Below are 72,089 nucleotides of genomic sequence, written 5' to 3'. Positions count from 1 at the left end.
AAGGCAATGGAAACCTGAAGTCAGAGAGGCAGGTAAAGGGATGGCTGTATCCTACACCTGGCTGCTTGCTACTGTTCAGCAGCAGCCCCCCATGATAGCCACTATGGTATGGGAGTTAAGGCTTCAGAATGGGATCTGCCAAACCCAGGTTCTTGCTATGGAAACTGACTGGGTGATTTTTGACCAGTCACAGACTCCCAGCCTAACAAGGTTGTTGTTCAGATCACATGGGGGGGAAGGAGAATTATGTAAACTGCTTTGGTCCCCCCATGGTGAAGAAAGACTGTCATTTTCCTATGTAGAGGCTGAAGGGGATGGAAACCGGAAAAAGGTAAAAGTCGGATCTACACGGATCTTCATGAATTCATATGATTTTTACATTGAAATGAAATCAAACCACTTTAATCCTATAGATCCTGTCTTAGACTATAGGCAGGACCACAAAAATCATGCCTCCACGAATTCGTGGCGGCTCAGCAGTGCAAAAACTGGCTTCCAAAGCACGGATCCTCATGAATTCATATGATTTTTATGGAGAAATGAAATCAAACCACCATTATGTTGTAGATCCTGTCTTAGACTATAGGCAGCACCAGAAAAATCATGCCTCCACGAATTTGTGGCGCCACAGCACTGAAAAAACATGTTTCCAAACCACGGATCCTCATGGATCCTCATGATTTTTGCTTTGGGCCACCCCAAGATAACCAGCCAATCACATATCATGTCCATGGGCAGATGTTGCACCACAGAAATCGTGGATCCACGTGTTTGTGGCAGCGCCAGGGACCAAAAACTTACTTTTGGACCACGGATCCTCATGGATCCACATGATTTTTGCCTTGGATCCCCCCAAGCCATCCATCCAGTCATATATCATGTCCATGGGCACAGTTTACACCACAGAAATCATGGATCCACGGCTTCGTGGCAGTGCCAGGGACCAAAAACTTGCTTTTGGACCACGGATCCTCATGGATCCACATGATTTTTAGCTTGGATCCCCCCAAGCCATCCATCCAGTCATATATCATGTCCATGGGCACAGCTTACACCACAGAAATCATGGATCCACGGCTTCGTGGCAGCGCCAGGGACCAAAAACTTGCTTTTGGACCACGGATCCTCATGGATCCACATGATTTTTGCCTTGGATCCCCCCAAGCCATCCATCCAGTCATATATCATGTCCATGGGCACAGCTTACACCACAGAAATCATGGATCCACGGCTTCGTGGCAGCGCCAGGGACCAAAAACTTGCTTTTGGACCACGGATCCTCATGGATCCACACGATTTTTGCCTTGGATCCCCCCAAGCCATCCATCCAGTCATATATTATGTCCATGGGCACAGCTTACACCACAGAAATCATGGATCCACGGCTTCGTGGCAGCGCCAGGGACCAAAAACTTGCTTTTGGACCACGGATCCTCATGAATCCACATGTTTTTTGCCTTGGATCCCCCCAAGCCATCCATCCAGTCATATATCATGTCCATGGGCACAGCTTACACCACAGAAATCATGGATCCACGGCTTTGTGGCAGCGCCAGGGACCAAAAACTTGCTTTGGACCACGGATCCTCATGGATCCACATGATTTTTGCCTTGGATCCCCCCAAGCCATCCATCCAGTCATATATTATGTCCATGGGCACAGCTTACACCACAGAAATCATGGATCCACGGCTTCGTGGCAGCGCCAGGGACCAAAAACTTGCTTTTGGACCACGGATCCTCATGGATCCACATGATTTTTGCCTTGGATCCCCCCAAGCCATCCATCCAGTCATATATCATGTCCATGGGCACAGTTTACAACACAGAAATCATGGATCCACGGCTTCGTGGCAGCGCCAGGGACCAGAAACTTGCTTTTGGACCACGGATCCTCATGGATCCACATGATTTTTGCCTTGGATCCCCCCAAGCCATCCATCCAGTCATATATTATGTCCATGGACACAGTTTACACCACAGAAATCATGGATCCACGGCTTCGTGGCAGCGCCAGGGACCAAAAACTTGCTTTGGACCACGGATCCTCATGGATCCACATGATTTTTGCCTTGGATCCCCCCAAGCCATCCATCCAGTCATATATCATGTCCATGGGCACAGTTTACACCACAGAAATCATGGATCCACGGCTTCGTGGCAGCTCCAGGGACCAAAAACTTGCTTTTGGACCACGGATCCTCATGGATCCACATGATTTTTAGCTTGGATCCCCCCAAGCCATCCATCCAGTCATATATCATGTCCATGGGCACAGCTTACACCACAGAAATCATGGATCCACGGCTTCGTGGCAGCGCCAGGGACCAAAAACTTGCTTTTGGACCACGGATCCTCATGGATCCACATGATTTTTGCCTTGGATCCCCCCAAGCCATCCATCCAGTCATATATCATGTCCATGGGCACAGCTTACACCACAGAAATCATGGATCCACGGCTTCGTGGCAGCGCCAGGGACCAAAAACTTGCTTTTGGACCACGGATCCTCATGGATCCACACGATTTTTGCCTTGGATCCCCCCAAGCCATCCATCCAGTCATATATTATGTCCATGGGCACAGCTTACACCACAGAAATCATGGATCCACGGCTTCGTGGCAGCGCCAGGGACCAAAAACTTGCTTTTGGGACCACGGATCCTCATGAATCCACATGTTTTTTGCCTTGGATCCCCCCAAGCCATCCATCCAGTCATATATCATGTCCATGGCACAGCTTACACCACAGAAATCATGGATCCACGGCTTCGTGGCAGCGCCAGGGACCAAAAACTTGATTTTGGACCACGGATCCTCATGGATCCACATGATTTTTGCCTTGGATCCCCCCAAGCCATCCATCCAGTCATATATCATGTCCATGGGCACAGCTTACACCACAGAAATCATGGATCCACGGCTTCGTGGCAGCGCCAGGGACCAAAAACTTGCTTTGGACCACGGATCCTCATGGATCCACATGATTTTTGCCTTGGATCCCCCAAGCCATCCATCCAGTCATATATCATGTCCATGGGCACAGCTTACACCACAGAAATCATGGATCCACGGCTTCGTGGCAGCGCCAGGGACCAAAAACTTGCTTTTGGACCACGGATCCTCATGGATCCACATGATTTTTGCCTTGGATCCCCCCAAGCCATCCATCCAGTCATATATCATGTCCATGGGCACAGTTTACAACACAGAAATCATGGATCCATGGCTTCGTGGCAGCGCCAGGGACCAAAACTTGCTTTTGGACCACGGATCCTCATGGATCCACATGATTTTTGCCTTGGATCCCCCCAAGCCATCCATCCAGTCATATATCATGTCCATGGGCACAGTTTACACCACAGAAATCATGGATCCACGGCTTCGTGGCAGCGCCAGGGACCAAAAACTTGCTTTTGGACCACGGATCCTCATGGATCCACATGATTTTTGCCTTGGATCCCCCCAAGCCATCCATCCAGTCATATATCATGTCCATGGGCACAGCTTACACCACAGAAATCATGGATCCACGGCTTCGTGGCAGCGCCAGGGACCAAAAACTTGCTTTTGGACCACGGATCCTCATGGATCCACACGATTTTTGCCTTGGATCCCCCCAAGCCATCCATCCAGTCATATATTATGTCCATGGGCACAGCTTACACCACAGAAATCATGGATCCACGGCTTCGTGGCAGCGCCAGGGACCAAAAACTTGCTTTTGGACCACGGATCCTCATGAATCCACATGTTTTTTGCCTTGGATCCCCCCAAGCCATCCATCCAGTCATATATCATGTCCATGGGCACAGCTTACACCACAGAAATCATGGATCCACGGCTTCGTGGCAGCGCCAGGGACCAAAAACTTGCTTTGGACCACGGATCCTCATGGATCCACATGATTTTTGCCTTGGATCCCCCCAAGCCATCCATCCAGTCATATATTATGTCCATGGGCACAGCTTACACCACAGAAATCATGGATCCACGGCTTCGTGGCAGCGCCAGGGACCAAAAACTTGCTTTTGGACCACGGATCCTCATGGATCCACATGATTTTTGCCTTGGATCCCCCCAAGCCATCCATCCAGTCATATATCATGTCCATGGGCACAGTTTACAACACAGAAATCATGGATCCACGGCTTCGTGGCAGCGCCAGGGACCAGAAACTTGCTTTTGGACCACGGATCCTCATGGATCCACATGATTTTTGCCTTGGATCCCCCCAAGCCATCCATCCAGTCATATATTATGTCCATGGACACAGTTTACACCACAGAAATCATGGATCCACGGCTTCGTGGCAGCGCCAGGGACCAAAAACTTGCTTTGGACCACGGATCCTCATGGATCCACATGATTTTTGCCTTGGATCCCCCCAAGCCATCCATCCAGTCATATATCATGTCCATGGGCACAGTTTACACCACAGAAATCATGGATCCACGGCTTCGTGGCAGCTCCAGGGACCAAAAACTTGCTTTTGGACCACGGATCCTCATGGATCCACATGATTTTTAGCTTGGATCCCCCCAAGCCATCCATCCAGTCATATATCATGTCCATGGGCACAGCTTACACCACAGAAATCATGGATCCACGGCTTCGTGGCAGCGCCAGGGACCAAAAACTTGCTTTTGGACCACGGATCCTCATGGATCCACATGATTTTTGCCTTGGATCCCCCCAAGCCATCCATCCAGTCATATATCATGTCCATGGGCACAGCTTACACCACAGAAATCATGGATCCACGGCTTCGTGGCAGCGCCAGGGACCAAAAACTTGCTTTTGGACCACGGATCCTCATGGATCCACACGATTTTTGCCTTGGATCCCCCCAAGCCATCCATCCAGTCATATATTATGTCCATGGGCACAGCTTACACCACAGAAATCATGGATCCACGGCTTCGTGGCAGCGCCAGGGACCAAAAACTTGCTTTTGGACCACGGATCCTCATGAATCCACATGTTTTTTGCCTTGGATCCCCCCAAGCCATCCATCCAGTCATATATCATGTCCATGGGCACAGTTTACACCACAGAAATCATGGATCCACGGCTTCGTGGCAGCGCCAGGGACCAAAAACTTGATTTTGGACCACGGATCCTCATGGATCCACATGATTTTTGCCTTGGATCCCCCCAAGCCATCCATCCAGTCATATATCATGTCCATGGGCACAGCTTACACCACAGAAATCATGGATCCACGGCTTCGTGGCAGCGCCAGGGACCAAAAACTTGCTTTGGACCACGGATCCTCATGGATCCACATGATTTTTGCCTTGGATCCCCCCAAGCCATCCATCCAGTCATATATCATGTCCATGGGCACAGCTTACACCACAGAAATCATGGATCCACGGCTTCGTGGCAGCGCCAGGGACCAAAACTTGCTTTTGGACCACGGATCCTCATGGATCCACATGATTTTTGCCTTGGATCCCCCCAAGCCATCCATCCAGTCATATATCATGTCCATGGGCACAGTTTACAACACAGAAATCATGGATCCACGGCTTCGTGGCAGCGCCAGGGACCAAAAACTTGCTTTTGGACCACGGATCCTCATGGATCCACATGATTTTTGCCTTGGATCCCCCCAAGCCATCCATCCAGTCATATATCATGTCCATGGGCACAGTTTACACCACAGAAATCATGGATCCACGGCTTCGTGGCAGCGCCAGGGACCAAAAACTTGCTTTTGGACCACGGATCCTCATGGATCCACATGATTTTTGCCTTGGATCCCCCCAAGCCATCCATCCAGTCATATATCATGTCCATGGGCACAGTTTACACCACAGAAATCATGGATCTACGGCTTCGTGGCAGCACCAGGGACCAAAAACTTGCTTTTGGACCACGAATCCCCATGGATCCACATGATTTTTGCCTTGGATCCCCCCAAGCCATCCATCCAGTCATATATCATGTCCATGGGCACAGTTTACACCACAGAAATCATGGATCCACGGCTTCGTGGCAGCGCCAGGGACCAAAAACTTGCTTTTGGACCACGGATCCTCATGGATCCACATGGTTTTTGCCTTGGATCCCCCCAAGCCATCTATCCAGTCATGTATCATGTCCATGGGCACAGCTTACACCACAGAAATCATGGATCCACGGCTTCGTGGCAGCGCCAGGGACCAAAAACTTGCTTTTGGACCATGGATTCCCATGGATCCACATGATTTTTGCCTTGGATCCCCCCAAGCCATCCATCCAGTCATATATCATGTCCATGGGCACAGCTTACACCACAGAAATCATGGATCCACGGCTTCGTGGCAGCGCCAGGGACCAAAAACTTGCTTTTGGACCACGGATCCTATTGGATCCATATGATTTCTTCTTTGGATCCCCCAAGCCCTCAATCTAATCACATATCATGTCCATGAGCAGAGTCTGCACCACAGAAATCATGGATCCACGTCTTCGTGGCAGCGCCAGGGAACAAAAACATGATTTTGGACCACGGATCCTCATGGATCCGCATGATTTCTGCTTTGGATCCCCCAAGCCCTCAAACCCATCACATATCATGTCCATGAGCAGAGTCTGCACCACAGAAATCATGGTTCCACGTCTTCGTGGTAGCGCCAGGGACCAAAAACATGATTTCGGAGCACGGATCCTCTTGGATCCACATGATTTCTGCTTCGGATCCCTCGAACCCTCCATCCGGTCACATATCATGTCCATGAGCAGAGTCTGCGCCACAGAAATCGTATATCCTTGTCTTCGTGGCAGCGCCAGGGACCAAAAACATGATTTTGGACCACGGATCCTCATGGATCCACATGATTTCTGCTTCGGATCCCCCCAAGACCTCCATCCAGTCACATATCATGTCCATGAGCAGAGTCTGCACCACAAAAATCATGGCTCCACGTCTTCGTGGCAGCATCAGGGACCAAAAACATGATTTTGGACCACGGATCCTCATGGATCCACATGATTTCTGCTTTGGATCCCCCCAAACCCTCCATCCAGTCACATATCATGTCCATGAGCAGAGTGTGCAACACAGAAATCGTGGATCCATGTCTTCGTGGCAGCGCCAGCGACCAAAAACTTGCTTTTGGACCATGGATCCTCATGGATCCACGTGATGTTTGCTTTGGCCCCCCCCAAGCCCTCCATACAGCCACATGTCATGTCCATGGGCATAGTTTGCACCACAGAAATCGTGGATCCGTGGCTTCGTGGCAGCGCCAGGGACCAAATACTTGCTTTTGGACCACAGATCCTCATGGATCCACGTGATTTCTGCTTCGGAACCCCCAAGCCCTCCATGCAATCACATATCATGTCCATGGGCAGAGTTTCCACCACAGAAATCATGGATCCACGGTTTCGTGGCAGCGCCAGAAATCAAAAACTTGGTTATGAACCACCGATCCTCATGGATCCACTTGATTTTTGCCTTGGATCCCCCCAAGCCCTCCATACAGTCATATATCATGTCCATGGGCAGAGTTTTCACCACAGAATTGGTCGATCCACGGCTTCGTGGCTGCGCCAGGGACCAAAACTAGCTTTTGGACCATGGATCTTCATGGATCCACATGATTTTTGCGTTGGATTCCACCATGATTTTTGGCAGACCTTGCACCACAGGAATGACAGGTCCATGGCTTTGTGCCGGTAACAAGGAGCCAAAATATGGTTTTGAAGTGCGGATCCTTCTTGATCTTAAAGTTATTTGCGTTGGATCAAGGAAAACTCGACATTATACCACATGTAACATCCATGGTCATAGCTTGCTGAACAACTATCACACATTCACAATTTTATTGTTCACCACACTCATTATCCATCCAGATGTCACGTCTATGTCCAGTGTTTGCAAAATACAAATTGGATTTCGAGTACCTTGTATGATGTCACAGTGTGGTTACATACTTTGAAACACTTAATCTTCATGAGTTCTGTGACTTTTCATTTTTGAATAGTTGGGCTCATCATGCATGGTCCCCCTGAGGTTTCTTTCACAGCACACAGCACGTCCATGACCACAGAATAACCCACGAAAACCTCAGAACACTGCCAAGATGCCAAACACTGCTTCAGCTACTTTGAGGCTTGTGCATTATGACATCACACCAATGTCTACAGGATGACCAAACAAAAAAAATCTGTAATGTCTCTACCTTATCAAGGACACCACAGTAACATGAGAAATCAAAATCATGTCCGTACCTTTCACTGTAAATAACTGCATTCTGAACTTTCTGATGCCACTGAGTTGCAAACTATCCAAGGCAGATATTGTAATGGTCTTATCTTTGACTTCAAAACATCTTGCTCACTAGATAGAGGCCACCAAATTAGAATAATGGAATCATAGAGTTGGAAGGGACCTCCAGGGTCATCTAGTCCAACCCCCTGCACAATGCAGGAAACTCACAAACATCTCCCCCTAAACTCACAGGATCTTCATTGCTGTCAGATGGCCATCTAGCCTCTGTTTAAACACGTCCAAGGAAGGAGAGCCCACCACGTCCCGAGGAGGAAGCCTGTTCAACTGAGAAATTGCTAACGATCAGGAAATTCTTCCTGATGTTGAGCCGAAACCACTTTTGATCTCAACTGCTTCTGCTCCTACCTTCCAGGGCCACAGGAAACAATTCCACACAAGGCAAACACAATTTATCACCAAAAACCAAGTGTCCACATCATGTTCAGTGATTGTGTCACTTTACTCTGCTGTGGTTAGGACCCTACCAGACTACTGCGTTCATTTTGGGGCACCACAGGTTAATAACGAAATATGTCCAGAGGAGGGCAATGGAGATGATGAGGGACATGGAGACCAAGTCCTATGAGGAAAGATTGAAGGAGCTCGGTCTGTTTAGCTTGGAGAGGAGACAACTGAGGGGTGATATGATCACCATCTTCAAGTACTTCAAGGGCTGTCATATAGCGGATGGTGTGGAATTGTTTTCTGTGGCCCCAGAAGGTGGGACCAGAACCAATGGGTTGAAATTAAATGAAAAGAGTTTCCAGCTCAACATGAGGAAGAACTTCCTGACCGTTAGAGCGGTCCTCAGTGGAACAGGCTTCCTCGGGAGGTGGTGGGCTCTCCTTCCCTGGAGGTTTTTCAACAGAGGCTAGATGGGCATCTGACAGCAATGAAGATCCTGTGAATGTTGGGGAAGGTGTTTGTGAGTTTCCTGCATTGTGCAGGGAGTTGGACTAGATGACCCTGGAGGTCCCTTCCAACTCTATGATTCTATACAATTCTATTATTTTAGTGTAGAACAGGGGTGGCCAACAGTAGCTCTCCAGAAGTTTTTTGCCTACAACTCCCATCAGCCCAGCAAGCATGGCTGATGGCTGGGGCTGATGGGAGTTGTAGGCAAAAAACTTCTGGAGAGCTATCGTTGTCCACCCCTGGTGTAGAATGTCAATTTGGGGACACTGCTAAACCAGGAATAAAGGTCAACTGTGAAATTGTTTTCCAAGACTCCTATCTTTTCATAAGAGGACCCATGAGGATCCGTGCCTCAAAATCATGTTCTGGATCCATGGTGCTGCCACGAAGCCATGGATCCATTATATCTGTGGAGCAAGCTCTTTCCATGGACACAACATGAGATTGGATGGTGAGCTTGGGATGAGCCAATGCAGATATCATGAGGATCCATGAGGATATGTGCTTCAAAGCCATGTTTTCGCTCCATGATGTTGCCACAATGCCAAGGATCCATGATTTCCAGGGTGTAAACTCATGAGGATCCATGGTGCAAAACCAAGTTCTTCTTCCATGGTGCTGCCACGAAGCCGTGGATCCATGATTTTTGTGGTGGAAGCTCCGCCCATAGACATGATATGCGATTGGATGGTGAGGTTGGGGGAATCCAAGACAAAATTCATGAGGATCCATGGTCCAATACCAAGTTTTTGGTCTCTGGCACTGCCACGAAGCTGTGTATCTATGATTTCTGTGGTGCAAGCTTTACCCATGGACATGATATGTGATTGGATAGTGAGCTTGGGGTGGCCCAAAGTAAAAATCATGAGGATTCATGAGGATCTGTGTTCCAAAAGCAAGTTTTTGGTCCCTGGCGCTGCCATGAAGTTGTGAATCCACAATTTCTGTGCTGCAAACTCTGTCCATGGGCATGATATGCGACTGGATGGAGGGCTTGGGGGGCTCCAAAGCAAAAATCATGTGGATCCATGAGGATCCGTGGTCCAAAAGCAAGTTTTTGGTCCCTGGTGCTGCCACGAAACCGTGGATCCATGATTTCTGTAGTGTAAACTGTGCCCATGGACATGATATGTGGCTGTATGGAGGGCTTGGGGGGATCCGAAGCAGAAATCACATGGATCCATGAGGATCCGTGGTCCAAAAGCAAGTTTTTGGTCCCTGGTGCTGCCACGAAGCCGTGGATCCATGATTTCTGTGGTGGAAACTCTGGCCATGGACATGATATGTGACTGTATGGAGGGCTTGGGGGGTTCCGAAGCAGAAATCATGTGGATTCATGAGGATCCGTGGTTTATAACCAAGTTTTTGATTTCTGGAGCTGCCACGAAGCCGTGGATCCATGATTTCTGTGTTGTAGACTCTGCTCATGGACATGGTACGTGATTCCATTGAGGGCTTGGGAGGATCTGAAGCAGAAATCATGTGGATCCATGAGGATCCGTGATTCAAAACCAAGTTTTTGGTCCCTGGCGCTGCCATGAAACCATGGAGCCATGATTTCTGTGGTGTAAACTGTGCCAATGGACATGATATGTGGCTGTATGGAGGGCTTGGGGGGATCCGAAGCAGAAATCACATGGATCCATGAGGATCCGTGGTCCAAAAGCAGGTTTTTGGTCCCTGGCGCTGCCACGAAACCGTGGATCCATGATTTCTGTGGTGTAAACTGTGCCCATGGACATGATATGTGGCTGTGTGGAGGGCTTAGGGGGATCCGAAGCAGAAATCATGTGGATCCATGAGGATCCGTGGTCCAAAAGCAAGTTTTTGGTCCCTGGTGCTGCCACAAAGCCGTGGATCCACGATTTCTGTGGTGTAAACTGTGCCCATGGACATGATATGTGGCTGTATGGAGGGCTTGCGGGGTTCCGAAGCAGAAATCACGTGGATCCATGAGGATCCATGGTTTATAACCAAGTTTTTTATTTCTGGAACTGCCACGAAGCCATGGATCTATGATTTCTGTGTTCTAGACTCTGCTAATAGACATGATACGTGATTCGATTGAGGGCTTGGGAGGATCTGAAGCAGAAATCATGTGGATCCATGAGGATCCCTGATTCAAAACCAAGTTTTTGGTCCCTGGCGCTGCCATGAAACCATGGAGCCATGATTTCTGTGGTGTAAACTCTGCCCATGGACATGATATGTGGCTGTGTGGAGGGCTTGGGGGGATCCGAAGCAGAAATCACATGGATCCATGAGGATCCGTGGTCCAAAAGCAAGTTTTTGGTCCCTGGTGCTGCCACGAAGCCGTGGATCCATGATTTCTGTGGTGTAAGCTGTGCCCATGGACATGATACATGACTGGATGGACGGCTTTGGGGGATCCAAGGCAAAAATCATGTGGATCCATGAGGATCCGTGGTCCAAAAGCAAGTTTTTGGTCCCTGGCGCTGCCACGAAGCCGTGGATCCATGATTTCTGTGGTGTAAGCTGTGCCCACGGACATAATATATGACTGGATGGATGGCTTGGGGGTATCCAAGGCAAAAATCATGTGGATCCATGAGGATCCGTGGTCCAAAATCAAGTTTTTGGTCCCTGGCGCTGCCACGAAGCCGTGGATCCATGATTTCTGTGGTGTAAACTGTGCTCATGGACATGATATATGACTGGACAGACGGCTTGGGGGGATCCAAGGCAAAAATCATGTGGATCCATGAGGATCCGTGGTCCAAAAGCAAGTTTTTGGTCCCTGGCGCTGCCACGAAGCCGTGGATCCATGATTTCTGTGGTGTAAACTGTGCCCATGGACATAATATATGATTGGATGGATAGCTTGGGGGGATCCAAGGCAAAAATCATGTGTATCCATGAGGATCCGTGGTCCAAAAGCAAGTTTTTGGTCCCTGGCGCTGCCATGAAGCCGTGGATCCATGATTTCTGTGGTGTAAACTGTGCCCATGGACATGATATATGACTGGATGGATGGCTTGGGGGGATCCAAGGCAAAAATCATGTGGATCCATGAGGATCCGTGGTCCAAAAGCAAGTTTTTGGTCCCTGGCCCTGCCACGAAGCCGTGGATCCATGATTTCTGTGGTGTAAGCTGTGCCCATGGACATGATACATGACTGGATGGACGGCTTGGGGGGATCCAAGGCAAAAATCATGTGGATCCATGAGGATCCGTGGTCCAAAAGCAAGTTTTTGGTCCCTGGCGTTGCCACGAAGCCGTGGATCCATGATTTCTGTGGTGTAAGCTGTGCCCATGGACATAATATATGACTGGATGGATGGCTTGGGGGGATCCAAGGCAAAAATCATGTGGATCCATGAGGATCCGTGGTCCAAAAGCAAGTTTTTGGTCCCTGGCGCTGCCACGAAGCCGTGGATCCATGATTTCTGTGGTGTAAACTGTGCCCATGGACATGATATATGACTGGATGGATGGCTTGGGGGGATCCAAGGCAAAAATCATGTGGATCCATGAGGATCCGTGGTCCAAAAGCAAGTTTTTGGTCCCTGGCGCTGCCACGAAGCCGTGGATCCATGATTTCTGTGGTGTAAACTGTGCCCATGGACATAATATATGACTGGATGGATGGCTTTGGGGGATCCAAGGCAAAAATCATGTGGATCCATGAGGATCCGTGGTCCAAAAGCAAGTTTTTGGTCCCTGGCGCTGCCACGAAGCCGTGGATCCATGATTTCTGTGGTGTAAGCTGTGCCCATGGACATGATATATGACTGGATGGATGGGTTGGGGGGATCCAAGGCAAAAATCATGTGGATCCATGAGGATCCGTGGTCCAAAAGCAAGTTTTTGGTCCCTGGCGCTGCCACGAAGCCGTGGATCCATGATTTCTGTGGTGTAAACTGTGCCCATGGACATGATATATGACTGGATGGATGGCTTAGGGGGATCCAAGGCAAAAATCTTGTGGATCCATGAGGATCCGTGGTCCAAAAGCAAGTATTCGGTCCCTGGCGCTGCCACGAAGCCGTGGATCCATGATTTCTGTGGTGTAAACTGTGCCCATGGACATGATATATGACTGGATGGATGGCTTGGGGGGATCCAAGGCAAAAATCGTGTGGATCCATGAGGATCCGTGGTCCAAAAGCAAGTTTTTGGTCCCTGGCGCTGCCACGAAGCCGTGGATCCATGAGTTCTGTGGTGTAAACTGTGCCCATGGACATGATATATGACTGGATGGACGGCTTGGGGGGATCCAAGGCAAAAATCACGTGGATCCATGAGGATCCGTGGTCCAAAAGCAAGTTTTTGGTCCCTGGCGCTGCCACGAAACGGTGGATCCATGATTTCTGTGGTGTAAACTGTGCCCATGGACATGATATGTGACTGGATGGAGGGCTTGGGGGGATCCGAAGCAAAAATCACATGGATCCATGAGGATCCGTGGTCCAAAAGTAAGTTTTTGGTCCGTGGTGCTGCCACGAAGCCGTGGATCCACGATTTCTGTGGTCCAACATCTGCCCATGGACATGATATGTGATTGGCTGGTTTTCTTGTGGTGGCCCAAAGCAAAAATCATGAGGATCCATGAGGATCCGTGGTTTGGAAACATGTTTTTTCAGTGCTGTGGCGCCACCAATTCGTGGAGGCATGATTTTTCTGGTGCTGCCTATAGTCTAAGACAGGATCTACTACATAATGGTGGTTTGATTTCATTTCTCCATAAAAATCATATGAATTCATGAGGATCCGTGCTTTGGAAGCCAGTTTTTGCACTGCTGAGGCGCCACGAATTCGTGGAGGCATGATTTTTGTGGTCCTGCCTATAGTCTAAGACAGAATCTACAGGATTAAAGTGGTTTGATTTCATTTCAATGTAAAAATCATATGAATTCATGAAGATCCGTGTAGATCCGACTTTTACCCAGACCCATGGAAACCTAAAGTCAGAGGCAGATAAAAGGAAGATAGGGTTGCCAACTCCAGGTTAGAAAATTCCTAGGGATTTAAGGGGTGGGGCCTGGGGAGGGTGAGGTTTGAGAGGGTGGGATCTCAGACAAATACAATGCCATTTCCTCCCGGGGAACTACTGTTGCCCATCTCCATGTGAGGGCTGAAGATCACTCAGTATTACAACAGTTCTCCAGATGGCAAAGATTGAGGTAGGGAGGGAGTGAATGCTTTCAGTTGGGTGGGTAGGAAGACAAGGGTGAGGGGAACTCACCCAGATCCTCTCTCTAGAGCCTGTTGTATTTTTTCTCCACAACCGGCCTTATTCCTAGTTTTAAATAAATGCAATGTTTTAAGCAAGAATTTGTGTGCGTGCTTCCCCCTTTAACTCCGAGACAGAGAGAGACCTGAAAACACGCAGATTCCCAATTACTGCTATAAGCAAATTAATAATAATCAGGGACTCCTCCGCGCCTCCCGGGAGCAGCACTTTCACCCAGCTAAAGAAAGGGGAAAGCGTCGGACACGGTAACGAGGAACTTCCGTCCCTTCTTCTAACGCTAGTAACGTCTTTGGTTTCTCTGTGGTCTGGGACGTGGAAATCGCTGGCCTCGAGATTCTCGCTATGCCCTCGAGCTCTCGCGGGAACTTCAGAGTCGGAAGCTCCACGTCGGTGAATTGGTGCTGGAGCAATTCTGGGATCCTCCAGTGGCTGCAGCCCTGAGAGGGAGTCGAAACCATGGTGAGTTGGGGGCCCTAAAGGCTGGAGCGTGGGTGTTTCTCGTGAGGAGGGAAACGCTTGATCCTTCCTCGTGGGCATTGGGGATGGAGCAGATGCTGAGGAAGGACCGAGGCCTGTCATGAATCGGAGGGGGGGGGGGCGGGATTGGGGAGAAAACCGCACCGTTTTTTGTCTCCCAAAGCGCTGGAGTTTGTCTTGTTCTTTCTTACTGTCGCTGCTCTTCCAGGTCGTTTTTAGTCCTTTTTAATGTACAGCGAAGTTGCTTCATAGCAGGCAGAGAGATAGCTGTGATAATCCGATGAAATTGAGATAGAAAGGTTGTGATCAAAACCAAACATCTTTATTGTGGCAGATACTTATGTGAGCCATGAATTGAGAAAGAGCTATCAGTCTGTCCTCTCTGTGTCTGGGTCAAGCCCGTCCATATTATGAAGTGCACAATCAATGTATTATGTTTCATAAAATCATATGAAACTCACAAACACCTCTAGGGTCATCTAGTCCAACCCCCTGCACAATGCAGGAAACTCACAAACACCTCCCCATAAATTCACAGGTGTTTCATGGGGCCGGGGGGGGGGGGGTTTGAAACTGTAAAATAATCTCTCCTCCCCACCTGCTCCTCTGTTGTTTCATGCTCCTGATGAAGTGGGCTCTAATTCATGAATGCTGCAATACATTTATCATTCTTTGGGTGCTTGTGCTGCAGAGTTTTTCTTTGTGTGAAGGTCTTTGGATTGGAAAATCCTTTGCCTGTTTTATGCATCAAATGAGTAAAGCTATTGTCCATGCAAACGATGGCCATTTCAAAAAATTACTTATTATGTACCACTTATTTGTTTAGAAAAAAAATTATGTTGTCTATTTAGAGATCTGCTTGAGCCGGCTCTGTCTATTTTACTAGGTGCAATACAGTATAGCAGAGGTGGGATGACTTAAATCTGACTGGTCTGTTAAAAGTAAAATCTCTGTGGTTTTCTGACACATTTAAATATGACAGGCAAGAGAGCATACTTCTGAAGGATAATTTGTGTTAGATAATCCTAAACATACACGTTTACTTACAATGAGAGCATCATTCCAAGGTTCACTGGCTTCAGCATTCTTTACAAGAATCTCAGTAACTGGTAGACACTGGCTAACCCACTGGAAGTCTGCAGGTGTGCTCTCTAGCTTTCTGCCTCCCATTTCTGTGCAGATCACAAGTGACAGGAACACTAATCTGAGGGTTCACAATTAACTTCTTTGTAGAGCCATTTGGGGTGAGGAGCTGATTTCTATTTCTGAAATTTCTTCCAGAAATTTCAGAGTTTCTGGTTCTTTTAAGTTTTGCCAGCAACAGTTCTCCAGTGTTTTTTACTTGAGATTCTTTAACTGGAGGCAACCCAGAGCCCAAGTCTGTGGTCTTCCAGTGCCATAAAGATTCTCATGTTCTTCCTGTAGCTCTTCTGCTAATTATTTCTGTTCTTGCATGCCTACCACAACTTGGGTTGAGTACAGGGCATGGGGTGCAGGACTACTGTGCTATTCTCAGTGGAAATTAAAAGAATCAGCCTGTATCCCTAACTCCTCTGTAGGATTTTTTCTAAGCTTCTGTATATAAAAATTGTTCACATCCAGCATCATTCTTTATCCATTGAACATAGCTGATCTGTGAGAATGCGTTTGTTATGCATAAAAATAATGTTCTAGTAGTGATAAACTGGAGTTATTCTGAGTATGAACTAGACTAGATCGGTGGACCATTCTAGACAGTGCCAATAAGAAGATATGCAGATAGAGGCTAGCGAGATGCATGTACCTTATATAAAAATTATACTTCTTAAAACGTAAAGTGTCTCATTCAGTTTAATTACACTCTTAATCTCTTTTTCTGTTTTAGCCTCTTCGACTTGATATAAAGCGTAAACTAACAGCTCGATCTGACCGAGTGAAGAGTGTGGACTTGCATCCCACAGAGCCATGGATGTTGGCTAGTCTTTACAATGGCAGTGTCTGTGTTTGGAACCATGAAACACAGGTAAGTGTTTGATATAAAATAGGGTAGGAGCTGTAGCTCAGTGGAGTAGCTTCTGGTTTACATGCAGAAGATCCCAGCTTCAGTCCCTGGCGTTTGTAGTTTAAAAAGGACCAGGTAGTGGGTGATATTAATTTGTAATTCTGGAGAGCTGCTACCAGTCTGAGTAGACATTATTGAGGTTGATATTATAAAAAGAAATCCATCCTCATGTTACAATAAGCACCCAGATATACACTCATTTCATCAAAGTCTTCCTCAGGAATATTTCTATTTTCTATTATCAGCCTCTTGTTACAATTCAGTGTTTATACTAGAAGCAAGCCAGTCCTGAATCTCTTCTCTAAAACATGTGAAAGCCTTCTGAATTTGGCTGCCAAAATGCTCTCTGAAAGCTTCTTTACTTTCTTCAGAATTATCATCCTGGAATAAACCGTGGTTATTAAAACGAGACACAACATGGAGCTGAATGGAAGTGAATAATTTTAGAAAATATTAAGTATTATTAAAAACATACCTCTCAATGCTACTTCAGTCTTTGTATTGGGAGCAAGCCAGTCCTGAACCTCTTCTCTAACCAGATGCAAAAGTCTTCTGAATTTTGCTGGCAAAATGTTCTCTCTATACCACTTTATTGTTTATATTAGGGACTAAATTCAGTTTCCCCACCCCCAATAGCTGATCATACTTCTGACAGCTAGCACATAGTGCATAATGCATAGTTGGTCCTAATCTAGCAAGCATTGTGTGCATGGAAGCCTGCTTTCACAGATATTATGACTCCTGGTTGCATCTGGAGTGTCTGAGTGCTTCTATAGTTCTGCAAAACGTGTTAAATTGAATTTTCAAGATTTTATCAATGGAATGGGGTGGTAGTAAAAAGGAAAATGTTCAGTAAAATGGAATTGTTCAAGAGAGCTCTTTTTGAAAAGGGACAGTATTGTAATGTCCATGTCTATCATTTAGACAACTACACTGTTCTTATTTCATTGTTCCTTAATTTTGTAATCCAATTTTATTGCACTCTTTGTATGTATTATATTGGTTTTCATTCTTATTTTGAATCCACAATGAGACTCAATGAGAAAGGTGTGTATTAATGAAGTAAATAAATGAATAGAACAGATCTTAGGCTTATGTGTTTGCCACTCTCCAGTTGCATTGCAATACACTTCCTTCCTGCTTTGAGGCAAATCATAACTCCAGAATTGAATAACATGGATTGACGGTCATTTCTAGTTCTGATTTCACAGGCAATGATCAAGTACGGTATGTCTCAAAACAGGAAAGGAATTGCAGTGTATGAAAAGGAAGAGGAAGGAGTTTAAGCCTAACACCTGCTTTTATCACACTAAATAATGATTTGACATCATGGGTGACATGAGTTTTAATGTTAGAAACCTTTACAGAAACTTTTACAGCTTGATCCTAAAAAGAGTTGCAACCTTCTAAGCCTGTTGACTTTGGTAGACTAGTGTGTAACTGCTTAGGATTTTATTGTTATATACTATGTTATATAAACATAGATGCCTTTTGATTCTGGCAAGTGTGGGGAGGGAAACTGAAGACATTTAAAAAGTCATTTTGCATGAGTATGAATTAAAGTAAAATCTAAACTATTTTCAGACACTAGTGAAGACCTTTGAAGTATGTGATCTGCCGGTCAGAGCAGCTAAATTTGTGGCAAGGAAGAACTGGGTTGTTACAGGAGCTGTAAGTTGTCAGTTTTTTTCATCATGTAGTTTGTAACTATATTGCAATTTTGAAGCTAGTGATCACTGAAAGGCGTGTATATTTGGATATTTGCTTCACTACTGGTCTTTCAGAGCATTGAATTATCAAACTGTTTTAATATAATATAAATTTGGGGATGGTCAATGAGGTTAAAAGTGATGCAATACAAAACATGGGAAAGACCCCCTCAATACATTTAAGGTAGCACAGCATGATGATTATGAGGTGATGATAACCATCATCAAGTATTTGAAGGGCTGTCATATAGAGGATAGTGCAGAATTGTTTTCTGTTGCCCCAGAAGGTCAGATAATAGCCAACAGATTGAAAATAAATCAAAAGAGTTTCTGGCTCTACATTAGGATGAACATCCTGAGTGTTAGAGCGGTTCCTCAGTGGACCAGGCTTCCTCAGGAACTCCTTCTTTGGAGTTTTTAAACAGAGGCTAGATGGCAGCAGTGCTGATTCTGTGAATTTAGGCAGATCATGAGAGGAATGGCAGGAAGGGTTGCATCAGTGTTTAGTTCTTGTGGCCTTTTCTTACACGCCCTGGGGAATGCTGATCACTACTTTGGGGTCAGGAAGCAATTTTCTCCAGGCCAGTTTGGCGAGAGATCCTGGAGGTTTGGGGGTGTTCATCCTCCAATCATCTGGGCATAGAGTAGGGGTCACAGGGTATGGGGGGGTGAGGTATTTGTGAATTTCCTGCATTGTGCAGGGGGTTGGACTGAAGGACTATGATTAAAGATGGAATATGTCAATTTCTTGTCTGTACCCATTGCATTGAAAAATACGCAGAGGTACTGAGTCATCTTTCTTTAAAAGAACAAAGACCATTTTTGGAGTTGCGAGTGCTGTGTAAATGCTCATTCCATGTATACAGAGAAAAATTTTAACTGGGTTTTGCTCTTCCATAGGATGACATGCAAATCAGAGTTTTCAACTACAACACTTTAGAAAGAGTTCACATGTTTGAAGCACACTCAGATTACATCCGCTGTATTGCTGTGCATCCTACACAGTCTTTCATTCTAACCAGCAGTGGTATGACTTCAGCTTCTTAGTTGTACTATTATCTTTTTTTCATGTAGCCTTTTGTAGTTTTGTAGTGGGAGGGGGCTGAACATGACTTGCTAGGTGATAGCCTCTGGCTTAGGTCCTACTAACAGAGCAACAGTTGAAGACGTGAGCTTCCCTACTACAAATTCCCTGCTGTTGTGTGGTGTTCATCCTGAAAACATGCCCCTGGTATTGGACACAAGGAACAGTGTGTGTGGGAGGGGGCAAAGGGCAAGGGGGGGGGCGGCTTTGAATGTTCTTCAGTGGGATTACCTCTAAGAGGAAGAAAAGGAGAGCTGTCAGATCTTTTTTCCAAAGCATTTGGGCGTGACTTGTTTGGATCCCATGTGTCTAGCTGAAGGATACAGTCAGGGTGTTAAAGTACCAGCATGAATTATTTTTCATTGGGAAGATGAAAAATCTTTTCAAAAGGTGATGTTGCCAAGAATTCTTTAAGAAGCATAGAAACTGAATAAGAATTAAACCTTTGAGTTGCATAGAACTGTTCAGGCTGAATGCTCTCTCTCACACACACATTCCATTATTTTGTCACTAAATTTACTGTGTTGTGTAACTAATAGGCTTAAGATGCTTATGAAGTAAGTAATGAATTATTTATTATACTTTTCTCCCCTTCTAGATGATATGCTTATTAAGCTCTGGGACTGGGACAAAAAATGGTCCTGTTCTCAAGTGTTTGAAGGACACACTCATTACGTAATGCAGATTGTCATAAACCCTAAGGACAATAACCAGTTTGCTAGTGCCTCGTTGGACAGGACGATCAAGGTACGGTGATCTCTTGGTGGAATATGGAGTGTTCCTTTTGTACTGTACATTGCTGTAGGGTATAGGCAAATTAGCAGCCTCCGGTAGTAAAGAGAAAGTGGTGTGGACTGCGGTTTATGCTTTTTTAAACACTTTGGCTAGGGGTTTCTTGGCAGAAGAGGGTGGTCCTAATGTGTCCACTACGAGAGTTTATGCATATGTTATGATTGCCAGGGGAGTTTTGCTTAAAGTACTGTGATAGCCTTAGAGTTCACAACTGCTTACCATGTGGATAGCTGTCATGTCTTTGTTTTCTGTATTAATTGTATGATGTTAGCAAGCAGCTGTATGTGTACTATGTTTTCCCCTAATTCTCAATTTTTGAAGAAAAGTGTTCAAAGGTTTTTTTTGTGTGTGTGTGCATGCTTATAAAGATATGATAACAGTTCTTAAGCATAATCAATTTTGTGTTCTTACAAGGTTTGGCAACTTGGTTCTTCTTCACCCAACTTCACTTTGGAAGGCCATGAGAAGGGAGTAAATTGTATTGATTATTATAGTGGAGGAGATAAACCTTACCTGATTTCTGGAGCAGATGACCGCCTTGTTAAGATTTGGGACTATCAGGTATGTCCTGTCCTGCTGTTCCTAAAACATTTTTGTTTACCATGAAATAGATGAATGGGACTGTTGGAGGAGAAGCTAAATGAAAATTGTTGCAAACATACTTAAAGATTTATTGTTCCTGGATGTAGGTGACTGTGCTTTTGTAATTCTGCTTGTCCCATTTTTATGTTTACACGTATTTGGTAAAAATAACACAGACTGTTTAATCTTTATCAGCATGTTCATTTTCCTTCCCCAGAATAAGACCTGTGTGCAAACTTTGGAAGGTCATGCACAAAATGTGTCCTGTGTTAGCTTCCACCCAGAGCTTCCCATAATCATCACTGGCTCTGAAGACGGTAAATTGAGGTTTCATATTAATCTATAAACCACAAGAACTAGTTGTTTATTATTTTGTTTTTGGTGATCATGTTGACAACAGTTAGAGCTTTGCCATAAAGCAGTTTGTTTCATTTCTTTCAAATGCTTGTAAATTACTACATCTAATAACAAAATTTTGGTGCAAATGCCATAGGCATCTTGGACATAGTTGGCTGCCTTTGTTGCCATTCCTAGAGTAAAAGCAAATTGTCTGTCATTCTACTGAGTTTTGGTTCTTCCCCTTCTAGTCTAAATCTCAGCATTTCTTTTCCTGGACAGTTCTGCAACTCAAGGCTGCTGGTCATTTTTGCATCTTGAGTCTTTTTCTGCCCTAGATGGTTCACTTAAAAAAGAAGTTATGTAAAAGGCATCTAAATAATACTGTGTGTAATATTCCTGTTGGGGCTGAATTCAAATTTATGTGATTTTTCTCACTATCCTTTTCTCACTTTGCATAGGAACTGTTCGTATCTGGCATTCAAGCACGTATCGTCTGGAAAGCACACTGAACTATGGCATGGAGCGGGTGTGGTGTGTAGCAAGCCTGAGAGGATCCAATAATGTGGCTCTGGGGTATGATGAAGGAAGCATTATTGTTAAGGTAGCTATTCTTGTAAAGAACATGCTGCTTGTCCACTAGTTGAATATTTATACACATGTGAGAAACCAGAAGCTGTGTTTGGTAACTGCATGAGGGGCCTAAACATGAATTGCAAACATTGCAAGTTTTATGTAAATCATTGTATTTGATATACAGGGAATTGTGTGTTTACTTAAGCTCGCTTTGTTGGTCTGTTCTAATTAGCTTGGCCGGGAAGAGCCTGCCATGTCCATGGATGCTAATGGAAAAATTATTTGGGCTAAGCACTCAGAAATTCAGCAGGCTAACCTGAAGGCAATGGGAGACACTGAAATTAAAGATGGGGAGAGACTGCCTCTTGCTGTGAAAGATATGGGCAGCTGTGAAATATATCCTCAGACAATTCAGCACAATCCTAATGGACGGTAAGGAATTTCTTCTTCTGTTGATAATGCTTAATCCCTCTTAAATTATCTTTAAGGCTAGAGATATTTTGATTGTGCTTGTGTGTGTTTTCCTTGTAAGTGCTTCTTTAATGCTTTTTGCATATTTAATTTACTGCTGTTTTTTTTCAAAACCCCCTTTCCCAGGTTTGTAGTAGTATGTGGAGATGGCGAATACATCATTTACACAGCTATGGCACTGAGAAACAAGAGCTTTGGTTCTGCTCAGGAGTTTGCATGGGCACATGATTCTTCAGAGTAAGTGGTGTAGCCTTGGGCTTCCCTAATGTTCAAATGTTTTGTATTAACCACTTTAAAAATTGATATTGAAAGATGGTTAACAATATAGTAAGCAAATAAAAAATTAATGGGCATGTGTAGTCTGAGCATTAGTCAGGGCATTGTAGTCTGAGCATTATGTTGGGGCAATTCAGGTGATCTCTAATCTTCCTTTCCTGGGTCTTGGAAGATGGTGATAGTGGGAAATCAAGTAAACCCTACTATGGAGGCAGGCTGTATAGTCTTTGTGTTTGTGCCAAGTTTTGATCCTGGCTGACCAGGAACTTTATTTAAAATGAATTATGTTGTTTTATACATAGGTATGCAATCAGGGAAAGCAACAGCAGTGTCAAGATATTTAAAAACTTCAAAGAGAAGAAATCTTTTAAGCCTGACTTCGGAGCAGAAGGCATGTTACGAATTTTATCCCAGTGCTGATATTTGCTATCTTGGGCATTGTTTTTGAGAAGTGCTAAGTTTATACTCTTTGCAGGTATCTACGGTGGGTTCTTACTGGGTGTTCGATCCGTCAATGGCTTGGCATTTTATGACTGGGAAAATACAGAACTGATACGCAGAATTGAAATCCAGCCCAAACATGTGAGTTTTATTCTTTATGATGCTTTATAAAACAACAATCTCTTTTACAATTTATATTTCTTTGGAGTAAAATAGAAGTTTTTCAGTAATTGCTGCTGAAACTACTGTTCTTTCAGTGTATTAAAAGGCTAATATACTTTTGCAGCCTATATCTTTAAAGTCTATATCTTTAAAGGCTTTTACTTGTTTCTCTGTAGATTTTCTGGTCTGACTCTGGTGAACTCGTTTGTATAGCCACAGAAGAATCATTCTTCATTCTAAAATATCTTTCTGAGAAAGTTGCAGCAGCTCAGGAGACACATGAAGGAGTCACTGAAGATGGCATTGAAGATGCCTTTGAGGTAACTAAACTTGATGATCTCTAAGTAATAAGGGTCTGATCCCTTTTCTTGTAGATATTGGCAATAGTGACAAACCTTAAAGATACCTACTGAAAGGCATGTTTTGTGTTTCTTGTATCATAATGCTGCTTCAGTCAGAATCTGTGAGACTGACTCTGAAGATCAGCTGTTAGGCATATACAGTAATAGTCATAAACATGCATTTTGTAAAGATCTGTGGCTTTATATAAATGTGAGTTGCTTGCAGTGTTACTGAATATAGCAAGTAGTATAGTAGAAGAGGAGAGACCAAGGTTTAAATCACCACTCTTTCAGGTTGTTTATTGGGTGACTTTAGATAGACTTTGAAGCAGGTTGCTTTTGCTCAGCCTATCCTACTTGATGTGCCCTTGTTCTGGGGAATAAAATGGAAAGAGGGGGCACATGTCATGTATTCCATTTGATGTTTCATAGAGGAAGATGGGATCAAAATCAAGTATTTTGGAAGTTTGCAGAAGGGAAACAGAGGGGGAAAGGTCATTCCCTTTGGTATACCTAGAGCATTTGTCTCCTGGCATCTCACCTCTCCACTATTGGTTAGCCATTCTATAGCTTAGTGGGAAAGGGAGTCTTTTACACTGGCCTATGTCCTAGTTAGGGACAGCCATTCCATGGGAGAAAGAAGATAAAAAGCCAGGCCTCTTCTGCTTGTGTCTGATATGTCTGTCTGTTAGTTGCCTTCAGTGTTCCCTCTAAGCTGAGCTAGCTCACAGATTTTTAGCCTCCAGCTCACACATTTTTGTCTTAGCTCCGGAAGGATGACCCCAGAGCACACTAATTTATGCAGTAGCTTACAGTTTTAATGCCAGTAGCTCACAAAGTAGAATTTTTGCTCACAAGACTCTGAAGCTTAGAGGGAACATTGGTTGCCTTGTATTCATGAAAAAATGAAGTTGGGATATAAATACAATTATAACAAGTGGGGGACTTGCAAGACTTGCAGAGCGGGGAAATTTCTTCCTAAAGCCCTTCGTTTCTCTGCTCTTCCAATTGCTATTCTCCTTTCTCCTTCAGTTTGCTGCTTTCTCTGCTCCACTGGCAGCTGTGTTCATCCTTTCAGCCTTCCCTCAGTTCCTAGGCAACCCCATAATTCTGACCATGATCTTGTGAGATTTTTGCAAGATCTTAAATGTCATTGTCCATTTTGGGGGATTTTTGTGCAAACCTAGGGTTTCCATACGTTTCCTAAGGATACTAAAGCTTACCTCTCTCTTTTTGTTGATTTAATCTCTGCTTTAAAAGAAAATAATTTAAAGTTGGTAGGTTTTTCTATATCTGACCAAACCTCCACTATGTTAGCTACCAGTGCCATCCTAAGCAGAGTTACACTCTTCTAAGCCTGTGGACTGAACTGGAAGGATATAACTGTGCTTAGGATGGCACCATGAGCCTGCTAAGTGACCTTCTGTACTCCTGTTTGTTCCTTTGTTTTTGATTGATCCAATCCAATTGGATATTTAAGATTATAATGGGGAAAAAATTATTCCTCCCAGGTCCTTGGTGAAATTCAGGAGATTGTGAAAACAGGATTATGGGTGGGTGACTGTTTTATTTATACCAGTTCGGTGAACAGGCTGAACTACTATGTTGGAGGAGAAATTGTCACCATTGCACATTTGGACAGGTGAGTTGTGGTTTTACTCTCCTTTCTCCATGGCCAGCTTGTTCTACTGAGGTGTCTTCTTTTGCTTGTGCTGAAGAGAGAGTGAGAAGAAAGTAGAGGTCACATTTATTTAAAACATTTATTAGCCACCTTTCTATACTGTGGAACTCAATTCAGTATGGATAAAATTACAATTTAGGACTTCCAATAAATTATTCAAACACAGTCCTAAATAAAACAGCTGCCTCCAGAGATTGGAAGTGCACCTCTCTGGGAATGTTTCATAATTGTGGAACAAAGGCCTCCCCTTCACAATACTGCTGGCTGTCTCAGAGCAGGTTTCTGCAGCAGGAAGCATAGGCATCATTTCTGTCACTCACTCATGTGTGTGTGTGTCTCTCTCCCCCCTCTCTCCTCCCCCTCCCTCCCAGCAGGAGGTAGATTAGTCTCAGCCGTCTTACTCTCACCTAACCTGCAGACCTCATGCTGGGGAAGAAATCAAGATGACAGCAAAGGAACCACAGGCTTCCCACTGCCAAAGCCTGCTCTGAGCCAGCCATTAGTGCTGACTTGGAGTCTCCCATCAAAATGCTTGTGGCTCAACAGTGGGAAAGCCCAAGTACCCTTTACTTCCTTTGCTGTCATTCTGCTCTCTCTCCCCCAGCATGAGGCCTACATAGCCCAAGTGACAGTATGATAGATAAGACTGCTCTGCCTCGTGCCAGGAAGACAGAAAGTAGCAAGGGACGGAAATGGTGCTTATGCTTCCTTCTGCTGAAACCAGCCAACAGTATTATGAAACCTGTCTTCACAAGTGAGGGGGATCCTACAGTGGCCTCTACTGTCTTCTTTCTCTCTCCCCAGCATGAGGCAGACACAGAGCAGGCAGCTCCTGCAGATGCTGGTCAGTTCCAAGCAAGAGAAAAGGCTCTGCAGAGAAAAGACAGGCACTTCACCCATCCTTCCCTTGTTGAGCTTGCTGGTAGTACTGTGAACTTCAGACAATCACATGTTTGCAAGATGCATTCTTTGTCTTCAGTCCCAGGGAGTCTTACCTGAGAACAAAGTGTGGCTTCCTTTTGAATAAGCAAATGGGCAAGATCAGCAACTGCCCTTACATGCACTTTCTCTGTATTGGCATCCACATCCGATAGAATGGCCTGCCTGAGGAGGTCAGGAAGGTTCCCATGCTCCTGGCATCTGCAAACTATATAAAACAGATTTTTATAAAGGCAGTAGGGCTGCACCATGCTCTACATTATTTAGTATGTTATGATTAAAACTTTGCTTTGTTCAATTCACAGTTCCTTTTCAAATTTCTGCAATCCTAGTCCTATTACATTGCTTATTAGACATATCATCCTATTGAATTGCATTGATCTATGTTGTGTAATCCACCTTCAGTCTTCGTGGAAAGGCAAACTATAAAAACATAACAATAGCTGAATAAAAATAAGATGATACGTCTATTAATCTTAAATGGTTTACAAGGTAGGGGGTTTTGAATTTGGTGGCTTCTAAAGCCATCTGGACCTACCTGTCTAATGGGAGAAAGGAAAGTTAGGAAAACTTCATCATTGATATGGGTCCAAGATTAAACTAGCAGATCTCATTTTAAAGTACAACTTTTTGGTGGTGATTATATCAAGGTTGTAGAGATGTAAGGGTTCTGTGTATGAAAGTGGATCAAGATGTGCATTGGAATGAGGTTGTGGAATGGGGCATAGCACTGTATGCTAACCCATAGAATAAAGCTCCTACAAGTAGTAAACTTTGCAGAGAGAGGGGTTCTAACCATTTGCAATGCTATAGTTCAGCTTCTGTTTTTTTAGTATGGAGTCTAATAATGAGTTTCAGAGAACTTGAAGACTGGCCTGCTGTCTTGTGTCATAAGTCTGACTTGCAAGCCCTGCCCCTTGTTCCAGATGCACAAAGCTGACTAAGGTTCACTAGTAGTGTGGGAGGAACTTTGATTTATATGTAGAGAAAGAGAATGCATCTTCAACTGTATACTAGATTGAGGTGCTCTGATGACGGTTGTAAACATGGCTGTATGCAAGCCACAGAGTGAGTACTACTAGTGTAGAACATGTTGAGCAGTGCAACAAACAGTGTTTATGCCAGAGATGGTTAGTAATATGTCTGTGGCTGAAGCAGTATCCCTTCAGGGCTTGTGTTTTATTTCTCTGTTAGCTGCTGTAGTGTATGCTTGATAGAGCAGCACAAAGCTCCACATCATCCTATATACTTTGAAGAATATACTGTATCAGACCAGTCAGATAATTTCCTGAGCTTGACTTGCTTCAATAATTTATCTGATTATAGAAATTAATCTCTTTCTCTTCTTTTATTTAAAGGACAATGTATTTACTAGGGTACATTCCCAAAGACAACAGGCTTTACCTGGGTGACAAAGAATTAAACATAGTGAGTTACTCCTTGCTAGTCTCAGTGCTAGAGTATCAGACTGCTGTGATGAGGAGAGATTTCAGTATGGCTGACAAAGTTCTTCCCACAATTCCAAAGGAACAGAGGACCAGAGTTGCACACTTCCTTGAGAAGCAGGTAAAAACACTTGTTGTGATCTGAACATATGAAACTGCCTTATATTGAATCAGACCCTCGGTCCATCAAAGTCAGTATTGTCTACTCAGACTGGCAGCGGCTCTCTAGGGTCTCAAGCTGAGGTTTTTCACGCCTATTTGCCTGGACCATTTTTAGTTGGAGGTGCCAGGGATTGAACCTGGGACCTTCTGCTTACCAAGCAGATGCTCTACCACTGAGCCACTGTCCTTCCCTATAAAACCTTTCTTATGAAATCTGGTTGGATGCTAATATCAGAAATGATTAAATATATCTGCAAATTAGACTTACAAATGCACATGTATATTTATAGTTTTCGGAACAAGACTGAGAGTATGGATTTGGGACTAGACAACTGGAAACATACTGATGCTTCAGAGCTACTTCTTGATTATTAAGAAAATTCTTCCATTGGTGTGATTTACTGTTGTTCGTTGAAAAATCCAGGGTTTCAAGCAGCAAGCTCTTGCAGTGTCTACAGATCCTGAACATCGCTTTGAGCTCGCTCTTCAGCTTGGAGAACTCAAGATTGCTTATCAGCTTGCTGTGGAAGCCGAGGTAAGCTATCATGTTATAAACAAAAGAGGAGTTCATTTTAAGGTGAAGAAGAGTGAATCTGTATGATGGAAGTTGAGTTCTGGATGCACATGAGCACAATGAATGCCTGGGCAACTTTACTGCAGGCTTTGAGCTGAAGTCAGGAAGGAACTTTGGAAGGATAAGTTTGAAATATTGATCTACCCCATGATTAGCTGTAAATAACCTTAACTGAGTATGATTTTTTTTTTAAAAAGGAAGTTGAAATGTGTGGTTTTCCCCTCCCTTCTGATTCAGTATGTGATACACACTTCAAAGGTTGAATTTTTTTCTATCTACACAGTCGGAGCAGAAGTGGAAGCAGCTTGCTGAGCTTGCCATCAGTAAATGCCAGTTTGGCCTTGCCCAGGAATGCCTGCACAATGCACAAGACTATGGTGGTTTACTGCTTTTAGCCACGGCTTCAGGAAATATCAGCATGGTGAACAAACTAGCTGAAGGAGCAGAAAAAGATGGGAAGAACAATGTAGCATTTATGAGCTACTTCCTGCAAGGAAGGTCAGTAGCAGATAGTCTAGTGTACACAGTTGTCTTCCTCTCTGTAAATATTCCTGCTTCAAACCTTAGTCCTAATGTCAGGCCATCATCTCTGTGTGAAGTGATGGGAGTGCTCAGGTGTCAGGCTCAGATGTGTCCCATTTTCATTTGGGGGGTTATCAACTAACAAAACTTCTTGGTGGCTTCAGCCAATCCCTATTATGTATTAGCTGATACTTAGCTGAAAACTCTGATGTAGTATTTTTGAATGGCTGTGAAGATACTGGACTGGATCCAAAGCTGCCTCTTTTTATTTTTTGGCCTCTAAAAAGGTTGTGTTGCAGATTATGAGCCTTTCTTCGATAAGACATATTTGTATTTGTGTGTGGGGGGGAGGAATGGCTGGATCCCACCCATGTCCTTTGCCTTAAATCTTTTATGCCATCCCTGTGCCTGAGCTCTTTTTGCTTCAGAATCATGGCATTACTTTAGGCTCAGGGTATATGTCAGGGGTAGCCAAACTGCAGCTCGGGAGCCACATGTTGCTCTTTCACACATATTGTGTGGCTCTCAAAGCCTCCACTGCTCTGTCAGCCTGCTTGGAGAGAAGGTATTTGTCTTTTTAAATCACTTCTCAAAATCAAGCCACCTGATCACTTGAAGAATGTATTTAAAGTTAAAGCTGCTTTCCACCCCTCCTGCCCTCCCCTTCCTCCATTTGTTTGCCTTCCTTCCTTCCTTGTCTTGTGTGTTGGAAATATATATATTTGTTTTGTATGTCCTTCGCAGTGTTTTAAAGTACCAGTCATTATAGGGTTAACACTGTGCCTGATTCCCTATTGTCTGCATGTCCTAGGAAGACGATACTGACTGCTGTCAATCAAGGTCTGGAAGTGGGAGACTTCTGGGGGTTGGAGAATGGCGAGCTGAACTGCTTCTCTGTAGGGGAGCAGACTGGAACTTCTATTCAGGGTAGAAAAAGGCAATTCAATGCCTACTGCCTACTTTTCTCAGTCAGAGATTAGTCCAAGACATGCTTGAAAAATTGTGAGATTTACTTTGGCTTAAAGGGAGTCCTGGGGGGCACTCCTTTGAGGCGTTGAAGGGTCTCTGGAAACGAGTTGCATTCCAGCGTCTATAGAAGTTTACAGAGTCATTCAATTGACTTAAGCTTATCAAGATCCAAACCTTCTTTGATTCTACTGAACATCTAAATTTATGCAAGACCGGATAACCACAGCAAAAGGTACAGATCGTTATCTTTCATTCCAGGACTAATAAGAACTGTAAAAATTAAAATTTAAAAGGTGAAAGACTGAATATAGAAGCTATTGATCAAGAAGGGGTGAAATTGGGATTGTAAAATACTAAAAGACAGTGTCAAAAAGGGAAAAGAACATAATTGTTTTGAATACTTGCGGTTGCGGTTGGAAAGCCTCATTGTCATAGAGCTGCAGTTTTAACAGACGACACAGGAAGTACATCACGAGTATCGCGAGGTCTTTCTACCAGCGAGAACGGGATTCGGTGGCAAGAAAAGCAGGAAGTATTCAGTGAAGAAGGGAAAACTGGGAGTCAGACAGCCTACTCTAGGACTGAGAAATCATAGAAAAACTTTGGCGGCCATTACAAGAAGGTCAGAATTTAAAAGTTATTTAAAAGGGTTTGTAGAATCTTTCGGGATCAAGTGCCGTGTTCTACTGGAGAAAGTTTTCCTTCCAGACGTTTCGTTCTCAGCTGTGGAGAACATCCTCATGCACAGCAGCCAAGAAGGTCTGAGCGCCTGCTCCGGCTGCAACGCCACTGAGGATGTTCTCCGCAGCTGAGAACGAAACGTCTGGAAGGAAAACTTTCTCCAGTAGAACACGGCACTTGATCCCGAAAGATTCTACAAACCCTAATGATGTTACCAGCCGTGAAAACCTGAAATCTTTATTTAAAAGGATTTGAGACATTGAAAATTAGTGGAACTGGTGAATTTGAACATTGTAAGGTAAATACTATTGGACATTATTGTTAAAACTACTTTGGAAGCCTCCAGAAAAAAGTGGAAAAAAGTTTAAAAGGGGACATAAAAGTTGCGATCGCCATTTTGAAAAAAATATAAACTTTAAAAATTTATATCTGAGCTTAGGCTCTAGGGACGGCAATTTTGGCCTTATTGAAAAAAGCAAAATTTATTCTTTAAAACCCGATAGTTGGATTTTAATTTGGTGAGGTCAACTTTTTCAGCATTTGTACATGTCAGACCATAAGCCAATACGTACTAGGGCTTCTTCACTGGAGAAGATGCAAGGGCAATTGGATGCAATGGAAGCAATGGAAGCAAGGATGATGAAAGGGATGATAGAGCTAATAACTGCCTTCAAAAAGGAAATTAGAAAGGACATTGAAGATTTGAAAAAAGATAGAGGTTCTCAGAAATGAAACTGTGGTAACATCTAAGAAAGTGCAAGAAGTGGAGGGGAGAGTGAAAGCACATGATTCCACCTTGAAAAAAATACAAGAAAAAGTGGTAATACATGACTGCAAACTGATGGAAACTCCGATATGTCTGAGAGGAGTACCTGAAGACAAACAAACTGACTTAAAGGAATATATAATAAAAATTATTGCGGAATTCTTGGAGGAAGAAGGTACTAGGAACATGTATGACTATGTGTACAGAGTTAACTCATTCTATGCCAAAAAGAATAATCTACCAAGAGATGTGGTTATAAAGTTTATGACAAAAGAAATGGTGGGGAAGATCATAAATAAAATTTTTGGGAAAACACTGACAGTTGAAGGAGCTGCCAAGACAAGTGTTAACTGACAGAAGGACATACAAAAAATTGACAAAAAAATTACGAGATAACGAAATAAGGTATAGGTGGATACTACCAGAAGGTGTGAGTTTTGAACTGCAAGGGAAAAGGATCACAATCGCAAATACACAAGAACTGAGTAGGTTTTATGAAGAACATAAAGAATTTGAACCATGATGGATTACAAATTATTACCTTGGAATGTAAATGGCCTAAATTCACCACAAAAAAGAAAGGCAATTTTTCATTGGATTAAAAAGCAAAACTGTAATATAATATGTTTGCAAGAAGTACACATCAAACAAAAGGATTACAAATTTTTATGGAATAAACAATTGGGGCTTGAATTTTTTTCACTGGCTGAGCAGAAGAAAAGAGGAGTGATTTTTATATCAAGCAAGAATTGGACCCAAAATTGATTTTTAAGGACAATAATGGGAGTTATGTAGCGGTGGAAATAATAATAAATGGGGGGGGAGTTGCTATTGGGACTGTATGCACCAAATGGAGCAAAAGATATATTTTTAAAGACATTACACAACAATTGGATAATGTGACATATGAACAAATTATGGTAATAGGGGACTTTAATGGAACAATTAAGAATGCATTGGATAGATCCGGGGGGGGGGGAAGTAATAAAGAAGGGAAATTGCTAAAGTCCTTTTTTGAATTAGTTAAGCAAGAAAATCTGGAAGATATATGGAGGAAGTTCAACCCTGAAGTGCCAGGTTATACCTTTTTTTCAGCGAGACATACTTTTTCAAGAATTGACATGTTATGGGGTACAAAAGACGTAGGTCTTATTACAAAGAAAAGAGATCTTACCTAAAGTAGGAGCAAATCATAATCTATTATTGTGGTCAACTAAGTCGACCAAAAAGGTGAGAAGATGGAGGTTAAATGACGATTTACTACAAAATAAAGAAATAGTGGCATCTCTAGAGAAAGATACTAAAGCTTTCTTCCAAATAAATGATAAGGAGGATATTGAATTTCAAACGGTTTGGGATACGTATAAAGCAGTAATGAGAGGGATATTGATTACACTGAATAATAAAGATTAAAGAGCAAAGGAAAAACAATTGTTGAACATTCAGAATGAAATAAAGAAAAAAGAGGGGGAGCTGAGGAAGAGACCTGGGGAAAAGAAAATTATGGGGGAAATTACAGTACTTCAAAGACAAATGAGACATTTGTTAAATAAAGAATTGGAATGGAATCTGAAAAGATTGCAGCAGAAATCTTTTGAAGGAGCAAATAAACCTGGAAAATATTTGGCTTGGCAATTGAAAAAAAAAGAGAGAAAACAAAATTATTAACCAAATAGTAGTTGGTGGTAAAGAGATTGTGGATCAAGAAGGAATGAAAAGAGAATTTTTTAAATATTATGCCAAATTGTTTAAAGGCTTTAAGATAAACAAAGAGAAAATGGAAATATATTTGCAAAAAATTAAAATAGCTCCCTTAACAGAAAATATGGAAAAAGTTCTGAATGAACCAATTGAAAAAATAGAAATTGAAGCGGCAATTAATTCAATGAAAACAGGAAAAGCACCTGGTCCAGATGGATATACAGCAAAAAATTTTAAAACCCTTAAAGAGGAGTTAACACCGAAGCTTCAAAAACTGATGAATATTATAAGACTGCAGGGGAAAATACCAAATACATGGAAGGAAGCAGTAATTACGCTGATTCCAAAAGAGGATAGAGATGTCACGAATGTAAAAAACTACAGACCAATTTCATTGTTAAATAATGACTATAACGATTTAAATAATATTTGATTAACTTTATTAAGGAGGAACAAGCAGGATTTCTTCCCAATAGACAAATTAGGGACAATTTAAGAACTGTTGTAAATATTGTAGAATATTATGAAAGACATCCAGAAAAAGAAGTTGCTTTATTTTTTGTGGACACAGAGAAAGCTTTTGATAATTTAAACTGGGACTTTATGTTTGCAGTGATGGAAAAAATGGAATTGGGGGGAAAGCTTTATAAGAATGGTGAAAGCACTATATACTGAACAGTATGCAAAACTCTGCATAAATGCGGATCTTACAGAGGATATGAAAATTAGTAAGGGAACAAGACAAGGTTGCCCTCTTTTTCCATTGTTTATGATGACTCTTGAAGTTTTATTGACACAAATTCAAGAAGATAAAGAAATAGAAGGTTTGAAACTAAAAGGCTTTACTTATAAATACAGAGCATTTGCAGATGATGTAGTGTTTATAAATGAAAATCCTATACAAGTAACGCCACTATTACTAGGTAAGATACAAGAATATGGAGAAATGGCAGGATTTTATATCAATAAAGAGAAGTCAAGATTTTTATGCAAAAATATGTAAGGGAGTAAACAAAAAGAATTGCAGGAGTTGACGGGATGTGAAGTTACCTCTAAAGTAAAATATCTGGGTGTGTAGATTACAATGAAAAATATTGATTTAAATAAAAACAACTATGAAAAGCTATGGCATAAAATGAATGAAGATATGGTAAAATGGAATAAACTTAAGTTGTCATTGCTTGGAAGAATAGCTGCAATAAAAATGAATATCTTACCAAGAATCATGTATTTGTTCCAAACTATTCCGATAGTGAAAGACAATAAACAATTCAGTAAATGGCAAAGAAAAATTTCAGAGTTTGTATGGGTGGGGAAGAAACCAAGAATTAAAATGAAAATTTTAACAGATGCAAAAGAAAGAGGAGGATTTCAACTACCAGATTTAAAGTTACACCATGAAGCAGTATGTCTAGTATGGATAAAAGATTGGGTGACATTGTTGAATAGAAAACTTTTAGTATTGGAAGGTCATGGAAATAAATTTGGTTGGCACACTTATATGTACTGTCGGAAGAAAAAGATGGATAGTTTTTTCTCTCATCGCTATATAAGAAGTAATTTGTTGAATATGTGGATGAAGTACAGAAAATATGGAGATGATAGGAAACCGTTGTGGCTAGTGCCAGCAGAAATAATTAAAATATCGGCGGAGATGGGTGAAGCAAGATGGTTGTCATATAATCAATTATTAAAAATACAAGGTGGCAAGACAGAGTTGAAAACAGCTGAAGAATTGAATAATAAGTATGACTGGTTCCAAATGCAACAAATAAAGAGCTTAGTGGAAAATGATATTAAAAATGAAGGAATAAGGAAAATGCAAACTGAACTAGAAAATGTTCTGCTTGGAGATAATGAAAAGTTGATTTCAAAACTATATACACTATTACTGAAATGGTCTACTGAAGATGAAGTAGTAAAATCTCAAATGATAAAATGGGCAATTAATGTTAATAAAGAAATACAGATGGAAACATGGGAATACTTGTGGAAGAACTCTATGAAAATTTCGACATGTTTTAATATCAAAGAAAACAGTTATAAAATGATGTACAGGTGGTATATCACTCCGAAAAAGTTAGCAAAAATGAACAATAAGATGCCAGATGTTGGAACTGTAAAAAGCATGAAGGTTCTTTCTACCATATGTGGTGGACTTGTGAAAGAGCGAAACAGTTTTGGCAAATGATTCGACAAGAAATCTCTAGAATCCTGAGATATGAACTTAAGAGAACCCCAGAGACTTTCCTATTGGGATTACAAATGGAAAAATTTCCGAAAGAAGGTAGAACTGTAATTTGGTACTTCCTTTCAGCTGCTAGGACATTATATGCGCAGTTATGGAAGCAAGATAAAATACCAGAAAAATGGGATTGGATTGTAAAAGTTATGTCATGGAGTGAAATGGATAAACTTACAAGAATCTTGAAAGACTATGATGTAGAGGGATTTAAAAGGGATTGGGATAAATTCAGAAGATATATAGAAAAAGTATGGAAAGTAAAAGGACATTGGATGATTTTTGGGAATACCACTTAGGTTTTTAGGAGAAAAAAGATGAACTATAATAACCGGGTGGGATTTTATAAAGTATTAAGAAATGTGTGTGTTTATTTCTTTGCAAAATGATATCTATCTATCTATCTATCTATCTATCTATCTATCTATCTATCTATCTATATATATATATATATATATATATTTCCTTTTTTTAAAGATTGTTTTAAATTTAAAGTTACCTTTTGATATTAGAATTTTAGGTAATTGGTACCGGCGGAAGTCAAGATTTAGGGAGAGGGGAGGAGGGGAAAGTGTAATGTATGGGGAAGATAGTGTTTATTAATATTTTATTAGTATTAGATATAATTACCATATATTACCAAATAAAATTGTTTAACCAAAGGTCTGGAAGTGGGAAAACCTGTTTTGTCTGTTTGGTCAGTTAGTCAGGTGACTTCCTTTGTTCAGGCAGAGAGGTCAAGAAGAAAGAGGAAGTAGCCTCCATTAAGCACATGATCTTCTAGTGTAAGCATGATGCATTCTAGATTACCTAAAGGCCTGTGGGCTGAAGCTGTAAATACAGCAGTGTATATTCACAATAGAATACCTTCAAAGATAACAGGTTTGGTTTGGCAAGAAGCCAGGACTTAAGCATATCAAAACTTTTGGAGCAAAAGCCTATGCATACGTTCCTAGAGAAAATAGAGGGAAACTTGATGCAAGGACTGAGATTGGATTCGTAGCAGGATACCCCTCAGTGGGAAAAGGCTACAGAGTCTATGACCCAAAGCTGAATAAGACTAAACTTTGTAATGTTGTATTTGTGAATGACAGTAATTTGCCTAAAGCACCCTGTGCACCTGAATCTGATCCTGAGGTTACTAATGATGCTTCTGAAGACTGGTGTACCTGGTTACCTGTAGTGACCACCGGTGAACTGGCAAGTCTACCTTCTGAAGACTACTGAACCAGAAGGGGAAACGGGGACCACACCGCAGGGAGTGACAGAACCTCCATTCTTTTTAAGACGATCAGAAAGGAGCACAAAAGGGCAACCACCACAGAAATATGGATACTGTGAGATCTGTAGAGACTGTGAAACCTAAAGAGGAACCCAAGAGCTGGAAACAAGTGTGTGATTTACTTAATGAAGAAAAGGAGAAATGGATTCAAGCAATGGAACAAGAGACACTATCCATTTATGAAAAAGATGTATGGACTCTTACAAAGCTACCTGCGGGAAGAAAGCCTGTTGGATGCAAATGGGTCTACAAAATAAAATACAAAGATGGTGGAACTGTAAACTTGTACAAAGCAAGGCTAGTAGCCAAAGGATATGCACAAGAATTTGGAACTGATTATTCTGAGACTTTTGCACCAGTTATCAATACTGACTTCTGTCAATCAAGGTCTAGAAGCGGGAAAACCTGTTTTGTCTGTTTGGTCAGTTAGGTGACTTCCTTTGTTCAGGCAGAGAGGTCAAGAAGGAGGAAGTAGCCTCCATTAAGCACATCATCTTCTAGTGTGAGGATGTAGTTCTATAGTGTTTGTTATTTTCACTTCCCAGTACCCTTTCCCCGTAGTAATGTTTTTGCTTTTTCATGTTAAATGCCTCTCAATTATTATTTGATCCAGTGATCCATCACACAGTTTGAGATAAAGAAATAGAATTTGAGACAGAATTCCCTAACGTTGTGGCTCTCAAACATTTGACATTTATTCTATGTGGCTCTTACATTAAGCAAGTTTGGCCACCCCTGATATGTTATGTACCATCTAGGTCAGGGGTGTCAAACTCATTTGTTATGAGGGCCAGATCTGACATAAATGAGAATTTGTTGGGCTGGGCCATGCATGTACCTATTTAAGATTAGGTAGCAGAGATATAAACTTTTTAAAGGATACAAACACAACTAAAGATTTTTTTTAAAAAAAAAAACCCTTAAAATAAAACATGCTTAAAATATTAGCACTTTGTTGGTCTTAAAGGTGGTTTCTTTGTATCGCTCCCATGGGATCCAGGGAACTGGGCAGTGGAAGCTCTGGCTCTTTCCTTCCTTCCCCAGGGGATCAGGACAGTAAGGAGCTTCAACCAACAGAGAAAACTGAGGTTTTGCTCTGTACCTCCTGTACAATTGAGCATGCCTTGCAAAGCAAGCTGAGGTGCAGAAAACGAGAAAAGGAGAAGGAATACACAAGAGCTTGGGGGCCTGATTCGGCCCCCGGGCCGCATGTTTCACACCCCTGATCTAGGTGGTAACCCTGTAAATTAATGAACTGTAACAATTTTGCACTTTGTGTATTGTTTTATCGTTTGTTGTGAGCCGCCCTGAGCCATTTTATGGGAAGGGCGGGATATAAGTCATAGAATAAATAAATAAATAAATAAACTCCAAAATTCCTATTATTGCCCACTTTGCTCAGGTCTTGCACACTGAAAGCTGTGATTTCCTTTATTGAGTCCATCCATTTCATGTTGAGTCTCCCTCTTTTCCTGCTGCCTTCAACTTTTCCTAGCTTTGATTCCTCTTTCCGAGTAACTCATTTTATCATGATGTGACCAAAAATACAACAGTCTCAGTTTGACTTAGCTTCTAGGGAGAGTTCTACGTGTTTGATTTGATCTAGAACCAGCTTTCTTCCAACACTACATTTCAAATGAGTTTTCTTCCCATCGGCTTTCTTCACTTAGGGTATTCAATAATTACACCACCATGTCTGTAAATTATATCACATTCATTGTCTTAGTACACATTATGCTGCTAAAAACTACAAAAAATTAACAGATGAGTCAACAAATGCCCTCTAATTTATTTTTGTAGGCTTGACTGTTGTCTTGATCTCTTGATTAAAACCGGACGCTTACCAGAAGCTGCTTTCTTAGCACGAACGTATTTGCCAAGCCAGGTCTCAAGGTAACTATCTGAAGTGTGTTTAGAAGTAGTAATTTGATGGCAACTAAGTTACTTACAGCAGATGTGTGTTCCATCAACAGGGTTGTGAAACTGTGGAGAGAAAATCTCTCTAAAGTGAACCAGAAAGCTGCTGAATCCCTGGCTGATCCCACAGAATATGAAAACTTGTTCCCTGGATTAAAGGAAGCTTTCATTGCTGAAGAATACATCAAGCAAACACATTCTGATTTGCGGCCTTCCAGTGAATATCCACTTTTCACTGTAAGTGGTAGCAAGTTGGGAACAAATGCATATGAAATCAGTCAGATAACAAAAAATCAAGAGCTGGGCTGAATTAGATTTACAGCAAGAGTTTCTGCGCATGTAACAGTTTCATCTTTTTTTGGTAGCCCAACGAAGAGAGAAACATACTGGAAGAAGCCAAAGGCTTTACACCACAAATACAGGCAGCATCACAGGTCAGTGTTAATGAAATTCTGGGATAACATCTCTGCTGCATATTCCAAATCATAGCAAACAAAGTAGACCATGACTTTTATGTAGTTGTAAAAACATTTCTCAAATGGCTTGCTTGTCATGTCTGCATTTGAGATTCACTTTGTTCTAATTTTGTTGCTTTTCTATATACTTTACCTTTGAAACTGTCTTGAATGGCAGTGTAAATCATTGTGTCAAATGAATATGTAATAGTGCCTTTTTGTGTCATTTTATACAAATATTATAAAGCTTGCCTGATTCCTGTAGTTTCAATAAATCACCTGCCAACTTGAACATTGCTCTACTTCTCTCTTTTGAGTTGCTGCAAGCACTCTGAAATAGCACTAAGCAGTGACTCTAAAAACATCACTTAAATACCTTTTCCTACAAAGTCAATTTAACCAGTCTTGTAAATCTCAGATCTTCTGTAAATAATGCAATTGGCAGTGTTGCATCCCTGAATTAAACAGCTGGTTTAATAGGGTTATAAACTCCATGTGGAATTTGTAGATGGAAAGGGGGAGACCCTAAACAATACAGGCATAGTGAAATACAGCACAGCTTTCTAAGATACGTTGAGAAATGTAAAGTTGGCACATTGAGTATGCTGTGCTTAAGAATATTCAGCTGCTTGCCTTAACTGCTCCAGAGGAGGAGGATGTAGGCAATGTGAACGTGATCATATAGTTTCAAAAGTTGATATGGCCTTGGTTTGCAGTTACTGAAAAACTTACTAAATCCACATGTGCTGTTTCTTGGGTTTTCTTAGAACACAGTACGTATATCTTTATAACATGTTGCACAATAAAAGTGAAAACTGAGCCCATCTTAACTGATGGTAAGACTAATGTGAACAAGTTCCTTCAGAGGGAATAAGCTAAAGGATTCAAGGAAGTGAGAGGGAGGATTCCTCTTGTGATCAGGAACACCATTCTGCCCATCAAGGGGTAGAGTTATTCAAGAATGGTAAATGAAGCTACAGAAGCAAGTGACAGGCAGGGATAGATTAGGGAAATTGGACAGTCTCCATTCTGAGCCTTTTGTATGGAAGTATTATTGCTTAGTTGCATATCGGCTGTGTCTTTCATAACCTGTATGTTGTAGGCATATACCCAAACTTCGAATGGTGGTCCACCTTTTCCTTAGTTAGACCCATCAAGCATTTTAAAGCCTTTTATTTTTTTCATCATAAGGAATCTGAAGAGGAAGAACTAGTTCCAACTTCTAAGCCTGTGCTAGTGCCTCCAATTGCAGAAATGGACCCAATTGCAACAATAAAAGATGAAAAGGTAAAAACTTGTGCACCAAACCGAAAAGCTTCATCCAGTTGGGAGGCTCCTGTTCTACCAAACATCTGTCTTTCCATTCTTTCACGTTCTCTTTGGCAGTTTCAGAACTGCAAAGAATGATGGCATACAGTAATAAATGGTTTTGATCATTTCACATGGGGGAATCACAAAAGGTTAGCTCATCCTTGGACTTTTGTTTAACTCTAGAGTGATAGTGAAATGTATATACATAACCACATTCTGCGAGCAATAGTAGGTGGTGTAAAAATTTAGTTAAGAACTTTCAGAAGTGTGCAGTTTAAATGACTACATGCACTTAAGGATTTTTTTTTTGTAATATACAAACTTAATACACTTTTGTATGCTGCTGAGAGTATGACACATGAGAGTTAACCTGGGATACATGACATTTGCGTGAATGTACTAATTTTAAACACTGAACGTCTTTCAACCCCTTGCCTTTTTTTATCCTAGTCATAAAGCTACCCCAAACCCCACAATTCTAAAAATTCACTCATAATTGCTGTTATACTAGAACCAGAGAGACAAACTGGAATGATTAGCCATTCCTGTTTTCAGATTTTGGTTATTTTAATACAGTCCTAGTAGGATTCAGCATATAATATCTACGTATCAGAGTGTAGCTTAATTCTTGAAGGAGCTGATGGTGATAGCAGTGAAATAAGTATACTGACTCCCCATATGTCAAACTACCCCGATTGTATGCAACAAGCCTAACCTGTAATCTCACTTACTTGCTTAAAATGCTGCTTTCACACAATATATTAATATTAGCTACACCATTCTTAATTTTCTTGCAAGCTAACTGTATTACTAATCCTTATCCAGTTGCTTAATTTCCTATAACCAAAGTATAAATACCTTCTGGCTTTATTTTGGAATGCTAATTATACTTACTATTTGTACAGTCTATAAAGCTGCTTTAATTACCACTCTAAGTTGTGTGTTAATGTCATCTACTTAAGATGGTGGTAGCAAACAGATTTCAGCTTTTCCACTCTGCAGAGAATAAGGCGGCAAATGAAGAAGGCTTCTTTCTTGATACAAGTTAGCAGGAGTAAAGCTCTACAATTATGATACAGAATGCTGTGCTAAGTATTAGGCATCTAACTCTGAACTTCCTGCTTTAGGCCCTATTGGAACTGGATGAAGATTTGGATAACTTAGACCTGGAGGATATTGATACTACCGATATTAATTTGGATGAAGAGATGTCCGACTGAGTCTTCTTTAAAATGACCAAATTTCTTATAAAACTGCTTCTCCCTACACTCGTATTCATTTTTATACTTAAGTTGGGCAAACTAGGTAGGAACAGACATGTAAAGTAAATAAAATAATCCTTTTTCTGTCGATGTTGCAAACTCTTGTTCCCAAATAAATGTCTTTACAGTTCTGCCTCCTTTTCAATGTCTTGACTACTAAGTATTGTACCTCCAAAATTATTATTTTAATGAAAAAGGTAGAATACTTACTTGATCAAACAATCCTGTTTATCTTTTATCCTGTGACAATGTTTTATTTAAGTTCTATATACATTTTAGACACTTCAGATATTACATGAAATACAGAAAGTGATTCACATTATGAAGCTTCAGACTGAGGCAACTTTTCTTGATAAGCCTGAAGTGCCAGTTCAATATATCCAGCTCTCTGTACTTCTGTCTTCACAAAAGCCTATAAGAAATTAAAGTACAAATGAAGCAGCTTTGGAAAAATTCAACAGTCTAAGTATTAGTTTAACATCATCTTGAAAACCTGAAACCAAACCACTATTCTGACTTAGTTGTCACCTATTGAAATTAAGCAGCACTACCATATAACTTGCCATGTTGAAGAAGTATAAGAACTTTGCTTTTAGATAGGTTGCTTATGTTCTTATGGTGCATCGTTACTTCCTTCTTGTCCTGAAGCTAAGTAGACATATAATCAGCTGTATTTTCCAACATTTTTTAAAATTCAAAAGCAGGAAATGATATATATACCTTAATTAAATCTAGCCCTTTGAGATCATGTTCTTGCGCTTCTTTTGCAGACTGGCAATCAGGATGGAGCATGTGATAAAGGGTGATCAGGCTTGCAGCATCATCCAACCTGAAAAAAACTTAATTTTCAATAACTATATAGACATTCCCACAATTATTTCCTCAAAGCATAATGGTATCTGAGGTAGTACTGCATTGAGATCTAGATTCACATGCATTATTATTATTAACTAATTTTCATCTGTTCTACCTACAGTTAAGTGTAAATTAGCTGAGGAAAAATGTTGCTCAGTATTAGCTAATAATTAGTATTAGCAAACCATGGGATTTATACTGAACGGCATGGTTTTGTAAAACGTCTAGTTCAGTTTCTCTATATAGATACATGGCAATCCACCTTGATTCACAAATCAGATTTTTCCTACTTAAGATTTTCTATAAATTCTTTATAAGCCTCAAAACCAAGCTTAAAATGAATAATTTACTTTTTAAAAAGTGAGTCCACCAAAAAGTTCTATACTCCCTGCTCACAAGCTGGGTGACCAACAATGCAGTCCTATGGAGAATTATTGTAGTCAGCCTACTGTACTGAAACAACATTGTATAGGATTGGATTGAGAGGTTTGCACAAAGTTGTTATTTGCACATGTCCTTTAATTCAGTTTAAAAGATTGCCTGCTGTGTACACAAACTCCTTTTGGTTTCATTTAAGCCACTTCCCAACAGTTTTAAAACCATTAAGTAATTATAGATACTGCTCTTCACCTTTAAGAGACCATACAAGATTGTCATCAGAATTAGGTCTGAGATTTTGTGCAGATCCATTCTGTAAGTTGCTTGGAAGCTGTGCTAGTTAGTTCAGCATGGTTACTCCCAATGACAGCCTGCAACAGAATTATAACCCAGGGGCACTTGAGGTCATATATTGCTGCTGTATTCTGGGACAAACCCATCTTAAGAGGTGTGGGTAGGGTTCAATATTTCAAGCTACACCTCTACACAAATGTGAAGGACAACAATGGGGACAAAAAAAAAGAAACTGAACTGGGTCACACCAATCCATTACGCACATCAATCCAAAATTAAGTGAAAGCCGATTACAGCATTGCTCCTAATCACATTTTAAAAGCTGTACACATAGATCTAGATGGCTTACCGTGAACTAGTTAATAAAATACTGATACGGGAAACAAGTTACACAGCGAGTCCTATGTAAACATTTTTAGCTCATGAAGCAGCACTTACAGATCCCTTTGAATCATGTCTATCAGCAACCCATCTGTCCTCTTCCTATTTACAAGATACCACACCATTCCTCCAAAGTGTCTTGTTGAACGCAGAAGATCATACTTTGCATGCTTATCAATATCCTCATATGTACGATTATTAACCTGCCCAAGAAAGAGTTGAAACATTAATGTTCACTTTCCAGATTTAAATATGTGCAGTCATCTCTCGTAAAAGCCCAAGATAGCCTTCTCCAATGATAGTAACTCACCCTGATATAGTCAGATGAATCCGGCTCAAATTGCAAAAGGCAGAGATTAAGGAGCTCTTCATGACGGTCCTGATGAAACACAGTCTAAGACAACAAATGTTTCTATATTGAATCCTGTTTTATCTCTCAAATAAAACCCCCAAGTCAATAAAAGTAGCATCCCAGTTCTAGACAACTGCAACATCGGTGAACTTTTCTTCCAGACACAAGTGAGGAAAACGTTTGAACCAGTGCCCTAACAGGATGCCAGGAGGTACAATTCAAATAAAAACATACCACTACTATTCAATTTGAGGCTTCCAGCTAGTGTTTGGGGTTACAGCAATTAGATTTCAGTACATTAACTGACTGATAGAATATAAAGACTTTGCTGATCCTGGGAGAAAGTTATTGGTTTAAAAAATTACATTCTTTCCCTTATGGATAAGAAATTCTTTAACTTGCTATTAGAAGGAAAGGCTAACTAATATTTTCTTAATTAGTATTTTCACATTTGGGAACATTCTAGTGGCAAACTTATTTCAATATCAGTTCATGGTCTGTTGTCACTATGAAATGTCCAGATTTACACAGAGTTCAAATTAGTATTTGCCTAAGGTTCTTCCTTTTCGGGGACAGCTAAACTATTTGCCTTTAGGGGGAAAACTACTACATGCTAGTAGTTTAAACTGGATTAAAAACGAAAAGGAAAGCCACCAAACTTTTAAAAAATTATATGTAGCATATATTTTTGATACCAGTGCCTCTAAGCCCGTATAGCACAATAATCTGAAACATCCAGGGGTTTTTTTGGGGGGCGGGGGGGGGGATCACACTATTTGTGACAGCCAAGTTCAACACTGAGCTTGCCAAGTGTCTGATTACCCCCCTCCAAAAGAAAAACACCCCAAAGGTTTCATCTGGCAAGGTGAAATACATGTCCATTGTACTGTCTCTCCAGTAGCAAATCCTGCCTCCCCCTTCTAGCAAACACTCAATCCCCCCCCCCCCCCCAAAAAAAGATTTTTGTTTCATGTGGGTTCCTCTCTCCCTGAGAAACAGATTTCCCGGGGGAATTTGTGGCTGCTGCAGAAGATGGGTGGAGACATGTGGAAGTCTTTGGAAACATTTGTCTGGATCCAACCCAGAAATACATGGACAATATCCCAGGAAAGATTAACAGATTTGTATGTCAAATGCTCAAACAAGTTTAATTATGATTGGGTGAGTGGTAGACTAGTGAAAATGGGAATGGTAGAGAAACATAGGCTGGGTACAGACAGGCTACTTTGTGCACATCTGAGGCATCCCAAACTACCACCCAAACGATCGGCCAAATCCCGATCAGACGCTCCTGTGCAATATCACACAGGGGGCACTTTCATGCATTCATACAGTTGTTGCGTGCCATCCCCTTAATGCAGTTTGGGTTTCCTATTTCCCTCACATTTTTAGTAGCCATGAGCACATGTGCTCATATGTTCTGGGCAGTTTTTTTTTAAAAAGAACATTTTTGAGCACCTGGAGTAGATTGGTGGGTTTGCACCGACAATCTGCCTCACTTGTGCTCTCCTTGCATTCCAAAAGATGGAGGGGGTGTGACAGAAAAATTTGCTATCACTTCCCAAGTAGTAGCTATTTGATCCGTCTCAAGAGACACTGGAGGATGGGGTGAGTGCGAGAGGACAACTGTGCTTGTCTGACCTTGCTTTTTTAATCCACCTGGGGACCATGCCTATGTTGGCTCAAACTGGCCATCTGAATTCAGCCATATTGACACAGTGGCAAAAGGAAAGAGGCTGCAACAGAAACAGAATAGGCCATGGACCCGCTATTACCCACAAGATGTAAATTAAATGACTTTCTCAAAGCCTACCAACATATTTTACCATAAGGTTTTCATCCTTAAATAGAGGTGCAGGAGCAATTTCACGGCCCTCTCGTGGGAAGAAGATCTGTATCATCCTGTCCCGTTCCTCCCAACTGGCCTTACGTAATATTCCATTCGTTTCTCGAACTACAATAAAACGTTCCTGAAATGGCGAAAAAAAATAGTAGAGCTCCAACTTTAAACATAGTTCTATTAATTCTTTTACGAACTGCTGCAGAGTGCTGAGTCTTAAGCGCGCACTCTCTGATCCATCATGCTACAAAATATTAATCCAGCAAATGCAGCTATTCATCCTGAAACCAACTCAGCCTAATGGTGTATTCAAAACTAGGGTAGCCGTGAGACAAATGGCTCATTTAAGATTATATATCTCGATCATCAAAAAGGGATCCCTGAGATGTGCTCCACACACCCCGGCTGAGCCTCTGATGGCAAGGGAAGATCCTGTTCTGTCTGTGGGAAGGAGAATCCCAGCCTTGGAATCTCCCTTACTTCACACAGCAAAACTAAAATTAAATAAAAGGAATTTTAAGGAATGTATAAATTGAAAAATAAAAAGATAAGTGCAGTAATTTGTAATAATATATCCAATTGACTGATTCCCATGGATACACCACACTGTCCACTAACACAAGGACTCTTCAGCCACTGGCAGAGTTTTTTTGCATCTGCAGTAGGGTACTTGTGCCAAAGAAAAGCATTGCTATTAATGCAAGAGATCTATGGGATACAACCCTGTATTGTTTCTCTTGTGCTTATGCATAAATTATTTGGCAGATAAATCTCAAAAGACTAGATTGACCAAAATTTCTTTAATTAAGAATCTGCCCTAATTCAAACCAATTTCCTGAAGCACTATCACAGGCCTGTATAACCTACTGCACAAAAGCCACATTTACTTTTTTAAAAATGAAAGATCTATTTGTGCTTGACCTGAAATATTTAGCCTCCATTCTTCTTATGTACTATTGTGTATATCCTTACATTTGGCACCATTCCCTTTACATTGTGGTCTTATATCTGCAATGAGTTAATGAAAACTGGATATTTCCTTTTCAGGTACAGGGCCTAGTAGCGAAATTACAAATCAGTCAGTGTGAGGCTATCAGGTAGGGCATTCGGTGCCAAGATTCAGTGCTGAGCAAATAACAAGACTCACACGGTGTGGAGTATCATATGTTAAGTCTGTGAATACATATTTGTAAGGCTCAATTCCATCAAGAATCTTGTCTTCTGATAATACATCATTAATTGGCTCCCGCTCACATAATACAGGAGGCATTTCCAATCTCTCTTTGGCTTTCTCAATAGCATCCTTCATAGCCTAAAAAGAAAAGAGAGGGTTAATTACAGCTGTAAAATTCCACTGAATCATTTGACTCACCAAGGAGTTTGACCACCATGACAATAAGGCAGCCATGAGAAAAAGACACTTTAAAATTATGACAAAATCATTTGAAAGACAAACATGGAAACAATTATGTGTTATTAACAGCATTAAAATGTAAGGGTATTTTTTTTGTTTGTTTTCTATGCATTTTTATAGAAGGTACTGCATTTTTAATGTAGCAACATCTACACTTGACAACTGTTAAGCCTGACAAGGGCTCAAAAATGCTCTATAACGGTCAAAGGAAAAAATGAGAGTGAAGGAAAATGACCCTGCTCAAACCTCCAAAAGAAAAGAATCTTGGAAGGGAAGACTGTCTGGTTGGCAGTGAGATTTACAAATTGTTGACCTTTCCCATGAATCCTTGCAGGCCTCAGCTTGTACACAATCTATTACTCATTTACATTCGAAGAAGTACTTAGATGCTTCAGGAGTGTAAACTCAGATAATAAAATTCCTTTCTGTTCTCTGAATGACTTATGACTACTGATTTTTGTTACAAAAAGCAAAAAAAATTGTTTGCAAATGTGAGACTGGTTCAAATGACACTGGATTTTAGTCAACTGTCAAGTACTTGATTGTATCCAGATCAAAATGTGTGTTCTTGATAATTTCTGATATGGACAATTCTGAATTCACTTTAGATGCAACAGGAACATTTAAATGTTTATGTTGTGTTGGTATTTTGGGTAAATTTGACTCCTGATAAGTTAATTAATAGCTAGGATTCACACTGCTCTTTCCATGGGCACAAGGACTTCTGTCCATACAACACAGTTGCCATTCCCCTCCTACAACAGCCTGAAATGCCAGCTCTTGACTAAGCTGCAGTGTTTTAAAAATGTAGTCTAGCAGCATCCCAAAATGAAATATTTCTACCAAACTGATGACATATACCTTCTCCAGTTGCAACTGTGTCATGAGCTTGTACTTTGGAGGTTCAAGTTCCTGTTTTATGGGCTTAAACACCTTCTGCAAGTTCAGTCCTGTCATCTTGTAAAGAAGATTTTGAACTCTTTCATCCATAAAGCTAGGCTTTGTAATGTGAGATTTATTTTCATCTGAAAAACAAGGATTTAGTCCGAACAGTAGGAAAGGTGGAAACATGACTGCTCATATATTTATAAAATAAAAAACCCAAGGGCAAAATGAAGGTTTTAACACTATTATTCAACTCATACAAGTGCCCTCTGCAAGTGTTTTGCAGAAAACTAAAACTATCATAGCTCCTACCAAAAGAGTCGATGATGTATCAATAAATGTTACATGAAGGGAGAAGACCAAATAAAAATCTCAGAAGTAATTCTGAACATACAGGAATATGGAACCAAGGTAATTTCATAATAGTTTAGCCAAACTACAACAGCTGCATCCTAAACACAATGGGCAGAATTATAAGTGCTAACTGAGCATCCCTAATGCTCTCTTTTTCCAATGTGTTACCTATAACCCTGCTCGCAGGGTGGGCATGTTGCAGTCCATAGCAGAGAAAGAAAAACCAGTCGAAATCTCAACATACCGGAAAGCTGCTGGCCGAAGAAGAACAAAGCATAGCATCCAACCCAGTACTTCATTACATAGCAATACTATTAAATAACCAATTTTAATACTGACCCATATGTCAAAGCTAATAATTAGAAGAATACACACTCTGATGTCTTCCATGTAGGTATGGGCCATCACAGATCAGGCAATCTTTTAATTGTCAGATAATTCTGTGTACTCGTGTGTTTCTTATCCACACACACCACCTTTCTATTACATCCACAAAAAGGGCAGACTACAAATAAAGCAAATCAATAAAAAAAATCTGGTTTTAATGTCACCTTGGTTACCATTGCCTGATTTTCCCCCCTTTTGTTTGTTAGCTGGTTTTAAGAGACTATTAATTTTATTTATTGTCGCATGAATAGGAGGTACACTGCAACTTAAAACAAATAGCGTTCCATATAACCACAGATTGAGTGCTTTATTATTATTATTATTATTATTATTATTGGAGGCAGTTCACACATTCAGCAGAAACTCACCAAGTGGAAATAAGTCACAGAATGGACGAACCCGCCGGATTCAACAGGGCAGCTACACCATAACGGAGTATCCGTTCGGCTTTCTTCTCCTCATTTCAAGGCTGCTTTCAACATTAATGCAAAAGAAAAGACTCACCCGCCTCCGAGCCCTGGCAGAGCTCTCGCCGTCCCCATGCGGCTCGGATCAGGCGCGACCATCTCGGGAAAAGAGAAGCTGCAAGAGGTCGCCCAGCCTGTAAGCTCCTGGTTACTCCTCGTGCAGCCATCATAACCTGACCCAGAAGGGCTTTCTTTGCTTCCTGATCTCCGCTCAGGGTGTGCTGGGTAATGTAGTCCAGAAGGCAAGCGTTCTCTTCCACTTTCTGCTGTGGCTGGAACCTTTCTTCCTTGGGCCCGTTTGAGGAGGTTGGGGAGGGATTCCTGTGTTGCTCTTTTGCTTGGCCTCAAATGATACAGCTATGGACCCTCACTTTAAAAACAAAACCTATTGAAACTTACATATTTTCTAGTCAACGCTCCCACTTCCAGGAGATGAAGGATCCAGCAGGGAAGGAATAAAGCGGGTCTTTCATTTCTGTATCTTGAGTTCAAATAAACACGCTTCCTTTACAAGTGGTTCCCTTATTTACACAAAAGCCCCCAACTAACAGTGGCCTCAGCCATTTTCTTCACTCCCCTGCCTACTAGAGCATCCTAATGAATGTCTGTAGTAGATGCTGTAGTCAGGGTCGACCTTAGACTATATGGCATCCTAGAGAAGCCTTACTTCTGGCACCTCACCCCCCCCCCCCGCAGTGGCAGCCCAATCCCTATTCTATCCTATGGGCCCATATGATAGAATGGAGGGGGCAGACCCTCTTCCTGCTTTTGCATCTGGAACGGGGGAAAGATCCTCTCTGCATTTGCATCCCAGGGGTGCAAAAGCAGGATAAAAGTCCCTGTTGCCCACACCTCTCGGGAGACTGCCAAGGGGGGGGGGGGGGATCCTTTCTCTGCATTTGCTAGGGTCCTAGGTAAATGCCTAGTTTGCCTAGTGGCAGGGACAGCCCTGTTCTAGAGGCTTTGGGGGTGGGGAATCCTCTCTTTGCATTTGCACCCCAGGAGTGCAAAAGCAGGGAGAAAGTCCCCACTGCCTCTGTCTCTCCAGAAACTGTTGAGAGATAGGTGGAGGAGATCCTGTCCCTGCATTTGCACTCCAGGGGTGCAAAAGCAGGGAGAAAGCCCCTACCACTGCTACTTCTCAGAAGACTCCCAAGAGGCGTGGGGGGAATTAGAGAGTCATGAGGGGAGTACCCAATTTGGTGCCCCCAGAAGGCTGCCGCCCTAGACAGGCCTAGTTTGCCTAATGGCAGGGCTGGCCCTGGCTGTAGTACACTTATGCTGCACAAGTCTTGCTATTTGCCCAATGATTCCTAGATTCTGCACTGCAGAACTGTTAGCAGTCTGGTCTTTATCCTCTGAACTGTTGCCTCAGAATACATTATGATATGATGAGGCTTTAAAAAGACCATTGGTTTTTCTGTGTCCTATTGTAATCTCCAAGTGCAAGGGAAAAGCAAGAGAAAAGGGGAAATGGCCAAGGCTGCTGTATAAATAGGGTTGCCAATCCCCAGGCGGGGGCAGGGGATCCCCCGGTTTGGAGACCCTCCCCCCACTTCAGGGTCATCAGAAAGCGGGGGGAGGGGAGGGAAATGTCTGCTGGGAACTCTATTATTCCCTATGGAGATTTATTCCCATAGAAAATCATGGAGAATTGATCTGTGGGTATCTGGGGCTCTGGGGGGGGGGGGCTGTTTTTGGGGGTAGATGCACCAATTTTTCAGTATAGCATCTAGTGCCTCTCCCCAAAATACCCCCCAAGTTTCAAAAAGATTGGACCAGGGGGTCCAATTCTATGAGCCCCAAAAGAAGGTGCCCCTATCCTTCATTATTTCCTATGGAAGGAAGGAATTGAAAAGGTGTGCCGTCCCTTTAAATGTGATGGCCAGAACATTACTGGAGATCTGATTGCTGTAACCCCTAACACTAGAGTCCACCTCCAAAGCAGAAATTTTCTCAAGCAAAACTGATTGCTGTAGTCTAGAGATAAGCTAGGCTTCCCAAACCCCCCGTTTTGGAGCCTCTTCCCCCGCTTGCCAAAACTCCAGAAGGGGGGGGGAATGGCAGCCCTTCCCTTCCCACCCAGCCCCAATGGCAGCAGCTTCAACTCGCCCCTTCCCTTCCCACCCAGCCCCAATGGCAGCAGCCTCAACTCGCCCCTTCCCCTCCCAGCCAGCCCCGATGGAAGCAGCTTCACCTCTCCCCTTCCCTTCCCACCCAGCCCCGATGACAGCAGCTTCAACTTGCCCCTTCCCTTCTGTCCCAGCTCCCATGGCAGCAGCTTCAACTCGCCCCTTCCCTTCCCACCCAGCCCCAATGGCAGCAGCTTCAACTCGCCCCTTCCCTTCCCACCCAGCCCCGATGGCAGCAGCTTCAACTCGCCCCTTCCCTTCCCACCCAGCCCCCATGGCAGCAGCTTCTACTCGCCCTTCCCTTCCCACCCAGCCCCAATGGCAGCAGCTTCTACTCGCCCTTCCCTTCCCACCCAGCCCCAATGGCAGCAGCTTCAACTCGCCCCTTCCCTTCCCACCCAGCCCCGATGGCAGCCGCTTCAACTCGCCCTTCCCTTCCCACCCCGCCCCGATGGCAGCAGCTTCTACTCGCCCCTTCCCTTCCCACCCAGCCCCGATGGCAGCAGCTTCAACTCGCCCCTTCCCTTCCCACCCAGCCCCGATGGCAGCAGCTTCAACTCGCCCCTTCCCTTCCCACCCAGCCCCCATGGCAGCAGCTTCTACTCGCCCTTCCCTTCCCACCCAGCCCCGATGGCAGCGGCTTCAACTCGCCCCTTCCCTTCCCACCCAGCCCCCATGGCAGCAGCTTCTACTCGCCCTTCCCTTCCCACCCAGCCCCGATGGCAGCAGCTTCAACTCGCCCCTTCCCTTCCCACCCAGCCCCAATGGCAGCAGCTTCAACTCGCCCCTTCCCTTCCCACCCAGCCCCGATGGCAGCAGCTTCAACTCGCCCCTTCCCTTCCCACCCAGCCCCCATGGCAGCAGCTTCTACTCGCCCTTCCCTTCCCACCCAGCCCCAATGGCAGCAGCTTCAACTCGCCCCTTCCCTTCCCACCCAGCCCCGATGGCAGCCGCTTCAACTCGCCCTTCCCTTCCCACCCCGCCCCGATGGCAGCAGCTTCTACTCGCCCCTTCCCTTCCCACCCAGCCCCGATGGCAGCAGCTTCAACTCGCCCTTCCCTTCCCACCCCGATGGCAGCAGCTTCTACTCTCCCGTTCCCTTCCCACCCCGCCCCGATGGCAGCAGCTTCTACTCTCCCCTTTCCTTCCCACCCAGCCCCGATGGCAGCAGCTTCAACTCGCCCCTTCCCTTCCCACCCAGCCCCGATGGCAGCAGCTTCAACTCGCCCCTTCCCTTCTGTCCCAGCCCCCATGGCAGCAGCTTCTACTCACCCTTCCCTTCCCACCCAGCCCCGATGGCAGCAGCTTCAACTCGCCCCTTCCCTTCCCACCCAGCCCCGATGGCAGCCGCTTCAACTCGCCCTTCCCTTCCCACCCCGCCCCGATGGCAGCAGCTTCTACTCTCCCCTTCACTTCCCACCCCGCCCCGATGGCAGCAGCTTCTACTCTCCCCTTTCCTTCCCACCCAGCCCCGATGGCAGCAGCTTCTACTCGCCCTTCCCTTCCCACCCAGCCCCGATGGCAGCCGCTTCAACTCGCCCTTCCCTTCCCACCCCGCCCCGATGGCAGCAGCTTCTACTCTCCCCTTCACTTCCCACCCCGCCCCGATGGCAGCAGCTTCTACTCTCCCCTTTCCTTCCCACCCAGCCCCGATGGCAGCAGCTTCAACTCGCCCCTTCCCACCCAGCCCCGATGGCAGCAGCTTCAACTCGCCCCTTCCCTTCTGTCCCAGCCCCCATGGCAGCAGCTTCAACTCGCCCCTTCCCTTCTGTCCCAGCCCCCATGGCAGCAGCTTCAACTCGCCCCTTCCCTTCCATCCCAGCCCCGATGGCAGCAGCTTCAACTCGCCCCTTCCCTTCTGTCCCAGCCCCCATGGCAGCAGCTTCAACTCGCCCCTTCCCTTCTGTCCCAGCCCCCATGGCAGCAGCTTCAACTCGCCCCTTCCCTTCCATCCCAGCCCCGATGGCAGCAGCTTCAACTCGCCCCTTCCCTTCCATCCCAGCCCCCATGGCAGCAGCTTCAACTCCCCCCTTCCCCTCCCACCCAGCCCGATGGCAGCAGCTTCAACTCACCCCTTCCCTTCCCACCCAGCCCGATGGCAGCAGCTTCTCCTCACCCCTTCCCTTCACCTCCCACTCAGCCCCATCGCAGCAGCTTCTCTTTGCCCCTTCCCTTCCCCTTAGGCTTCCCAATCCCCAGGTCCCAGCGAGGGATTCCTGGGCTTTACAGGCTTTCCCCAGCCAGCTGGCCGGCTAGATCTTGGACAGGACCTGCAAACAGGTACAGTTTTAAAATGTGTGTGTGCCTTTAAATTGGAGCAGGAAGTTCTTCATGGGGAAGGGTTAGCAACAGCAGACTACGTGAGAGTGCAGCCCCTCTGTTTGTTTTGCTTTCCTTTCGACAAGTGTGTGTGTGTGTGTGTGTGTGTGTAAAAAGCAGCGTAGCCCCTGTACTTTCCAGACCTGGTTGTGGAGGCACCAGAGACTCCTGCTTTGTTCTACTGCTTCAGACCAGCACGGCTGCACCAGAGACAGTTAAGCATGTGTGTGAGTGAGAGAGAGAAAATGGGGGGAGTGGAAGGGAGGGAATTCTATTATTCCCTATGGAGACTTATTCTCATAGGAAATAATGGAAAATTGATCCGCGGGTATCTGGGGCTCGGGGGGGGGGGGGGAGCTGTTTTTTGAGGTTAAGGCACCAGATTTGCAGCATAGCATCCAGTACCTCTCCCCAAAATACCCCCCAAGTTTCAAAAAGATTGGACCAGGGGGTCCAATTCTATGAGCCCCAAAAGAAGGTGCCCCTCTCTTCCATTATTTCCTACGGAGGGAAGGGATTTAAATGTGATGGCTAGAACTCCCTTGAAGTTCAATTATGCTTGTTACACCCTTGCTCCTAGCTCCGCCCCAATGTCTCCTGGCTCCACCCCCAAAGTCCCAGATATTTCTTGAATTGGACTTGGCAACCCTAAAATAAGCTGTAGTTCTGAGGTCCCTAGGCCCTACCTGGTGATTGGCATTAAAGATTGCCAGCTCTGGGTTGGGGAAATCCACTGAGAAACCACTAGTCATTGTGTGTCCTATCCATGAGCAAGAATCAAGAACTTCTGAGATGTCTCTCAGGGCTTTCCCACATCCTCATTTTATTCGCTAAATTCCTGGAGATTTTGAGGGTGGAGCCTGAGGAAGGCAGGATGGGGAGGGGAGCGAGCCTCATGAGGGTGTAATGCTATACAGTCTATCCTTCAAAGCTGAGGGAGCTGGTCTTGCCTATCGGGAGATCATTTGTAATAGCACCTGAAGATTGCCACCTGAAATTGGCAACCCTACCACACCCTCATCAGCGTAAAATGCCATACAATTCACTCTCCAAAGCAGCCATTTTCTTCAGGGGAACTGACCTCTATTGTCTGGAGCTCAGTCATAATTCTGGGAGATCTCCAGGCCCTGTGCTGAAGCCCTGTGACAATGCTGAGATTTTTTTTTAAGGCAAAGAAATAGAGAAGAATTTGTTTTCCAGTCTTAGATGCAAGCGTCTTCTGGAGTGAGAGTTATACCCTATTAGGGAATTGGGAAGCTATTTGGCTACATGCCTAAAAGCCACTCCAGCCTCATGCACGCATTTGGATGGCAACCCAGAGTTCACTTTAATTCACAGAAGTGCTTAGAAAAACAACTGAATTTATTAGGCTAGATCCAGGCAAGGTTAAATTCATATTCATTTTGTACTTGAGTGGTAACAGCTGCTGGAAAGATTAGTTTTGCTGGCGTGTGAGGTAAAGGTAATACCCTGTATACATTTGTATCGTAGATCCCAGTATATTGAGCACATAGCAGTTAGAAAGAAACATGCTTTTAAATCATGTAAGTGGATTCAACACTATGTAGACACTTGTAGTGACAGGAAATCAGTTTGTAACAGAAATGGGTCTGGCACGTTATTCCTGGGCATGCCTACATGCCCACAAATAAAATCCACATTGAAAATGAGATATTGTAGAGAGAAGCTTTATATGCCAGATTTACTGTTGAGATGTTTGGGGAAGCTAGAGTACCAAATGGCTTTTAATCTCTGTTCCAATCTAATAAAAATTGGTTTTACACAGCTTAAAATCAAGATGAAGAAAGATCTTCTGTGGCTAACCATGAGGGCTGATTTTTCCTAGTGCTTGAATACACTTCCTCCGAAATAAACAACGAGCAGCCATCCACATATGGATCCTGAATTTTTGTTTTCTAAACAAGCTCCTTTTAAAGTTTTCCTCACAAGCAAATGGAAATGGTTGTAAACCACTGAGGAACCACTAGTCATTGTGTGTCCTGTCCACAAGTAAGAATCAAGAACTTTTGAGATGTCACTCAGGGCTTTCCCACATTCTCATTTTATTCATTAAATTCCTGTTTCTTGGGGGGGGGGGGGGGTCCTGTTCTGCACATTTTTTGCTCCCTCTAGTGGTCAATTCAACATCAAACAGGTTTCTTTTCCAAGTAGGAGTCACGTGCACCTTTAAGACCAACGAAGTTTTATTCAGAATGTAAGCTTTCGCATGCATGCATACTTCTTCAGACGAGGGGATAGGGTACTGTGGGCTGAAATTCATGTAGTTGGTGGGTTTAGAGTGTAAACTGATATAAAGTTTTAGGATCAAATGGCAAAACAATGTAATAAATTGGAAGACCATTTGGTCTGGATAGCAATAAAAGGTAATAAAAGTTGCCTAAATTGCTGTTGCTGAAAGTCTAGGTAAAACAAAAGGACATGTATTTTCTAATTCTTGTCCACCTAAATTAGGTGAATCATGGGACCGCTCAAGAAAGACTGGATCGCCAAAGAAGAGGCAGCATAGTGTGTGGCAAATTGTGGCAATCCAGCTGGTAGTCTTTAATAAAGCTACAGATATTTTCCAGGAAAAAAAATTGGATTGGAGTATTTCCACATAAAGCTATGTATCAGTAACTGTAACATTACTGTCATTTCATGGCATTGCCTCAGATTTTTGGCTAAAATGCAAAAGAAATTGCAATGTAACATTTTAATGCTTCAGTTGTTGCTATATTCAAAAGATGCATTGATTTACAAGTTGTGGGTTAAGAAATGTTGATGGCTCATAGCTGAATCGCCAACAGTAGATGCAGGAGAAGGGTCAAGAGACCTTGGATTCTGGATCAAGGTTCAAACTAAAATGGTTATGATTACATTGTCATGGAACCATGATGCTGGTGTCAGCATTGTGCAATGGTTAGAATGCTGGACAAGGATCTGGGAGAGCCGGGTTTAAATTTGTCCTCTGCTGTGGAAACCTGCTGTGTGACCTTGGGCCAGTCACTTTTTCTCAGAGTAACCTACCTTTCAAGATAGTTGCTTTGCAGATGAAATGGATGAGATGAGGACGATGCAGGCTGCATTGGGTCTTCCTGTTTGGGAAGAAATAGGGATATAAATATCTAAGTGAATAAATTAATTAGAGGAGTTGTAAAGGAAAGGAAATTACAGGAACTGTAGCAAAGGAAAGGTCTGCCCTGTCTTTCTCTATCCATAAGTTCAATATTGTATTAATTGGCACAATTTGGGATAAGCATAATTGAATCAAAATGGATTACTTTAAGTACGGATGACAGCATTTAGAAAGGGCACGATTCAGCTACAATTATGCACTGAAAAATCCTAAGGCCTTAAATAGGAGTTTTTAAAGAATATGAGTAAATATATCATGAAACCAATGGGACGTAAAGTGCTAAAGTTTAGCTGGATCATGCACAAAATTCCCAGCTGCTCTTTATGAGGAAAGAGACTAGCCCATGTAAACTGACTATATCTTCATATTTCATTGTACAGACTGTTGTTTAAAAAAGGTATTTTACTCTCTTGTTTCAGAAAAGAAAGCCGTGTGCTGGCAGCTTTGTGGGTTTTTCTTTTTCCTGAGGGATAATCTGGCTTGGGTTAAAAACTGTTTCCACCCTTCTAGACCCCTTAGTCTTATGGCAACTCTTTTATTAAGACGACTCTGTGTGCTCAAGTAATAGGGATGGAACTTTAAAAGGTTCCAACCGAATTGGAAAGCCTCTGCTGTTTCTACTTGGTTGTGAAATACTACACTTAGTTGTTTGCTGTTTCCATATTACTGGCATGAAAATCACAGGAGCTTTTGTCAAAGACCCTAGGAAACTATAGGAATTGTTTAAATTGATATTATTGGACTTGGCTAGCTTTTGAGTGTACTGTTTAGCTGATAGAGTGATCACCTAATAGTTGATAGGGCAATCACTGTTTAGGTGATCAGCATTCCAAATCCAGATTCATTGTCAAGGAAGAGCAAATTCTAAATCAGGGTTGCCAACTTCCAGGTGAAACCTCAAGATCTCTCAGCATTACAACTGATCTCCAGGTTAAAGAGATCAGTTTCCCTAGAGAAAATAGCTGATTTGAAAGACGGTCTCTATGGCATTATGCCCTGTTAAGGTCCCTTCCTTTCTCAAGTTACACAATTTGCAGGCTACACACACACCCCAATCTCCAGGAATTTTACAACCTGGAGTTGGCAACCTGAGCTAACATGGTATTTTTGATCAACTAATCAACCTTCATATGAACTCAGACTGCTTCTTTATATAAAAAGCAGCCAAAACCACCATCATGGTCCTTTGAGTAATGACATTGTGGAACTGTAACAGCAGCTTATAAACCAGCATGGTGGTAAAAATTGTGTTCCTTCTTCAAAGGCTGTTAAATCCTCCTGGAGTTCTGGGCAAAACATACTCACAATTTAAGTAATCTTAAGGGGCTGTATACCATTAGCTTTTCAGCTGTCAAGGGAGCAACTCTATGCTGTGAATTACAAGACTTGCAGGACAAAAGCTATATAGGATGGGCAATGCAGCATGGAAGAGAATCCGGCAGTAGCTCCCCTCTTCTAGCAGCAGAAAAGCTGATGGAACCCAAGGTATGTCATTATTTCCACGCTATTCTCCTTTCTGTGGAGTTCAATAATTGTTTATATTCCTTCAGAAATGGGCAGAAAAATCTATTCTGCAGAAATGAGGTTCTGAGAAATCATTTGTTGTTGTTGTTGTTGTTTTCATCTAGTCTGCATTTTTCACTGGGATCCAAGGAGGATTATGAGCATGCTAAAAACTTTCAGGCAATCAGTGAATCAGTAAACAGATTACAACATATGATAACATCAGGTAATCAGTGAGCAGGTTACAAAATATAACATTTGAATATAACAGCAAGGATTCCTAGTATGACAAAATAATGTAACTAGGCTGAGACTGTAGAACTGGGGGGGGGGGGGGGGGGGGAATGGCACAATGGCCACAACAACAAATGTAAATCTATCTGCTTAAGTAAAATGTACTGGGTTCAAAGCATGAGGACGCCCAAGAGATAGTGAGCTCAGCTATTTATTCAGTGATTCAGCAGAGTGAGATAGGAACAGAACTGTCTGGCAGGACCACGGTCCTGCTTATATGCATGCAAACCTCCCCCCCCCCCCCAAATCCATTACCATCACACAACTATAGGTTAATAGCTGGCCTAACGATCCCTAATGGGCCTCCTTCCTGAATCCTATTACCATAATCCCATTACACACAACTATAGGTTAATAGCTGGCCTAATGATCCCTGATGGGCCTCCTTCCTGAATCCAGGTGGCTATTGTTTAGGATCTCAAGCTCAGCCAAGTCTCTGCTGGCCCTAAGGCCAAACTCCAGTTCCAATATATAACATTAAAGCAAAATTAACACTGTCAGATCACCATGGTTACAAAATGGACTGCTCTTCTTCCCTGGAGGCATTTAGTGCAACATGAGCAAGTGTCTATCTGAATACATAAAGAGTGGGATCCAGTCTCAGGATAACAAAACGGACCACATATGATTAGAAACAAAGGCCATCTTTACCCCACCCCCCACCCCCTTCTTTGTTATAGTAGACCAGAACTAACAATGCCTCCGAAAAGAAACTGTTATACTTCAGTCTCAGCCCTACTGATTAAAACTAACCTCCATTTCAAGTGCATAGAGCATCCCTTACTTCATTAGAAGTTTTTTGGTATCTAACAAAGGAAGCTTTGACTCTCAAAAATTTACAGGTCTTTAAGGTGCCACTGGACTCAAATCTTGTAATATGTTTTGCATGCCATCCCTCTGTAGACCTGCCCTTAGATTACTTCCATGACATGTGGGATTACTAACCATATAGCAAAATATACTGTAGGATGTCCATGAGATGCTGACCCATGCCCGGGGCTGCTCTGTAGTTACCTGACACGTTTCAAGAACTGCAAGCACAGAAAATTACAGGCCTTAACATTGTTTCCAAACAGGAACACCAGGGGGCACTGTTTTACTTCATGTGATGAGCGAAAGCTACAGTAGCACTGATTTCCTTCACCAGAGAGTCTTTGCAAAATACATGCCTTTTAAAATGTCTGTAGCATTTTTTAAAAAATTGCTGAAGCAGGTCATGAATTTATGCAGTCTCTTCTCAAAGATTTTTGAATGGCCCTCTAGATATTATTTTCTTGTTTGTTGTAATTTGAATAAAAGCAACATTTATGAGAGGGCTTAGAACAGAGTGAGCTCAGTTTGTTCTTCCCTTTTGTCTAAGGAATTCTAGATTGTAGCTAGAGGGTTGGAGGAGAGAGAATAGGAATTTCTAGTTCCTGAGATCATCAGAACATTCCTTATTACGGAACAGGAAGGAAAGGAAGAGCTAGTGCTCCCATGCCCCCTTCTAATGATCCTTTGCCACAATTCTGGGGCTTTGGCTGAAAGAAAGCATGCGAGAAATTTTAAAATGTGAAGTCTGTGATAAACATACGGGGATAAATATTTATTACTGGCAGATAAACACTTAGCAGAACAACAAACATTCTTTTAGAGAACTGACTGCAGTTAGTGGCTCTTGGTGCAATCCCACACACACTTCTCTTGAAGTAAATCACTTCAAAACCTGTGGAATTCACTTAGTTTACTGCAATGTACTTCACATAGGACTGCCCTTGAAAAGTGGTCAGAAACTTCAGTTGGTGCAGAATGCTGCAGCCAGGATATTGACTGGTGTGAGCTGTAGGGACCATATCCAGTCTTGGAACAACTACACTGATTCCAAATTTGCTTCCAAGCACAACTCAAGGAGATGGTATTGACCTTTAAAGACTCATATGGCTGGTCCCTAAATACTTGAAGGACCACTCACTCCTGTATAAACCTACCCAACCTCTATGGTCAACCTTTCTCTACCCAACCTCTTTCAAGGCCATTTCAGGTGCCCCACCTACTGAGATTAGGCAGGTGGCAACTTGGGAGAAGGCCTTTTCAATGGTGGTATTAATGCTCTGGTACTCTCTTCCCAGACAGGTTCACCTGTCTTTCCTTCTTTTGCCATCTTCTGCCAGCCAGTAAAGCCTTGTTTCATTCAACGTTTCTATGATGATTCCTCCTTCCTGCCCAACGTTTCAATTTTTGTTTTTGTGTTTTTCTTTGTTTATTTTAGCTCTGGTTTGAATTGTTTTAATGATGTCTTTTTGATAGTGTTATTGTTTTTTTCCAGATGTTTATTATGTGTGTTTTATTGCCTATTATGTATGTTTTAAATTCGTTAGCCACCTAGGTGGTCCTGATGATAGCCACAAATCAGGGTTTAAATTTTGTAATTAAAAAAAAATGGAAGAAAGACTGACCAGCCACTGCCTTTCAGAGAAACAGGAAATTCTGTGCTTTGGCAGCTAGATCTCCTCTACTAGGAGGGAGTGAAATTTTGAGCTCGATCAGTATATGCATATGTTTGTATAATTACTATAAAGATTACAGATGTGTACAAATCAGCAGCCCAGTTCTGTATCAGAAGTAGATCACATTGTGCTCAATGGGCTTACTCGTATGTATGTGTACACTGGATTGTGGCAGCTGTAGCATTTTCTGTTTGTAAACTGGATTCTGGGCTCAGTAAAAGTCCATCTGGCTTATTTTGGGAAAAGATGATGAATGGATTTGTTAATTTATTCTATGTCAGTTTGCGGAAGCATCCCAGATGATGTGGGAAATACAGTCAGGATGTGTGTGGTCATAGCTGAAGGTCTTACCAGTGAGCATTCATTAAAATATCTTTGGAATGGAAAAGGAAATCAAATGAATGTTTAAACAATCCAATACATATGTCAGTGGTTGCTTTATAAAAGGAACACTGGTGATGAATGAATCACCCTCCAAAGATAAGGAATGAATCTCATAAGGAAGGCAAAGTGCATCCAAACATGCTCTGAAGTCTTGCAGTCTGATCCTGTACTTGTTTACTTGGAGGTAAATCATCAGTATTTCTTCCATCACATTTATATTCTACCCTTCCTCAGGTTATTTTGTGTGGAAGGTCAGTCTGAGATATTGACTGGTCCAAGTCACTCACTGAGCTTCATGGCTGAGTGAGGATTTGAACCCAGATCTCCCCAGGCCTAGGTGATACTTGAACAATTCCATCACACACATACACACACAGAGAGACACACACACACACACATTCATTCCACTCCTTTACAAGACTGAGGAATAAGTAGACTGAGAAATATACCAAAAATATAACAGCTAGTGTGTGGCATGGGCAAATACCTATAGGAGCCTGTGAACAAATCCTGATGTTTCCAGCCATAAATCTAGTTCATTATCAATTACTAGCTTGCTAGATGATAATATGATAAACTTATCAAATGTCACATTGATATTTTCACATTAAACTACCAGGTGAACGTCTCAGTTTTACGGAAGGTGTGTAATCATCACAGATGATGCCATTGTTATGGTGAAGACCAGTGTTTGCTCTAAGCTGAGTTAGTGTGAGCCTTTGGCTCATACGTTTTTGTCTTAGCTCAGGAAAAATGGCCCCAGAGCCAAAGTTAATTTATGCAGTAGCTCACAAAGTAGAATTTTTGTTCACAAGACTTAGACTATAAGCTTAGAGGGAGGAGGAAAGTCATAGGGTGCATTCGCACTACACTAACTAATGTGTTTTACATCTGGATTTTTGCTATTCTTACACAGTAAAAATCCGGATGTAAAATGCTTTAGTTAGTGTGAATGCACTCATAGTATCCCAGTCATATTACTAGACCAAATGCCTTGGGTGTCAGTTTGCTTCCAGGCTCAATTTATTGTGCAGGCAGAGACGTAAATAGCTTGGGTTTGAATTATCTGAAGGACCCATATTAACCTGCTGGAGTTCTGCATCTATGAATGCCTGCAAGAACCAACTTTGTCTGAGGTGAGATTGGTTGTGACCTGGAGGGGGTTGCCACCCACAGATTTTGGAACTTCTTTTGCATGGAGATAAGAGTGGTGCAGAACTTCTGGTGTAAGTTGAAGGTATTTATATTCTATTCCAGAAGGCCTTTGCAGTAACTTGATAGAGGAACAGCACCCATCGGCTGTGTTGTCTCTGGTGCCTTATGTGCTGATTGTTTTAATTTGATACTGGCTTTTAATATTATAATTTGTCAAGTATTTATTATATTATTAGCTGCTTTGGAGATTTCTAGGGTGAAAGGTAGCATGTAAACACAATTACTAAATAAATAAACCTAAATCCTAGAGGCAGCCAGATTCTCACTTTGCGTTCAATATTTGCATAAGGAAATTGGAGTACCAAATACACAAGACTCTCATCAGGTGTAAGCGAAAAACAGATGGAAATTTTTGGCATGTTTAAATAATGTTCCAAAAAAACTGGCAACCCCCCATCAGCATATTTTAAAGGGACTGTGTCCCCCCCCCTCAAATTTTAGACATATTTGTCTATTGCACTAGATAAGAGGACTGTGTGGATATTTGGTTATCCATACTGGAAAATACAATGCAATTTGAGGATATGTTTGGGCCACCTTTTTTGAATATTTTAAAGGAACGTGCACCACATTTCACACAGATATGGTACTCACATTTAGCGATATACTTTTAACTCAAGTCTTTGTACTGGAATATAAAATCTGAAGTAAGAATTAGCTCATTTCAAAGTTCATGAGTCTCTCTCCTCCAGATTCCTTGGTCAACAGTTACACAAACTTTCCAGTTCACTAAAAGTGTCTGAGCTATTGATCACGACATCCAAAAGAGATAGCTCCAGAATAAACACAGTATACCTGTGTGGGTATCTTTTTTATATATCTGTGCCACTTACGTACATTTTTTTCAGTTTCTTTATTTAACAGGGAAAGACTTTTTTCATTAGCTGTCATTTCTTTTTATTAAATTATACCTTATCATGGTCAACCTTTAAAAAAAGAAAATAGAGAAAGTAAGACATCCTAAAGGAATTAATGGAGGGGGGGGGGAGATATCTTTTAAGTCAAGCACAAGACAGATGCTTGGCAAAATGAAGGCTTCAAAGTCTTTGTTAATAGCCATGGGAATTGAAAAGCATTCCAAAGATCTGATTGGTGCAAGTGTGTGTTCTGTTCAGGTAGTTTGACCATGTCATCTAGATGTCACACCGCAGGTCACATCTCTTCAGGAGAGACATTTGAGGTCGACACCCAGGTCTTGGTTTCACTGTGAACTTTTGAAGCAGCCTCTGGGGCACAGGAGTGGTTAGCCTTCTCATAGCTTGTCATTTCCTTATGCATTTCATTTCCCCCCCAAAGTCAACTTTGATTAGGGGGAGTTTCATCTAAGTTTGAAAATGGTCCTGGAGATCTGGTGGAGATTAATGCAGAGTATCTTTTTATAGCTGTCAGGTCACAGCAAAACAAAATAAACAAACAAAAAATCTTAAAACACTGGGTCACCTGCCAGTATAGCACCTACTAGAAAGGTACTGTAGTGAAAACTAGTCTAATTCCAGGGCGGTATAATACTAAGTTAAGATTAGCATTTTCTTCTTCCTAAGCATGAAGAAAAACATTGCTTAATACTGAGGAGGGGGGATGAAACTAAATTGTCCCATCCCTCTTCTACTAGTATACAGCTGAGTCCACGACTGGCAGTATAGGTACAAGAGGGTGTCCCCCTGTTTCAAAGTGGGGGAGTGAAATTGATGGGTTTATTGATGAGCTGTTCCCTCACTTTCTCTCTTCCCCTTCTGTTATGGTTGCCAGCCACCAGGAGGGAGCAGGGGATCTGTGGTATGTTTAACTGAGGATACACTGTCCTCAGTGAACAGTTTGGGGTATATATAGAGACCTGATGGCAGAAGGGGAAGACAGAAGTATTTTCTGTGCTAATGCTTTCTAGGAGCATTTTCTGTAGGATCCAACATATAATTTTTTAAAAGTTGTTTTTGGTATGCTGGTGACATTGATAAAAAGACCATTTGTTTAGTTATTAAATTAAATACTATTCAGCCTTGCATCCATAATAATTATAATCTACGTTTTACTTATAGCAAGGGGGATCCAATGGGTTTTTTTCATACCTGAGTTAATTCAAATAATAAAAGGAACTCACAGTTCCTTGTTTAAGACATTTTCTTTTTTAATAGTGACTATTTCAATTGCTGACATAGAAACTTGTTTTAAGTGCAATATTTAATTATATTTATTTAGCGTTAATTATAAGTTCTCAGAAGACATCCTCAGCAGAATCTTTTCCTGCTAGCTTCATTCTGCTGTTGTTATTTAGATTAGCTTAATTTAATGACATGGCTGGCTGGTGGAGCTGAGTATCACCATTACTCCTTTTCATGCAGTGAATTCAGCAAATGTTTTGCTAACACTGATTGGAGTTGAAACCTGCTTTCATGGCTACTTGAGGACTATATACACAATGTTTCCTTTAGGGATAGGTATGAAGATTCAGAATACAGAGGATAGAAGGCAGGACCTGTGTTGGCATATCAGGGGAATCAAAGGCATGTATTCAGCCATGTCATTCTGCAGATTTAATGACAAGTCTTCAGAAGAAGGGGCAGCAATTCACTCCAATTTCCCCATTCCTTTGCAGACTCCAAGTTTGTCCTGAAAGCTGCTCCTCAGGGCCTGTGACTATTTCATGTGAGGCAATATGTAGTTGACAGCAGGGGTCATTTCACAGAAAAAGAGGTGTCGGAACTCATTAGCACAACATATTTGCATATGCCACACACTCCTGACATCACTGGAAGGTGTACTAAATTATATCAGCTCAGCATCTACCTTAAAATGCTTCTTGAATTATAATTGTCATAATAAAACCTTACTCCCATCATACTTTTTGAATTACTTACTCCTATGTGGCCACAGTGGTATGATGAAGATTTACATCTGTCTGCTTTATATGTTTTGGTTATTTTCCCATTTTTGTGGGGGGAAATATTAGAAAGTTTGTCAAATCTTAGAGTTCAGCAAAATTTTTACAGGGAGTTTGAACAATGGAGCCCAGAAACAAGTATTTTGTGGGGGGGAATGGGGGTAAGAAAGAGCACAATAAAATTTAGAGGTTCCAGAGCGCCGCTCCTGTGAGCTCCTGCCCAAAATGAGGCAATAATGACCGTGAAAGTCTTTATTAACAAAACTGCTTGTGCCTTCTTTGCTTTCCCAGCTAGTTTCACTTTTCTCTCCTGCTGCCCCTGCTGAATCACCTTCTGTAACTGTTCCCTCAATTTCTCTCTTCCCCTTCTGTTATGGTTGCCAGCCACCAGGAGGGAGCAGGGGATCTCCTGATTTTGTGGGCTCCTGCCTACCACTGGCCAACTGACCAGCAGGGGGAAGCCCAGCCCCCAACAGCCACAACCCAGCATGATGTCCCCAAGTGATGACATCACAAAGAAGTGACATTAGCATGCTGGGGACATTTGTGCAGTGACACTGGTATTTTGAGCAAAACTCTATAGTTTTGCCTCAAATACCAGAGCATTGCTGTGTGACATCCCCAGTATAATAATGTCACTTCCACATGGCATCACATTGGGGACATTCAGATGTAGTGATGTCTCCACAGTCCCCCACTCCTGGAAAGCTCCCTCCCACCCCTTGCTGGCAATAGAAAAGGACCTGGGACCCCTACCTCCTGTGTCCCTGAGTTATCTCCATATCTACTTTCCTGATTCACTCAGTTCCACATATATTGTTAAATCTTTCCTTTTATAACAGGATTCATAAACAATTTTTAACAGCAATAAACAAAAATTTCCAAGAACCAATATATACACACCTCTTAAATTTAAACATAGTCTTTTAGGAGGTGAGATTTTTTCACTGTTCAACCTGCACGTTTTAACTGGTGTGTGACAACTAAAGTTGTTTTTGTCTGCTCATGCCTCAGGTCCATCATGTCTGAAGGTGGCTGAATGCTACTAGTCAGATAATCATTCTCCTGGGCAATTGGATCTGGGAGATCAGGGCCATTCTGCATTTGAATATTGACAACTGGAGTGGACTCTTCTTCAGCATGAGCTGTCACCCTTCCTCCTGGCTTGAAATATGGGTTGCCTGCTGCTTCACAAGTGTCTTCAATTTCTCCTTGAAATTTGGCCCTCTGGGATCTGTACCTCAAATGATCATGTGGATAGTTGGTGTTGTACTACTGCCCTTTCCCACTCTTTATGGCATTGCTCTGTGGCTTTTAGCCAGGCTTTCTCCTGCAGTTTAGGAAGGTCTTTGGATGACTTATTATACTGAGCAGCTTGCCTTATCTTCTGTTCAGCTGTAAGTTCAGATCACCAATTGTGGCTGTCTGGTTGTAGCAAACTGTGTCGTATACTAATATTTAAAGGTACCCTTAACTAATAAAAACAAAGATTAATATCCTTCTTCCTTCTAATACTTAATCATTATCAAAAATTGTCCAATGTCCTTTTATTTTCCACTCTTTTTCTACATATCTACATATCTTCTAAACTTTTTCCAATCCATCTTAAAAACTTCTAAATCATAGTCTCTTAAAATTCTTGTTAATTTGTCCATTTCAGTCCATGTCATAACTTTTACAAGCCAATCCCATTTCTCTGGTATTTTTTCTTGCTTCTACAACTGCACATACAATGTCCTAGCAGCTGAAAGCAAGTACCAAATTATAGTTCTATCTTCTTTTGGAAATTTTTCCATTTGTAATCCCAACAGAAAAGTTTCTGCAACTTTCTTAAATTCATATCCCAAGATCCTAGAAATTTCTTGTTGAATCATCTGCCAATATTTTTTTGCTCTTCCACAAGTCCACCACATATGGTAGAAAGAATAAAACATCCTGTATTAATCTTGGTGTGCTCCCTGGCACAGCCACCACTCCCATATAACACCTGGCTTTCTTTAGGCTAGGCAGGGGAAAGAGAACAATGACAATGAAGCCAGCCTTGGTTGAGGCAGACCAGGATTTGAGTAATAGGCTGGAACTGCCTAAATGTTGGCTTCATGTTATGACTGAACCATGCCATAAAATCGCTTGGCCTAAATAATGGCAGATTACAGATTTTGTAGGCTAAAGAATGGAGATGACAGGAATGTGTGCTTAAAGCATCTGAACCTCCGCATTAATGATGGGCAATAAAAATTCTCTTTTAAGTCAAAACCACTTAGAGAAATACAGTTGCATGGTCCAAAGCAGTGTTTGCGTCCATATTACATACAGCCCCAGCCACAAACTGCTGTACTATTGGAGATCACATTGAATTCTTTATATCAGGATGGTAGGGGTGCCAGCTGCCCACTGGCCACTGGCAGGGGATTGGGAGGCAGGTTGCCAGATCCAGGCTGGGAAACTCTTGGAGAGTTAGAGGTAGGGCTGCCAAGTCCAAATTGCACCAGCAGGGGAACCTCCCCCAACATCACGGGCGTGATGACATCACCCGGAAGTGATATCATTGTGCCAGCAACATTGTGCAGCATCCACTCTAGGTGTTTCTGGAAAAACTATATGGCTTTCCCAGACACTCTAACCATTTGGGAGGGGAAACTCTATGGTATAATAGGTACCATAGAGTTTACCCTTCCCAAAAGGCTAGAGCATCCAGGAAAACCATGGAGTTTTCCCGGAAACGCCTAGAGTAGATGCTGCGCAGCGTTGCTGGCACGATGATGTCACTTCCGGGTGACGTCATCGCAATGTGCGTGCATTGCATGCGAGAAGATAGACCCCCGCCGGAGGCACAGAGGTACTTGACAACCCTAGTTGGAGGAGGAGCTGGGGAGGACAGGGACCTCAGCAAGGTACAATGCCATAGATTTCACCTCCAAAACATCCATTTTTCAAGGAGAACTGATCTCTGTCATCTGGGAATGAGCTGTAATTCTGGGGATCCCCGAGCCCAAGCTGGAGTCTGTCATTTCTACTGGATGGGCATCTTAATTGGATGTGATCAACATCTGATCTGCAAACATTGATCTTCATCTTGAAAGACAATGTGCAAAGAAACTTGCTTCTGCACATAAATTTCCTTCCTTCCTTCCTTCCTTCCTTCCTTCCTTCCTTCCTTCCTTCCTTCCTTCCTTCCTTCCTTCCTTCCTTCCTTCCCTCCTTCCCTCCTTCCTTCCTTCCCTCCTTCCTTCCTTCCTTCCTTCCTTCCTTCCTTCCTTCCTTCCTTCCTTCCTTCCTTCCTTCCTTCCTTCCTTCCTTCCTTCCTTTCAATTTGTATTCTGCTCTCCCCATTGAGGCAGGCTCAGGGCGGCTCATATGGTCATGCATATGCATGAATATAAACATACAATAAAACATTAAAAATAAAAAAAAATTAAAACATAGAAATTAACATTTCAGGTGCTATGATCTTAAGTGTGTTGTCTTGCTATTCCAGCTAGATGTTATGGGATTGAAGTGCTCATATTTTATATAGGCCTGTTGTGACATAAAATTAGTATTTTAATATATGAACATATGAAGCTGCCTTATACTGAATCAGACCCTTGGTCCATCAAAGTCAGTATTGTCTACTCAGACTGGCAGCGGCTCTCCAGGGTCTCAAGCTGAGGTTTTTCACACCTATTTGCCTGGACCCTTTTTTGGAGATGCCAGGGTTTGAACCTGGGACCTTCTGCTTACCAAGCAGATGCTCTACCACTGAGCCACCGTCCCTCCCCAATATAGAGGTACTTTGCTTATTTGTTTATATTCTCCACAAAATATATACCCCACCTTTCTGCCCTCATCAGAACCACTAAGGCGGCTAACAAATTAGCATATGTAATAAAATTACATCCTAAAAAACATTACCACCAACCAAAAACACATTGTGGTGGAACATGCTTTGGCCTGCAGGCCTCATCCCTGCCCTGCCCCCCTGGGTTTTTCTCATACCTGGAGAGACTTTTCTTTCTCTCTCTGGTAACCACCACCTGACTTTTGTATGGAATTGCCCACTGGAAGGACCAGGACCTGCAGCTCCCCTACCAAGTTCTGAGGTGTTTCCTCCATGTCTTCCATTGCCCAACATTTGATCACTACAGGGACAGTTTACGGACTTGCACTGCTGGAGGTGCCTGCCTGCCTTCCCCCAGCGCTCCCTTTAAAATAGCATGTCTGAGACAGTGGAGGTCTGTGTGGTAAAGAGAACTATGGCCAGCATCAACATTATAAAGCATTTATTTAAAAGAAAATGTTTATAAGCATACTTTTAGCACAGTACCAGATAGAGCAAGAGATACAAAAGAAGTAGGAAAAATGCAAATCCTCTTTTCCTCTCTCTATACAAGCCCTATCAGATGCTGAAAGGTAGGGCAGGTTCTTTATCTTAGGGGTTCTAGATTTCTATAGAGAAGCCATTATCTTGAAGCTCTCTTCAGGTATCCAGGCCAACCACATGGTCAATAGCTGTCTCCTCAATTGAGAGTCATAGATTCATAGAGTTGGAAGGGGTCATCTAGTCCAACCACCTGCTCAATGCAGGATCAGCCGGCATTGAATTGTCCAGCTGCTGTGTACTCCTTGCCCTCCCCTTCAAATACTTAAAGATGGTAGTGTTCCATTAATGTTACCCCTCAGCCTCCTCCTCTCCAGGCTGAACATTCCCAAGTTCCTCAGCCTTTCATCATCCTTGTTGCTCTCTTCTGCACCCAATTAGAATTTTGAGCAGGAAGAGAGGACTTTATTATATTTATGAATTGCCTAATCCCCACAGCTGTGGAGCTCTAAATGACGTATAGGGCCATAAAAACAATAAAACTATTACATCAAAATCATAATGTATATTAATTTAAAATCCAGTGGTGAAGTTCCCTCCCACTTCCAGCCTATGGGTGCCTGTGGATGTAGGGGAGAGCACTTAGATCAGTCAGAGGAGCAGAGAGCAAGGAAAGGGTGCCAGCCATTACGTAAACCATCACTGCCCTCAACCAAAGGCCTGGCGGAATATATATACGTTTGGTTCAACCATTCATCAACCCTTTTGTGGATCTTAGGCAAGTTGCTTGTCTCTATTCCTTCCTTCCTTACCATTCTGAGCAGCATAATTTGGATTTTTGCACAAGTATCTTTTCATGCAGCCAGATTGAGTTCTACTCCCTACTGCCATACTTACTGCATGACTGCTCCAATCCACAGGCAGTTGTTTAAACAGACAATTAAATCAGAAAATCAGTCATAAACAGAAGCTGTGTTTTAATAAAGTCTTACCTTTTGTTGTTCATCTAAATCATGGGTCCCCAAATGTTTTGAGCCTGTGGGCCGCTTTGGAATTCTGACACAGCATGGTGACAGCAACCACAAAATGGCTGTCAAAGAAAGTGGGGCCAATTATAAAATAGCTGGTGTAGGTAGCAGAGCCAACCACAAAATATCAGGGAGTGAAGCTATGCATTACTCCAATAGTAACTCTTAAATATTTCAAGCAGAAGCTCTGCTTAACAGGATGCATTTTAAAATGAATATATTGTTTTAAAGCATTGTCTTGCTTACTAGGGTTGCCAGGTCCTACCTGGCTCTGAACAGAGACTCTTCTCGGGTAATTATCATACAGTTTTTCCCTAAGTGATAGAACATCCCCCCCCCCCCAGTGTGCCTAGTGCAACAGCGTCACTTCTGAGTGACACCATTGTGCCAGGCACGTTGCAGCATGCTGGCGTTCTCTGGGGTAAGGCTGCCCCAGCGGCCAGCTCTGTGGCAGTAGGTTGGGACCCTTGAAATCAAGGGAACCCCCACCTCCAGCAGGAGGCTGGGAAGCCTGTTGCGTATAGACAGCATACTTCAGTCATGCAGTGAAGAACCTAGTGGTATGGTGGCAGCTGCTGCCAAAGCCATTTTAAAAATGCAACCAATCAGTTCTTCAACAGCTAATCAGAAGCCCTGCTGGGCAAAAGCTGCAACCCACCCTCTTTCTAAAAACACTTAGTGGACATCAGGAACAGTGTTGGCAGATGCCATTGTGCCCACAGGTGCCAGACTGGGGACTCCTGTACTAAATAGTCCCCAGTGATGGTAATGGCCACTAATTGGTTTGAAAATTCAGCAGTGTCTTTGTTCACGTGCAGTTTTACAAAACTTCATATGAACTTGCTTGGCAGGCATTTGCAGTTGTTTGGCATGAACCAAAACAGACCAGGTGATGAGCCCATGTGTTCCTTCATTAGTCAGGGACTGCAGAGAGATCCATGATCAGAGGTCTAGCTTGGATATTCCACTCCTTTACACAAACGGATGCTGAAATCCAGAAAGAAGTATGAATACAATCCATGTGCACTTTTACAATTATTCATTTATTATTCTGTTTTAATGTATTTGTATACCACTCTCTCCAAACACATCTAAGACAGTTTCTAAATATTGTGTAAAAATAAAAACAGCATAATAAATCATAAAACAGTAGCACCAGAGCAGCATAAATTTAGCACAAGAAGTATCAAACATTCTTTGGTTTGTGTCTCAA

General features: G+C 42.5%; 2 protein-coding genes across 2 annotated transcripts; one reads left to right on the top strand and one right to left on the bottom strand.

The window, feature by feature from the left end:
• The first annotated feature begins 14,691 nt into the window (after positions 1-14,691).
• Positions 14,692-41,725, top strand: COPB2 (COPI coat complex subunit beta 2). Its single transcript, XM_060242168.1, has 22 exons — positions 14,692-14,856; positions 16,739-16,876; positions 18,500-18,586; positions 19,525-19,651; positions 20,307-20,455; positions 20,915-21,061; positions 21,300-21,399; positions 21,880-22,022; positions 22,227-22,426; positions 22,592-22,702; positions 23,044-23,132; positions 23,217-23,323; positions 23,521-23,664; positions 25,197-25,327; positions 27,664-27,871; positions 28,337-28,447; positions 28,770-28,984; positions 38,450-38,542; positions 38,623-38,803; positions 38,932-39,000; positions 40,213-40,308; positions 41,460-41,725. The coding sequence occupies exons 1-22, from the start codon at positions 14,854-14,856 to the stop codon at positions 41,550-41,552; spliced, it is 2,742 nt and encodes a 913-aa protein (XP_060098151.1). The 5' UTR covers positions 14,692-14,853; the 3' UTR covers positions 41,553-41,725.
• A 96-nt stretch (positions 41,726-41,821) lies between these two features.
• Positions 41,822-49,449, bottom strand: MRPS22 (mitochondrial ribosomal protein S22). The gene is made up of 8 exons (XM_060242169.1): positions 49,239-49,449; positions 47,970-48,133; positions 46,842-47,006; positions 45,681-45,824; positions 43,813-43,896; positions 43,560-43,705; positions 42,315-42,423; positions 41,822-42,006 (listed from the first exon to the last, which is right to left on the bottom strand). Exons 1-8 carry the CDS (start codon positions 49,369-49,371, stop codon positions 41,914-41,916), a joined length of 1,038 nt encoding a protein of 345 aa, XP_060098152.1. The 5' UTR covers positions 49,372-49,449; the 3' UTR covers positions 41,822-41,913.
• Between the last annotated feature and the right edge of the window lie 22,640 nt (positions 49,450-72,089).

Source organism: Heteronotia binoei, chromosome 6 (genome assembly GCF_032191835.1).
Source record: "Heteronotia binoei isolate CCM8104 ecotype False Entrance Well chromosome 6, APGP_CSIRO_Hbin_v1, whole genome shotgun sequence".
Classification (NCBI taxonomy): domain Eukaryota; kingdom Metazoa; phylum Chordata; class Lepidosauria; order Squamata; family Gekkonidae; genus Heteronotia; species Heteronotia binoei.
Note: the sequence above shows the minus strand (reverse complement) of the source record. Positions and strands in the feature narration are given on the sequence as shown.

What these genes read in the sequence shown, in the direction of transcription:
- MRPS22 (XM_060242169.1), bottom strand. Translation starts at nt 49,371, where the DNA reads ATGATGGCTGCACGAGGAGTAACCAGGAGCTTACAGGCTGGGCGACCT. An exon ending in CTGCCAGGGCTCGGAGGCGG is followed by an intron (nt 48,134 to 49,238) that starts GTGAGTCTTTTC and finishes CTTGTTTTTCAG; the next exon opens with ATGAAAATAAATCTCACATT. An exon ending in TTAAGGATGAAAACCTTATG is followed by an intron (nt 43,897 to 45,680) that starts GTAAAATATGTT and finishes TTGTTGTCTTAG; the next exon opens with ACTGTGTTTCATCAGGACCG.
- COPB2 (XM_060242168.1), top strand. An exon ending in CATCACTGGCTCTGAAGACG is followed by an intron (nt 21,400 to 21,879) that starts GTAAATTGAGGT and finishes CACTTTGCATAG; the next exon opens with GAACTGTTCGTATCTGGCAT. An exon ending in CAGCACAATCCTAATGGACG is followed by an intron (nt 22,427 to 22,591) that starts GTAAGGAATTTC and finishes CCCCTTTCCCAG; the next exon opens with GTTTGTAGTAGTATGTGGAG.